General features: G+C 32.4%; 5 protein-coding genes across 8 annotated transcripts; 3 read left to right on the top strand and 2 right to left on the bottom strand.

Moving 5' to 3' along the window:
* Positions 1-16,011: 16,011 nt before the first annotated feature.
* LOC107896763 (protein FAM133) lies at positions 16,012-18,840 on the top strand. The gene is made up of 5 exons (XM_016822030.2): positions 16,012-16,525; positions 17,283-17,384; positions 18,018-18,159; positions 18,256-18,302; positions 18,426-18,840. Exons 1-5 carry the CDS (start codon positions 16,439-16,441, stop codon positions 18,642-18,644), a joined length of 597 nt encoding a protein of 198 aa, XP_016677519.1. The 5' UTR covers positions 16,012-16,438; the 3' UTR covers positions 18,645-18,840.
* Positions 18,841-18,976: 136 nt separating this feature from the next.
* Positions 18,977-22,811, bottom strand: LOC107896762 (mitogen-activated protein kinase homolog MMK1). 3 transcript variants are annotated; one of them, XM_041078892.1, is made up of 7 exons: positions 22,648-22,804; positions 22,300-22,550; positions 22,064-22,193; positions 20,896-21,033; positions 19,951-20,283; positions 19,612-19,792; positions 18,977-19,411 (listed from the first exon to the last, which is right to left on the bottom strand). In XM_041078892.1, the coding sequence occupies exons 2-7, from the start codon at positions 22,536-22,538 to the stop codon at positions 19,236-19,238; spliced, it is 1,197 nt and encodes a 398-aa protein (XP_040934826.1). In that variant the 5' UTR covers positions 22,539-22,550; positions 22,648-22,804; the 3' UTR covers positions 18,977-19,235. The 3 variants fall into 3 exon arrangements, with proteins under 3 accessions (XP_040934826.1, XP_016677518.1, XP_016677517.1); XM_016822029.2 differs by having other exon boundaries at positions 19,969-20,283; positions 22,300-22,811; XM_016822028.2 differs by having other exon boundaries at positions 22,300-22,804.
* Positions 22,812-23,503: 692 nt separating this feature from the next.
* Positions 23,504-29,643, bottom strand: LOC107896764 (uncharacterized). Of its 2 annotated transcripts, none has more exons than XR_005903299.1 (8): positions 29,354-29,628; positions 28,546-28,615; positions 28,246-28,405; positions 27,766-27,847; positions 26,694-26,910; positions 25,479-25,543; positions 24,033-24,917; positions 23,504-23,912 (listed from the first exon to the last, which is right to left on the bottom strand). XR_005903299.1 is itself a non-coding variant. In XM_016822031.2 (8 exons), exons 1-7 carry the CDS (start codon positions 29,444-29,446, stop codon positions 24,663-24,665), a joined length of 942 nt encoding a protein of 313 aa, XP_016677520.1. In that variant the 5' UTR covers positions 29,447-29,643; the 3' UTR covers positions 23,504-23,912; positions 24,651-24,662. The 2 variants fall into 2 exon arrangements, 1 of the variants encoding a protein (XP_016677520.1); XM_016822031.2 differs by having other exon boundaries at positions 24,651-24,917; positions 29,354-29,643.
* A 9,271-nt stretch (positions 29,644-38,914) lies between these two features.
* On the top strand, positions 38,915-44,297 carry LOC107896765 (T-complex protein 1 subunit alpha). Its single transcript, XM_016822032.2, has 17 exons — positions 38,915-39,161; positions 39,268-39,332; positions 39,521-39,610; positions 39,708-39,794; positions 39,915-39,974; positions 40,076-40,126; positions 40,293-40,388; positions 40,720-40,785; positions 40,914-41,131; positions 41,326-41,422; positions 41,512-41,598; positions 42,473-42,607; positions 42,864-42,968; positions 43,277-43,405; positions 43,525-43,628; positions 43,742-43,832; positions 43,925-44,297. The coding sequence occupies exons 1-17, from the start codon at positions 39,089-39,091 to the stop codon at positions 44,006-44,008; spliced, it is 1,638 nt and encodes a 545-aa protein (XP_016677521.1). The 5' UTR covers positions 38,915-39,088; the 3' UTR covers positions 44,009-44,297.
* A 2,470-nt stretch (positions 44,298-46,767) lies between these two features.
* Positions 46,768-49,386, top strand: LOC107895548 (disease resistance protein RGA2). The gene has a single exon (XM_016820811.1). The coding sequence runs from the start codon at positions 46,768-46,770 to the stop codon at positions 49,384-49,386; it is 2,619 nt and encodes an 872-aa protein (XP_016676300.1).
* Positions 49,387-72,089: the final 22,703 nt, after the last annotated feature.

Below are 72,089 nucleotides of genomic sequence, written 5' to 3'. Positions count from 1 at the left end.
CGAGTTATAATGACTAGAGTAACTTGCAGAGCAGCTCCCACTAATCGTTGAAGGACTTATGAAGCACATTCATTTCTTCCCTTCAAGGGCTATCATTTCTATGTTTTTGAGCACTGTCTGAATCAATTTCAGGCATATCGACTTCAATCCTATTCTCACTTCCCGCAGTGCGATCAGTACTATAAACATCGTTCCTAGGATCATTTCTTGATTCACCATACATTTTCACCAATAAAACAAAGACATTAATAATCAGCATCCAAATCTCAACTCAGACTCGACTTCACTTGACTTTGGCATGTTCTTCTAAACTCAATTTCAAGCTTGATTAGCAACACCCCCAACCTATATCCCTGGCCGTAATCGGGTTATGGAGCATTATCGGAGTTTACAGATCAAACAGACAGAAATTTCAAACATTTCATATTGAAAATTTCAATTTTTACACAATATTTGCCTAAATTCCAATTTAGTCCCTAAACCGAGACTAATTTAATTACTTCACAATTAATATTATATTTTCATACAAATTCCACTTTAGACTAAATTTAATCCCTAATTTCACTTAAATCCCTAAATTTAAAATTTTTCACAATTTAGTCCCTATTACTCAAATTTTACAATTTATTCTACAATTCAATCATTTTTCATTCTAACTTGAAAATCTATTAATTTAGTCCCTAATACTAAAATTATTCAACATAAAAAACATTTAAAAACTCAATAAATTCTAAAATTTTGACATAGGTTGGGTAGTATTTAATACTGGGATTTCAAAAATATAAAAATTACAAGAAAAGGGGACTAAATTGACTAATGAATTGAACTTGGAAACTTTAAAACCCTTGGTCGTGGCTTCCTTCTTTCTCCTTTTTCTTTTTCTTTCTATTTTGTTTAACCTTCTCTATTTCTTTCTTTCTTTCCTTTTCTTTTATTTCTTTGTTTTATTATATAATATAATATATATATAATATATATTTACTTAAACATTAAGAATATATATAATAATATATATAATCAACTTACAAATATCTATCTTATGCCGCCTTAATTTTAAGAAAGGGCATAATTAATTTTTTGGTCCCTTTTTCTTTAGTCTATAATTCAACTTTAACCCTATATACAATTTAGTCCTTATACCTAATTACTTTTAATTCAAGCAAATTCACTTAATCGAAACCTAATTAACTACACAACTAGCTTCGTAAATATTTATTAAAAATATTTACGAGTCTGATTTACGAGAACGAAGTCTTGGGTATTCACTTTTTTTAATTTAGTCCTTTTTAATTAATTAACTATCAAAAAGTTAAAATTTCTTAACGAAACTTTAATACCACTTTAATGACACTCCGTAAATATTTTTATTTACGGCTCAGTTTATAAAAACAAGGTCTCGATAACTTATTTTCTAAAACCACTTAAACATAATAAATCACTTATATAACATAAATTATCAAAACAAGAACTTTTTTTTTAAAAATCACATTTGACGCTAAACATTAAATAATAATATTTACAAACTTACTCGTCGAATTTGGTGCCCCCAAAACTACTGTTTCCGACACCACTAAAAAATAGGTTGTTACAACTCTTCCCCCGTACAAAAATTTCGTCCTCAAAATTTCTTCCCTGCTACAAGCTACTAAGTCAACTCTTTCTTCCACCTTTTTAACCAAAGTCCATAAAAATCAATCATAACTCATATCATTTCCAAACTCATATCAGAACTCATTTTAAAACTTGATACTATACCTAAACTTAACTGAGTAGCTCTGATGTTCTCCTATCATCACTTTATCACTAGTAATATAACTACCGAGAAATTCCCAGTAATCGTCTACCGAAATGTAACCGAGAAACTCGGATTATCAAACTCTGACTGATGCTTCTGACAAGGTTGCATTTGTAACTTTCAACTGATATTTGTTCCCCTTTTTCCAGGAAAACATCAAGCAATATCATTTTACACAAGTGCGATAATTTCAACAATCGAGGCGACTTTAACCCATAATAACATTTCTCGATAAGAACTGACCTGATAGATATATTTCTATATCAAGTCTTCTAGAATCTGAATTTCTCATTCTGACTGTCCGTCTACTTACCCATGAATGCACAAAATTTATTCCCGGACCTGAGGATAGACTCAAATGCGTATAACTCAATTAGATTTTCAATGAATAACCCACTTTGATTAAAACAACTGATTCAATTTTATCTATCAGATAATAACATTTCAGAATAATCTCTTCCTGTTGTTGTCAAGACAACCCAAACATACAATCTATCACAATTCTCTCAGAATACTAATCAATGATCCTTAAAAACTACATTAACTTAAACGAAACATAACACCCCGTTTTAACTTGTTGACATTAATCAAGATTAACTGAGGAATGAAAACCAATATATTAATCTTCCACCGTCTACTCTTTTGCCAATGCCAACCCTTTCATGAAAGCAAGAAAGGGATTATATATAATAAAGCTATTTCAATTATAATCATCGAAGCTTTGAACTATACCGAAGCCATAACCATCAGATAGATTAAAAACCATAGTGCTATAATAGGACAGACATTTCAACTGTATAGATAAAACAATACCTCAACATCAATAGTGCATTCCAAAATAAAAGAGGAAAACCAAAAGTAGCCCCAATAACAACCAGTGCAGTAATACAACTTCTATAATCTGAGATACATATCACCGAGCTCCCATGATTGAACCAGGATTTATAATAGTAATAAATATAATTCCCTCAGGCCAATGAATACCTTCTATAAATGAACCATGTTTGATAAATTAAACAATAAGAATGATAAGAAAACCAAGATAATGAAATCCAAGATGTGAAGCTACACTGAATTTTTGAGAATAAAAACCACATTGAATGATAAAGACATCGATGATATCCCAGAGAAAGTCCAGAAGAAGAATATCGCTCATACGCACTAGAAACAGTTGTGATAGAGATAATGTAAATTGCTTATATGTAATTCAGAGCATCAATCAGTAGAAATAAAAAGTAGCATCATATGAGCCTTATCATCAAGTCTTCTAACGAACATAATGGATTAGAAAACCAAAGAAAGATAGACCAATGTCGTTTATGAATCAAACAGACTAATAATAATTTTGTCTAACATTATGATTAGCTAACGTTATTTTACGATAAGAATCTCCTCTGAAGATGAATTATTACATTTACCTCTAAGAATAAACGAACATATAGAATACCCAGAAGAGGTCACTATAAGATACTTGACTATAATAGCTGCATTCAGATATCTTTGCAATTTCAACACTATCCCACTGACTACTACGGTCATCAATGATCCCACATTATCCCAATCACTAAAGAAATCAATTCAAAAGAAATTATGTTTAACCCATCCTCGGCTCTAGCCGTGTTATTATTCATTCAGCTATTGAGCTCTTCAGTTTCACACTTGTAAGCTTAATATGAATATAAATCTTGTAAATTCCATTGTATATGACTGCATAGGTGAGGGGGTGAAAGTCGTAAAGCCTCAAAATTTGACTCTCATATATACACACGTATAACATAACATTTATCATCAATATAATCATTATAATCATTCGACATTTTCAATTATAAAAAATATATATATCAGCATCCAAATTCTGACTTAATTCGACTCAATTATGGCATGCACCTCTAGACTCAATTTCGAGCTTGATTTAGACTGAGAATCGGCTAAACTTGCAAAGCTCTAATACCAATAAATGTAACACCCCCAACCTGTATCCCTCACCGAAACTAGGTTACAGAGCATTACCGGAGTTTACAGATCAAACAGACAGAAATTTCAAACATTTCATGCTGAAAATTTCAATTTTTACTCAATATTTGCCTAAATTCTAATTTAGTCCCCAAATCGAGACTAATTTTATTTCTTCACAATTAATCTTATATTTTCATACAAATTCCACTTTAGACTAAATTTAACTCCCTAATTTCACTTAAATCCTTAAATTTTGAATTTTTCACAATTTAGTCCCTGTTACACAAAATTTACAGTTTATTCTAAATTCAATCCTTTTTCGTTTCTAACTTGAAAGTCTATTAATTTTGTCCCTAATACTAAAATTGTTCAACATAAACAAAATTTAAAAAATCAATAATTTCTAAAATTTTGACATAGGTCAGGTAGTATTTAATACCGAGATTTCAAAAATATAAAAATTACAAGAAATTGGACTAAATTAACTAACCAATTGAACTTGGAAACTATGAAACCATTGGTCGTGGCTTCCTTCTTTCTCCCTTTTCTTTTTCTTTCTATTTCATTTAACCTTCTCTATTTCTTTCTTTCTTTCCTTTTCTTTTATTTCTTTATTTTATTATTATATAATATAATATATATTTACTTAAACATTAAGATTATATATAATAATATATATAATAACCTTATAAATATCCATCTTATGTCGCCTCAATTTTAAGCAATGGCATAATTGCTTCTTTGGTCCCTTTAATTTTTCTTTAATCTATAATTCAACTTTTACCCTATATACAATTTAGTCCTTATACCTAATTACTTTTAATTCAAGCAAATTCACTTAATCGAAACCTAATTAACTACACAGCTAGCTTCATAAATATTTATTAAAAATATTTACGAGTCTGATTTACAAGAACGGAGTCTCAGGAATGCATTTTTTTTAATTTAGTCTTTTTTAATTAATTAACTATTGAAACGTTAAAATTTCTTAACGAAACTTTAATACCGCCTTAATGACACTCCGTAAATATTTATAAAAATCTCAGTTTATAAAAATAAGGTCCCGATACCTTATTTTCAAAACCACTTAAACTTAATAAATCACTTATATAACATAAATTATCAAATTAAAAACCTTTTTAAAAATTACATTTGACTTGTAAATATTAAATAATAATATTTACAAACTTACTCGTCAGATTTGGGGACCCTGAAACTACTATTTCTGACACCACTAAAAAATGGGCTGTTACATTGATTTAGTTCTAGAATCAATTGAACCTATAACTCTAATACTACTAAATGTAACACTCCATTCCCGACCAGATCACCAGGTTTGAGCTATAAGGTGCCACATTCGTTTCCAAAGAAACTATGATCAAAATAATTACAATTCATACCATTAGGCATTCAATTTTTTAGTATTATAAGCAAAGAATATGATAATAATCATTCTTGGGTTTTATACAAGCTTATGAAAGCACCAAAACTAACCCGAGATCGAATCATAACTAACTTGCATAGAATTCAAAGTACAGGATTATCGTCGCAACGTGAAGGAATTCCTTGTCGCGACGTGACATTTTGTTTTAGTCTCGGCGAAATGATGGGATTCATCGTCTTGCCATGGCATTATAGGTCATTTCTTGTTGCAACGTCGTACATTTGATGTCGCAACATTACATATTTTTCTGCAATTCCAACTTGTATATACCTAAAATTTTCAAGCAATTATCACACAAAGTTCACACCTAATGGCCAAATTCACACCTTAACATGCCAACTTCAAAAGATACATGAATTTAAATGCAAAACAAACTTGACTCAACTTAGGTACATAGAAAATAACTAGTGAATAGAAAATAACTAGTGAAAGAACTACAAAAACATCGTTGAGTCTGACATTGCTGACTGGATGTTGAATTCGATGCTCGTTATCTCAAATCAAATCTAACCTGCACAAAAACAAAATCGAACGCTAAGGAAAACATTCAATGGTAAATCTATTATTCAAACAATTATAATAAGTATATGCAAATGCATACAATCAATAGTTAACTTAATCTCAAATCAGTTTGTACCAAATTCTTTCTATATCGTATATTTATGCTTGTACCAATCATAAAAACTACTCATACCATACTACCATTTCTACTTAACATGTTTAAGTTCATTACATGATTAACTCATTACTTACACATCTAGGCATTAACATTTATACTAATAAGGTTACCATTTCTCATTAAACAATATACAAATAATAACATAAAATCAATGTCTATATGTGATCAAATTTATACATGGCTTTTAGCTAATTCTGAGTCTGAGGACTTCCTCGTTCACATTCAGCCCTTTTAGAGCTCGTTTTCAATTCATTTTGCATTTACCATTCATATTGCATATCATTCTTAACATCATCAAAGTAATTCATTGTAACACCCCCTAACCCTTATCCGTCGTCAGAACAGGATTATAGAGCATTACTGGACTTTTTAGATCAAAAATGAACATTTGCATAATCATTTAACATATACATCATAATTTAATCATATTGTCCCTCTTTTAAACCTTCGAGGCCTAAAATATATGTTAGAAACAAATCAAGACCAATTCGGGTACTCTAGAAATTTTTCTTGAAATTTCAAATTTTTTCCTAGGTGCAGGGGTCGCACGTCCGTGTGGCCATTAGACATGCCTGTGCCTCAGGCCATGTCCTACCCCGTGTAACTCCTTGACTTAAGTCACACAGCCAACCACACGCCTGTGTACTAGGCCGTGTGCCTTACACGACTAAGACACACGCCCGTGTCTCTACGCGTGTGAAATTAACTGAGCATTCTGTTTTGAAATTTTTAAGTTGCAGGGGACACATAGCTGAACCACACGCCCATATGATAGCCATGTGTCTCACACAGTCCAGTCACACGCCCATGTGACTGGCCGTGTGGACTCAAAATGAACCTTATACATCAAGTTTACCAACCCTGCAATCTTGAACAACAAGCAATTCAAAAACCAATCGTTCAACCAATCCAAAACATAATTAAATACGTCTAAAACATGTCCAAACAATCAACCTAATGACCTAACCAATATAAATTCATAGATACTTTACATATATTATCAAAACAATTCATTTAACACCATACAAACCAATTCTAAGTTTATACCAATTTTAATTCAAAATAATCTATATTATGATCATTCATTTGCTAACTTAAGCATGCCATAGTTTAGCCTCAAAATAACATACATATTCATTTACATGAGTAACCAATATCATCTTATAATATCATATACATTCACTTTCCAAAATGACAACTTAAGACATCCTAAGTAAATGCCATTACCAAAAAGAAATATACATCACCACATTATGAGATCGGGATTGCTGTGGATGCCGAATCGACGTTCAACTTTAACACCTAACCTGCGCATGAAAAACAAACCGTATGCTAAGTATGAACTCAGTGGTATTTCTATAATCCGGATGCTTTAAGGTAAATATTAAATCATATACATTATAACATACGATATGCATAATCATATAATTAATCATTTCATAGATAAAGCATTTATAACTCATTCAATTCTTTCCAAATTGCTATCCTAGATAGCTTCTCACAATATGAACACAATTCATATGTCTCGATCCATATTTCAATTCATCATTCAAAGTCAATCATAACTTTGTTTTATTCAATTTAGTGCCTAAAACTAGGACTAACATAACTCTCAATTTAAAGCTCCGAATTGAAATTCGATTTCACAATTATCCATTAGGGACCTCTTATTTCTTATTTCTAAATTCAATTTTAAATTTTATTCATTTTAGTTCCTAATGTACAAAACTATCAATTTAGCTTTGCAATTTAGTCTTTTTTCACATCTAAGCTTAAAATCTATCAATAACACTTAAAACTTTAATAAATCAAGAATGGACGCTTCCTAAAACTTTAATAGTTTTATAAATTGGTACATGGGCTAGCTAATTCAAGCTCTCATAACCTCAAAAACATACAACTTTTAATAAAAAGACTTAATTACACTAACCAAATTGTTGTCAAAAGCTTAAAACCCTTAAAAGCTCCCTCATTTTTCTTTTAGTGTTTAAATCGTTGTGGAAGATGAAGATAAAGACCATTCTACTCTTTCCTCTCACTTAAAATCCCTTTTATACTTAATTTAATCTATTAATTAACTTAATTAATCTTATCTTTAACTAAACAAATTTTAATTAATTAAGTTAATTAACATATAATGTCACCGTCCACTATCATGCTTTAAAATCGGTCTATTTACTATTTTAGTCCTTTTGTTAATTGCAATTTAAGTCCTCAAGACATTTTTTAATTAAAAACTATAGGGATTGAACTTTACAATTTAGTCCTTAAACCCTAAATAAACACAATTTCAACTAAATTTATTATCCAAAATTCAATTCACCAATATAATAACTCTGTAAATTTATTAAATATTTACAAGCTCAGTTTACAAAAACGGGTCCCAAAATCGCCTTTTTCAACACCACTGAAATTGGGTTGTTACAATTCTCCCCCTTAAAAAATTTCGTCCTTGAAATTTACCTAGAAAGAGGTGGGGATACTGGGATCTCATTATCTCTTCCGGTTCCCAGGTCATTTCTTCTATGCTGTGACTGAGCCACAAAACTTTCACGAGTGGTACGTGTTTATTCCTTAGCTCTTTTACTTCACGAGCTAAGAGTTCAACCGGTTCTTCTTCATAAGACAAATCAGGCTAAATTTCAATTTCTTTTATTGGAATAACATGAGATGGATCAGAATGATATTGTCTGAGCATGGATACATGGAATATGTCATGAATCTTTTGCAATTCCGACGGTAAGGCTAGGCGATATGCAACAGATTCAACTCTCTCGTTGATTTCATACAATCTGGTATACCTAGGACTCAATTTTCATTTACGAGCAATGCTAGGAACCTTTTTCCACAGAGAAACTTTCAAGAATACTTTATCACCCACTAAATACTTGATATCTCATCATTTCAAATCAGCATACGACTTTTGCCTATCAAACATTGCTTTTAATATATCCCTAATCAACTTCACTACATTTTCAGCTTCCTAAATCAATTCCGGCCCAACGATTCTTCTTTCGTTCAACTTTGACCAATAGATAGGCTTTCTACATCTATGATCATATAAAGCTTTATACGGAGCCATTTGAATGCTCAACTAGAAACTATTATTATACATAAATTTAACTAATGGTAAATAACGTTCCCAGCCAGATTCAAAGTCAATAACACGGGCTTGCAACATATCTTCCAATATCTGAATGACACGTTCTAATCAGCCATCAGACTAAAGATAGAATGTTGTGTTGAAATTTAATCTCACAAATAAATATTTATGCAATTGTTTCCAAAATCTTAAGGTAAAACGAGTATCTCAATTGGAAATAATAGACACAAGTACACCGTGAAATCTAACTATCTCATGAATATAAACTTCAGCTGGCTTTTAAAGTGGTCTATTAGTTCTTACTGCTAGAAAATAAGCAGACTTCGTTAGTCAATCAACTATTACCCAAAAATGAGATTTCTTTTGTTCAGTAAAACCGATAGACCACCACAAACTCCATTGTAATTCATTTGCATTTCCATTCTGGAATAGAAATAGGCTGTAACAACCTAAAAAGAACTTGGTGTTTAACTTTTACCTGATGATAGGTTAGATATTTAGCGACATATTCGAAAATCTACCTTTTCATTCTAAGCCACCAATACGATTCTCGTAAATCACAATGCATTTTTTGCACCATCAGGATGCATAGCAAAAGGATTATCGTGAGCCTCGTCTACAATCACTTCTTTCAATTCAGCAACATTGGGAACACAGATTTGTTTACAAAATCTAAGGAAATCATTTTCATCTACACTGAATTTCAACGATGCCTTACTAAACTAACTCCTTTTTCTCAGACAATTTTGAGTTAATCGAATCGATTTATTCGAGTTATTCGAATTATTCAAGTCAACTCGAATAAGAAATTTTGGATTTTGAGTTCAAGTCGAGTTAAATTTTTCCAATTCGAATAACTCGAATAATTCAAATGACAGATTAGTATAAATAACCTTTTGGTCCCTGTCAATTTTAAAAATGAGCAAATTGGTCTCTCTCTTAACAAAGGCTACAAAATAATCAAAATAATTTTTAAAATTCTAAACATTTATAAAAATTCTAAATTTTGTATTTTTAAAAAAATTATAAAATTTTAAAAAAATCTAAAAAATATATAAAAAAAGTTAAATTTTAAAAATTTTATAAAATAATAATTTTGGAATCTAATAAGTGATTAATGATTCAAGTTTATAATACTAAAATATCTTATTTTTTATTTTTTTGCTTTTAAAAAGTTATCAAATATATATGGTTTTAAATTTATGGACTCTAACATGGAAATAGTTATTTTGTAACAAGATTTTAATTTAACATTATTAATTTTTCTAATTTAACTCGAACAATTTCACTCGATTCGACTGAACAATCACCCTTAATTCGAGTTATCCAAAAATCCAAATAAGAAAAGGCAAAACTACGTCGTTTTGATAAATGTTTACCTTTTCTAAAGTTAAAAGTTAAAATTATTAAGTTAAAAGGTAAAACTATTTTGTTTTGATAAATGTTACCTATTAGTCTTACATTCCTTCCCGAATCTCCCCACTTCCCTTTTTTCTTTACTTAAAATTAATCTAAAAGCTTGTACTACGTTTACTAGTTAAATAATCGGCCTATGTAAATATAACATTGAGTATAAAAAATAAGATTCGTTAACTTGACTCGACTCGATTCAAAAAAAAATCAATTTGAGTTCGGTTGCTAAAATAGGATTTGTCAACTCGACTAACTCGAAATTTTTTTACTCGATTCAACTCGACTCGATTGAATACTCACCCCTAATAGGAGGTATTTAAGACTTTTGTGATCAATATAGATATGACATTTTTCTCTGTACAAGTAGTGTTTCCATATTTTTAAAACAAACACAATAGCAGCCAACTCTAAATAATGCATCAGGTAATTGCATTCATGCGGTTTTACTTGTCGAGACACATACGCAATCACCTTTACCATATTGCATTAACACACAACCCAATTCATTCAACGAAGCATCACTGTACATTATGAATTCTCTCCTCGATTCAGACAAAATCAAGATCATGCCTTTAACGGTAGTATGGCTTCAATTTCTTCTTATTGGTTTGACATCTGCATAAATTGTAGATATAAAGGAACATTGAATTTAAATTACATTATAAGTGGGGATGGCAATTCGAATTGCAGATTCAAATATCCACAGATATTTGATCCATTTTTTGCGGCTTTGGATATTGTAGATTCAGATAATATTCATATTCAGATTTTAAAATTACCATCTACTTTGAATTCAGAGCTACTGCAAATAAATACATCGGATATCCAATAGTTTGCATTGCTTATTCAAACAATGAATAGGTGTAATAGCCTAAATTTTCAGTGGTGTCGGAACAGTGATTCGAGATCACTAAATCCGACAAATGAGTAGAAAATATTAATAATTTAGTGAATATAAGTTAAGTGTGAAGTTAGGAAAATTTTTGAAATAGCGAATAGTGTACTAGAAAAAAAATTCAAAAATTAGAATCGGAAATGAGATATCGAGAGTTTGAAAATTTTAAAACAAGCCATAAATATTTTTATAAATATTTATGGAGTGTTAATAAGTTAGTATTAAAGTTTCGTTAAGAAATTTTAAAGTTTCGATAGTTAATTGAATAAAAAGGATTAAATTGTAACAAATGTAAAATTATGGGAAATGATTAAATAGCTTAAATGATAAAAGAAAGAGGGTTTAAAAGGGAAGGTCTATTTGGGCTGGACGGCAAGAAGCATAAAATCAACAGGAAAATTGATGAATTAAGGGCAAAATTGGAATATTGCGAAATTTACTTAATAAACCTAGGACTAAAGTGGAATTATCTAGATTTCTCATTATTTTTCTGCATTCTCATCAGAAAAAACACCATAGAAGGGTTTTCTTAAGCTGGTTTTTCATATTTTTACTGCAAGTAAGTTCAATTCTTGATTATTTCTTGAAATTTTTGTGTTTTTATGACTTTTAGAACTAGGTCCACTTGTTGTATTCATTAGTTTTTGATTCTATGAAAGAAATTGGAAGTTGCTATGAATATGTGCTGGAACTATATGATGATTTAGCATGGAATTAGAGTTTTAAATTGTTTATATGCTGATTTTATTGAAAGAACTGAATAGAAAGTGAATGTTTGGGACCTAATGGTGAAAGAGTTTGAAGTTAGGGTTGTATGTGAAAATTATGAATTTAAATAATTGTGAAATAACTTATAATGTCTAGGTAAAGCATTAATTAGGAAAAATTAGCTTCATTGAGGGATTAATTGAGCAAGGACTGAATTGTATGAAATGTGAAATTTGGGGCAAAAATCGAAATCAACATTTGCACTAAAACAGTTTTGGACAGCAGCAGTAGTTTAACTTTGAAAAATCACCATAAATTTTATAAATCGAATTAGAAGATGAAAAAAATATGAAATTAAATCTTATTGAGTCTAGTTTCTCATAGAAGAAACGGTGTAAGCAACAGAATTGTAGATCATGAGATATAATAGATTTTGTGAGACAATATCAGAATGATTTCGGGTTCCCCTATTCTGACTTTGGAAAATCATAAAAAATTGGAGAAAAATAATTAGGGGCTTAAATTTATATTTTTAAAATAATTAATGAGTCTATTTTCAAGAGAAACAAACATGGACATCATCTGAATTCTGTACGAAGAGATAATTAATTTTTAGTGAAGAAGGGTCGGAATTGTCAGACAGCAGAACAAGGGTGACTTTAAAGAATAAACTGTACTTATTGGCTGAACTAAAAATTCTAAAAATTTTATGATAAGAAGATATATGATTCTAGTTTCAAGGAAAATTAGCGAATCCTAATTTGGAGTTCTGTAGCTAAAGATAAAAATAATTTAGTGACTATGATACAGATGGACAGCATTGGAATATACATAAGTAAATAATTAAATTATAGATAATATTACTTATAAGCAGGTTGAAGATGAAGTCAATACTGATAAGTGAATAATTTTACAATGATAGATCGAGAACCCGAAGCAAGTCGAGGAAAAGAAAAAGTAGCTAATTAGTCCCTAAACTTTCACAAATTTTGCAAATCAACCCAGGTAAGTTCATATGGTTGAAGTTTAATGATTATATGTTAATTTATGAATTATATAATGTAATATGTATGATGAAATATATTTATTGATAAATAGAGAATAAAATAACAACCCGAAAATCGAATAAATGATTAAATTGAGCGGAATGTCAGATTTGAGTACTTCTGATCAGTGACAAGTGATAAGTGGTAGCCTCAGCTACACTTATCTGATCAGTGATAAGTGACAAGTGGCAAGTGATAAGTGGTAGCTTTAACTACACTTATCTGATCAGTGACAAGTGATAAGTGATAAGTGGTAGATTTAGCTACACTTATCTGATCACTGACAAGTGATAAATGTGATCAGTGTAAGACCGTGGCAGGACTATGACTTCAAAAGGTGATAAGTGATCATACGCAAGACCATAGTTATACTATGACAAAGTGAAAGTGAAGTACTCAATTTTTCGTAACCATTCTCTAATTTGGTTAAAGAATGATATGTGACAAATGGGCCCAAAAGAATTAAAGGAAATGGATAAGTGGTAGTAAGTTTATACAAGGGAACTCACCAATAGCTGTGGTTGACAGGTGAACTTAATAATTGTGTATATTGTATAAGTGTATAAATATTTGGTAAGATTTATGTTTTATGCCTATGAACTTACTAAGCTTCTATAAGCTTATTTGAGTGTAATCAATGTCTCTTGTAGATTGACGTGAAAGTATACGGAGGATCGGATCAACACAGAGGATCACACTATCCAGATTATCTCCGGTAGCTTTTGTAAATTTCTTTTTGATTTATATGGCATGTATAAGGTTTGATGATTATATAAATACTAAGACTTGTTTAATAAATATACATTAAAGTAAAGAATGATGAATATGTTAAATAGTATAATTATAATAGTAGTATAATTTGGTATCAAATTGATTGAAATGAATTGGTTGGTTGGATTGGTCTCGGTTTTAAAATTTGCAGGGAAGGTTAGATATTTATAAAGGGGTTATATTGAGCAAAAAAAAACTTTGGAATTTTGCGAAAAATTTCCTATGGTTTCGATTTAATTCTGGTTTAGTCTCGAAGTATGTTTTGGGCTTTGGAGGCCCATCTAAAGGACGCCATGACATGTTTTAGTAAATGAATAGTATTTAACTCGTATTAATGGAAAATTAATTTGGTAAACTCCTGTAATGCCTCCTACTCTATTTCGGCGACGAATATGGGTAAGGGGTGTTACAATAGGGATTTGGATTCAATATCTGAATCCACTAGTTATAAAATGCTTATAATTTTGATTTTATATATATAAAGAAAAAGAATTTTAGTAGATTTGAATAATCAAAAAATTATTCAAATTTAGATTTTTGCGAATTTGAATGTTCAAAAAATTATTCAAAAGTTTGAAATTAATTTTTTTTTTTAGAATTTAGATAGCTTACAGATGATAGTATTTAACTCGATTTTGATAGTAATACTCAAACAACTTGGATAATAAACAAATTTGGATTTTTAAGCAAATTTGTGGGTTCAAATAATTAAAAAAAATGAAGATATTCGACCCATTGTTATTCCTAGTTATGAGATTATATTAATTAAATTAAACGAAATCAACAACATAGTACATAGTTTATCGAAGTATTCAATTCTCTAACAATTATTCCTCATATCAATACCAAATCACTCTATCATTATGTTGTATGATCACAATGCTCAAGCAAACTAATAAATTACAAAATGTCATAGGTATAAAACATTTAGAAAGTAATAGATTTTATGATTAAGAGTTCTACTTTTATCTTCTAGCAAGAGTGAAAGTGAGAGGTTTAGAGGTTATTACAATGAATGGAAGTAGATACCACCCCTGCAACATTTAAATTACATGGCTACCATTCACTTCCTCATTCCCTAGTCTACACCCATTGCACAATGCTCTATATAAGCAAGCCAAAAGGACAAAATCCCAACTATATGTACTGACCATTTATAAATTTGATAACAATGGGAGATATATTATATGAACTAAGTTGCTAGACTTTTTTGGCATTTGTATCAACACAGCGTCGACCAAGCAAAAAATGTATGCTTAAGCATGACAATCAATATCAATAAAGGTTGGATTCTCTAAGAGCTACTAGAATTACCTTTTCAACCAATCTAACTTCATCAAAAGCCTGTTGAAATAAGATAAAAGGTTGATATCACTATAAAAGCTTCGTAGAGGATATGCCTTGATTTGTGCTCAAAACTTCCCATTACAAGACACTCATCCATTATAAGCCTCGTCAACAATATTACATCTTCTAGTGTTATTGTCGCTTCACCGCATGGGAGATGAAATGTTTGAGTCTTTGGTCTCTATCATTTAATTAGAGCGGATAAGAATAATAAAATGTGAGTAACTCTGACAATTTGACTTATATGGTACAAACTGAAGTTTGTTAATTGAGGAACGATTCTCTCATCATGCAAACTTATATTCATATGACCACGAAGTAGAGCTATAAGAGAATATTCCATTGTCATTGCATTTCAACCAACATCTCCTTTTTTAGGTTTCAATAAGTTGAAAGTCTTTATGGTACGATTGATAGTTGTACTTCGAAGATACTTATGTATGTAAAGTTTAGGATAAAAGGTAGAAGACGATTTATTTTAGTTTAATGTAAAAAGAACTAACTAATTTGATTGTTTATTTATAAACAAGTTTATGCTAAAATTTTTAAGTGAAAGTCGACAAACGCAATGCAAGTGCCAAAACTTCAGTTTTTGTGTCTATTAAGTTTTAATTAGGTTACTTATTTTTTTAATTTTAAACTAAATTAAATTACTGTTATTTTTTAAAATTTTACATTAAATTAAATTATTAAAGGTTTATAGCCCGCTCAACATGTTACATGTTAGGATGTTTTTTTAATTTTAAATTAAATTAAATTATTAGAATTTTATAATTGTCACTTTCAGTGATATCGATTCGAATATTTGAATTTATATTTATCTTTAAGAATACAATGTATAGTACAATTGTAACAAATATTAATAATGAAATATATAACATGAAATAAATAAAAAATCAATTTTCATTTTAGTTTGTATTATTTTATTATAGATTTGTACCAATGGGGGATGAGGTTTTGTAAAGCTCGTCATATGATTATGGTTTTTATTATTTTCTTTCATTTTATTGTGTTATTTTCAGATAAAATACTGAATTTTACCTCATAACTATTTAGCTCCGGAACGAAAAAAAACAAAGAAAGAAAAACTTGAGATTCCTCTCCCTCTTTCACCCAAACCTCTCTCTGCGCTGAATACAATTCCCTATATTCTTTCTTACTTCAATATGGGGTTTTTACCCTTAATATCTTAAATCCAGAAAACAATTTCTCTCTTTCCTTTTTCTTTTTTTTTTTAATTTCGATTTTTCTGGGGATTTTTGAATCTGGGTATTTCTGAAAATGGGGAAAAACCAAGCCTACAAGTCTATGCAAAGAGCCAGGCTTGGCTCTTCCTCTGCTGGCCCTGAAGAGATCGAGGATGGCATGGTTTGTACCCTTCCTTGTTCAAACAATTCTATATATAAATATTCGATTTATGATAGTTACCTGCACTTATTTTTACGTCTGGGTGCTTTTTATTTCTTGATTTATTTCCATTTCATTTATATTGATGGATGTGTTTCTTGGTTGGTGCGTCCAATGTTTGGGAATTTACTTTTGGAGTCTTCTAAAATCTTTTTTGACTTATCTTGTGTCAATTGTTAGGTTAAATCTATGTAGTTTATTCAGTGTTGATAGTTGGAACTTAGAAGTGGTTTAGCGAAGCATTAATATTATACTCTTACTAATTGTTCAAATATCGAGCTCAAATTTGTCGGGCGTGATGGCATAGAGCTTTGCAAATAAGAGTATGTTATTTGTTTTAGTTCAGTGTAATATTGATTTGATGATGAGTCGTTCTATGAGGGAGCTTATGGTTTTGGATTCATCACTGTTTTTTTCCTATTTCCTGCTAATCAATGTGATCAATGTTATGCTTCTTTCAAGTATGCAATCATTCAAATTCTTACAAATTTGTTTTTGGTCTATACCAGTTTAAGTTCTTTTTTTGCTTGATAGCTATTACGTTTGCTAACTTTGAGTAATTGGATGAAGTACTTAAGAACATTCTGCAAATCGATTTTGTTGCTTTCTTTTATTTTATTTTATTTTTTGCACGAGATTGTAGAATTTTATTGGAAACGCTAGTTGTATTCTTAATAATATTCGCTTTCTGGAACATTTCTGATGAGGAGAATCGCAGGTGGATGGTTCTTTTCATTCACCAGAGTGGCATGCTGCTCGTTTGGCCAGTCTTAAAACTTCTCATACAGTTACGTGGGAAGAGTTCAAAAAGAAACAAAAAGTAAGCTACAGAAAAGTTTCCTCCCTTGCTAAAGTAAATGTATTCGATCTTATAATGATTCATACTGATTGAATCCTGTGTTTCTGTTATTAGACATGCTATGCAAATCTATATACAATGGAAAATTTGTTAAGAATCGATTCCATATTTTTTTATAAACTTAAACGACAAAATCTCTCAAAAGTGATCCAAAAAACCTACCTGCTTCCTTCTTAATTTTAGTTGAATGTAATTATGTCATTACAGAAAGGGGGGGAAACTATTTTAGCGGTCTATCAATTTTGTTCTTTTCAATGGATCTTTGTGTTTGAGTTAGTTGCTAAAATATCGTCCAATTAAGCATTATTTGTCAATTACAGCCACGATACTAGTTTCAAACATTAGAGGCTGAGCTTTATGCAACCAAAATTCAACAGCTGGGAGAAATTAAATCAAGAACAAAGATGAGGCACTAAGAAATTGCTGTGTCGAAATTACCTGTTCATTTGCTAAATATTATGGCCATGGAACTATTCTCCGAACTAGTCTGGTTGTTTAATTGTATTGCTAACCCAGCAGTTTTTGGTAATGATACACGACCTGATTCATAAGGTGGGTTTCAACATTGTTTTGTGTATTTTGTTGATATGCTAGGAAGATGCATTGAGAAAAGGGGAATTAGAAGCAGATACGGATCGAATGATGCGAGAGTATAGAGCTCAGCTAGATGCTGAAAGGGCAAGCAAGCTTGCACATGGTAGAAACCACTCCAGTAGTAAATCTAGCCATAAAAAGGGTATGTGTAAAAGGCCTTAAAAAGGCTGGTATTCTCACGCTTGTGATTTAATTACTGTCTTTTTCTTGCTCTCTAAGGGTGTTGAATACATTGCAGATAGAAAAGACAAAGATTCAAAGAAACGCAGCAGCAAAAAAAGAAAGGTTTGAATAGTTTCTAACAACTTTGTAACAGTAATTTTACGTTTTGTGTATCATCCCCTGTTATTGTTATTATTATGAAAATGTGAACTGAAGTGCACTCATTAAACCTTTGATTATATGAAGCGTTCAAGACGGAGGTCTTCTGAGTCAAGCTCCTCGAGTTCATCCTCAGAATCTTCGAGTAGTGATGATGAAGAGAGAGAATCAAGAAGATCCAAGTCCAAGTCTAAAAGAGAGAAGAAAAAGAAGCACAAATCAAGAAATAAGAACTCAAGCACCGAGAATGAAGAAGGTGAAGGTCCAGTCCCACTGTCAAGATTTTTTGGTAGTGTGAAGAGTTAAAATGGTATGTTAGAAGATACTAAATTTGTGTACTTGATACTGAATTCCTGCAGTAGAAAAATGATTTTTCTCCCATATTTTCCGAATGGATTGAAGGCTTGTAATGATGTTTAATTCCCCTTTTTTCCTGCTTCATTTCTACTTTGTAGTCGTCATTGATGGATTGTATTCATGAAAATCTGGTAAATTTCTTCCACCAATCTCTATGCCTGTTAGCATTTAATGGTACTCTCAAGCAATGGAATATTGATAGTTTGTGCCAATGATGTAGCATTTTAATGTTTTGTTCTTTTGATATTAGTTTACACATTGTAAAATCGGAAGTAATGCTATAGAAAGCAAAATCTTCAGCATCTTCCATTTACAAATTAGAACTCATGATACTGAGTGAATGCTACAAAGAAAAACATCAATCCAAGAGATTAAGAGTGAAATCAAAGACAGCCTATACAAACACCAATGCAACGGTAAGTTTTTGTTTCCTATCCTCTTCTGGAAAGAACATGTATGTACAGGAAGAAATCAATCACCAATTTTCACTACGGCCATCAAAGCCACAATTAATAAATGGCATGGCGAGTAAACGACTCATTACTGCAATGAATAGTCTGGGTTGAATGCAAGTGCCTCTTCATATACTAACTCCTTCATCTGCGCCATGGTTAAAGCATGCTGCTCAAAGTCAAAGCTAAAGGGGATCATGCAAACAGGCTCATCGCTTATGTCATGCAGTGCCGTTAGATAGGGGTGAGCAAGGGCCTCCTCAACTGCAATATATAGGAATTACAATCACATGGCTCCCAACTTCCAAGTCAGAATGAAACACATTGCAACAAATCAACTAACCTCATTATGACCATTTTGCATGGATTGGAAAACTTTAGTATAACACATGCTGAATAATACATGATGTGCCGCATAAGAGAGAAAAAGAATGAAAGAGACTATTCTTTTGCAACAAACTCACCAGTAATCCTTTGTTTAGGATCAAATGTTAACATCTTTTGAGCAAGATCAATAGCTAAAGGATGGACATTTGGGAACTTCTCAGAGAAAGATTGTCGGGGATAGTTAGGAAGTTGTTGAATGTATCTCTTAGCATTTTCATTCACGTATTCCATTTCAGCCTCTGATGGAGTGCCAAGTAGCTGCAAGGCAAAGAGTTAAGTGCACACAATGAAATATTAAAAAGCATTTTTTTAGTTCACCATTTCTTTTTCCTAAAATGCTCATTGCACCCTATTTAGCAACTTATTTGTTTTCTTTTTATATAGTTTATATGGGTTGCAGGATAAAAGCAATTTACCTCCAACAGCAATCGCACCTGATGCAAATGATCCCTTCCCGGAAATAATGGCTTCCGAATAAACAGTTCCATAAAAATGCAACCCACTGACCACATATCAATGGCTGCAGAATATTGTGAAGAATATAGCAGCAATTCTGGAGGACGGTACCATCTAGTAATAACATACTCCGTCATAAAATCACTTTCAGTGTTGACACGAGCCAGTCCAAAATCACATATTTTCAAGTCACAGTTTTCATTCACAAGAAGGTTGCTAGGTTTTAAGTCCCTATGTAGAACATTTGCAGAGTGTATATACTTCAGGCCACGTAAGATTTGATAGATGAAATACTGCAAAGCACAAGGAAAGGTGGTTAATTTGATTTCAAGGTACTTCTAGTCGCTGCTTCTATGACAGTATAACTTGGTTTTTCGCTCAGAAAATTTTAAATTAAGAATGTTAAATATAGGATGAAAAAAAAAGAAGGCAAAATTTACTAGTTTATAGAACAGTTATGTCAGAAAAATGGAGTTGCCACATATTCGATGTTTAAACAAACCCCCCTCCCAACCCAAAATAAATAAGCATAGATATTTGCTTTTAAACCTAAAGTGCATGCTGTCTCACATCAAGTATGAACTTTTTGAAAATTAGAGGCTTGAGGCACAAAAATTAGCTCTCTGAAAGCCTAAGAAAGTTCTCTATAGCATATTTGTGTCAAGCACAATAGAAGGGTGATGATTGCTTTATAGCAACTGATATTACCAATTCAATGAAGTAAGGAGATAAAGTGATTAGGAAGAAGAAAAGTTCTGTACTGGCTAAAGGCTTGGATTGGATGGAGCAAAATTAAGGATCTAAATTAGCATGGTCAACTAGAAATAGCTGCACAGTAAAAACTTTAGCTAGTAATTAAAGGAAAATGACTATCATTAAAAGAAACCACGTGTATTTATTCCAACCTGATAATGCTCTTCATTGAACTTTTGATTACAACAGATTAGCTGATGCAGGTCAGTGTCCATCAGCTCATATACAATATAAACATCATTAAAGCATTCCCTCTGAGGAGGTGGAATTACATCCCTGATAGCAACAACCTGCATTAAATACGCGGATGAGACCAACTCACAATGATAACAAAAGATATATCATTCTCTCCCTCCCTCCCTCCCTCCCTCCCTCCCTCCCTCTCTGTATGTATATTTATTTTCATATGCTATAATTAACAATATAAATAACCTATGTTGCCAACAGCACAAGGGAGAAGTGGTGTTAAGGCACCTTGTTGGCACCCCAATGACTAGGGTTCAAACCCTATAGATGTAATCCCCATCCCCCGCAACTTAACTGCGTACAAAAAAAAAAAAAAACCTATATTTGTGTCTATTCACAACTAGAGAAAAGAATTGACACAAAGAAAGAACATGTTATAACTAAATAATGTCAGCTAAGGTTTAGACTTTTAGAAAAAAACATTAGTGGTAGCATTACAGAACACAAATCAAACAATATATTTCATAGATCTTAACAACCAAACAACTGAATTCAGAAAGTACAACCATTGTAAGATGGAATGAAACTGTTTTAAAACTTGAAAGTGCAATTTCAGTTGAGCGCTTTGAGGTTTTTATTAGTAATCCAACATCCCCGTCTAAAATAGTAATAAAATATGCCAGAGTTACATAGAAAAGATCTTACTTTCTGTTCTGCGCTTAAGGGAGGTTCTTAAATGCTGGTCACTACCAATGTAGCATGAGTGGCATGCAGTCTCTTTGGTAATTATAGAAACGTATTAATTATGTCTAGGGAAAGAATTAGAAGCCACTGGCATATGAAATAATAACCAGGCATATATCCTAAGTAAGCATTTGATATGTTATTAATTATGTTGCTTTGACTTTTTTCCTCTATCCCCCCCTTCCCCCCAAAAAAAAAAAATTTACCTCATATTGAACGCTTCAAAGTGTAAAGGAAGTAAGGTTCTGATCCTCCAAATATAGCAAATAGCTTTAAAAGGGATTTGAATACGCCAATAACACAGCCATTGACAACAGAAAAGTAGTAATAACAAATGAATTGAATTAAAAGCCAGTTAAAAGAAACCAAAAAAAGGTTACACTGACTGACGTTCTCATGGGCCATGTAGCGAAGCAGCTTGATCTCACGAAGAGTTCTCTTTGCATCAACCTTGTTACCAAACGCATTCACTATCTTCTTTATTGCCGCGCTTTCATTTGTCTCGGAATTCAACGCAGAACTTAAACCCAAATAATTGAAAAGGATCAACAGGATGACAAATCTTTAACTAACAAAAACCAATCAAATAAGAAAGAAACTAAAAAAGAAAAGAAGAAGAATATTACCAAACGGTGCCGTAGGCATCTTCACCGATGGGCATAATGGGGGGTTTATATTTAGCAGTGACCTCGAAAATGTTGCCGAAAATGTTATACTGAGTAAACCTGCCGCCATAGCTAGGAGTGGCGGGAATTTGCATCCGGGGAAACATTAGAGGAAGTGCATTTTGGTAGACAGGTTGCTGCGGCGGAGCTGCCTCCGCCATCTGAGTGTCGGGCGGCTGAGGTCGCCCTCCCCCTTCCATTCTTTTACTTCGCTGGAAAAAGAGTAAGCAATTGGAGTGGTTGAGTAGACTTCGGAAGGATACTTAGCAGTCAATTGAACTGCTTGTTTGTTTTCTTTTTCTTTCTTACGCTGAAATTTATTTATCGTCCTTAAACAGTAAGACTGGCGCTGGCGTGGCGTGGCGTGGCGTGTAAATTCTTATACGGATCGGTCCGGGTTGAGCCCGAAAACTCGTTTTCGCCGGAGCTTGGGCTGGCCGTGTTCGCTGAATTCCAATATTTATTTTATAATTTAAAATGTTAAAATTGAAATGATTAATAATTCCGGTAGTTTTATAGATCAAAATATCAAAAACTAATATTTTTATTTTTTCAAAAAATTAAATGAGTAATAATTCAAGTCGTTTTAGTTATAAAAAATCTTGCTTAAGTTCTTGATGTTTGATGAATGAATTTTTTTCAGTTTTAATATTTTAAATATATTTGATAATTAAATTTTTTACTTAATATAAAATTTTCAATTTTCAAGATAAAAGTATTAAACAAGTAAATAGATGGTATTTTAATATATATATATTAAAAATAAATTGTTTTAAAAGACTATATAAATTATCATATTTAACTTCATTCCAAATAAATTCAAAGTGTATAAAATATTATATTAATAAAATTAAGAATATAATTTTCAAAAAAACAAGTAGTTTTACCAAATAACATAGTAGTAAACGTTTACCAACTTATCAAATAAATTTTAATATAAAATTCATTACTATAACTTCAACATTTAATTTTCCAATTTATCCAACAACCATTTATTATTTTCATTATTATTTTTGTAGAGAGTTTCTCTATTTTTTATCCTTGGATTAATTTTGATATTTTTATGCAAAAATAATCTTGATGTTCTTTTTAAAAGGATAAATTTAAGTCTGTAGAGATAAAACATAAAAGGACTGTAAATAAAAATAGATTTTAGAGAATTAAATAGGTTTTAAAGCTTTTGAAGAGAATAATTTTAAAAAACTGGTATAGTAACCCAGATACCACCAGATAAGAGCTGTGCCACTTACAAACTTCTTATGGGTTTTAAATGAACAATTTGCCAATGACAAGCATTTAAGAGTGTATGCAACAGAGATAACATCATGATAGCACAATTCTTAATGATACAGTACTCTTACCTGATCTTTAGTAATTGATATAATTATTTTTGTACTTCATATTTTCTGCTTGTGCTGGGTTTAGATGGGGGAACCACCGGTTTACCAACTAAATTTGCATTACTATTACTAGGCAAAAGTCTCAACGCCATTGAGTTTTCCACAGTGTTGCTCTAAGTTCTGCTCTTCCCCCCTCCAATTACCGATTGGGAAAGCAATTCCTTTCTTGAAGATCTGGAAATCAAGCATCTATCACAAATTAGTAACACATGAATGATAACTTGCGTTTTTTTCTCCTATATCAATTTTAAAAATAAATGTCAGAAAAAAGAAAATTGAGGTCGAAATGTTGACCTGATTAATCTTCAAGCACACTATAGGGACATCAATGATCAAACAGCAAGAGAGGGGATTTGTTTCCTCTCTCTTTCCCTTTTAGGAGGGGGGAGGGGTATTCTTCAATTGTTTCAGAAAAAAACATAGATACGACTGCAAGGCAGTACAACCTACCATTTCGTGTCAGTACCACGGCAAGCTTTGTATTTGACCTTAAGGCATTAACATGGTAACAGCTGTGTATAATTTCTGCAGTCTCTTAACATAGAAATAGGACATAAAAGTCGTCTTGATATGAATTTGTTGTCATCTGAAGTTCTTCTAAACATATCTTCAGCTATTTTCTATTTTTTAACATCATTTTATTTTCACAACATGTAGGATCTTTAGTTTATGCATAACTTTATTAGGCAACATTTCTGTCTTATTTATTTGCACAAAGAAGCTTCCTTTGAAACTAATGTCCATACCTTTGCGTTGCAGTTTAAACTTTAAACCATTTAAGAGGTTTCATTTTCTAAATCTTACACCAGAATGAGTTCATAAATGTAAAACCACTTAACATAGGACAGAACATGGGAGAATACATGACAGGAATAAGTTGTAACATGGGACAGAACATGGGAGAATACATACCAGGAATAAGTTCTACCATGCAAATGCTGGAAGGACGTATGTTGGATATGCATCATATTTGGCCGCAAGGGCCTTTACAGAGGATATATCTGCAACTTGTCCAAAACTATCCAATCCAAGTTCAGTTGCATGGATCCCTCCAGTGGTAAATGCTGACTGGATTCCAGCTGCATTTGCACCCTTAATGTCATGATGAAGAGAGTCACCTACAGCAATAGAATCAGAAGCTTCCATACCAACCATGGCCATGGCTGATTCATATATTATCTGAAAAGGAAAAACAGGTGTAAAAAAATGACAGTTCCATAGGGAAAATGTTCGTCGAAATACAAGATGAAAGAAACAGTGATATGAGGAGAAATAGTGGCACACCATCCATTAACATTTGAACATAAAGCACTCATGTTACATGCTTAACGGGTTGCCTTCTGATGCTAAAGTGCAAAATAAGATAACCATCCACTTAATAAAATTAAATAGAATAATCATAGAGAAGATAATTAAGTCAGTTAAAAAACGAAACATTATCTGACAGTATAGATCTATCAACTGCATTTATTTGAACATATAGGCATAGTTGCTTGGATATGATAAGTTTTAAATCCTAAACAAACCCACAAACAATACCAGTTACTGACTCTGCTAAATTTGTTTAACAAGGTGAAAAATTGTGAATTTATATATTAAGATAAAACTAGGAGGACAAAACAACCAGGTAATAAAATCCTATGACAATCACAAAAGAGGTATTATGTCCAAATATTTAAGATTGGTAGAATAAACTTGCATGCCTGTTTATTAGAGCAAAGAACAAAATGGCTATATCACCTTATCTGGTTTCCCCATCCATTTCACTTCACCACCAAGCTTCTCATATTTGGCTGCTAAGGTACCTAACGCATAAACCAAAATGAAATTAAATAACCCCAACCACAAAAATCCAAGGGCATAGAGGGATTGCAGGAGCAGAGAATCCATATAACTGCTGTTTTTTCATTAAAAATTTGAAGATAGAAAAGGTACTTATCATGACTTCAGAGGAAAAAGTATATTATTTTAAAAAAAAAAATTGTACCGTAAGAGCATCAATCATCTAAATAAGTGGCAAGATTCAAAATTTTAACCGACAAGAATCACCATAAATGAAGTTGGTGTAAGGTTTCTTTAAGAATTCAAATCTTACAACTCTTTGGATTTTTTGGCATCCAAGATAAGTTTAACTTCTTTCATGTTCTCCATAGACTGAAGGAATAAGCAAATTGTTGAAAGATCACAGAAAAACCTTTGCCTAGAGGAAACTGCAAAACCTTGACAAAATAGGCCTTAAACAAACCTTAGCACTGCCTTTGAGAGTAAAATAAACGGAGATCTCAACTTAATTATTTCAAGATGATAAATCAAGTAACATTCCTGGAATATAAGAGTATGCAAAAATGCACACCCTCATTGTAAGATGAAGTGCATTGCAAGAAAAATAAAACCATTTTTATGTCTCTTTTAATTATAAAATACATTTTGGTTCAGAAAAACTTCATCAAAACGTGAAAGAGGAAAGCCATTTGCAAGCTCATGGGAATAAATGTCAGAATATTGGTAGGAATCACAAAAAATGAATTCAAGAAACCAACCAAACAGATTTAAAACCATAAATATTCCTAAGTATATGAAATTTAAAAAGAAAAAAGAAACTTAAGTGAAATTAACACGTATAAAATTGGTAAGCATTTAATAGGTGTCAACACTGTGAAGGCAATATAACTGGGGAGATCAGAAGAACAACTGAAATGACATAAACAGAAATAGAATGACCTGCATTGCACAACTAAAAAGGAGGTGGCTTTGAAATGCTAATACAAATAAAATGTATTTAACAGTAGAAGATGATGATGATTGTCTGCTTCTCAGTTATTGATGTTTTGTTTCTGGTTCCCGTAGTGTAAATGTAAATGTGGTTTAAAATTACTGCTATTGTTTTTTGAGTGAAAACTTATTGTTATTGTTATTCAACACATTGTTGCTGTTACGTAAATCTTTACCGCTTACCAGGCATAATACTCAAAGCTCTAGCTTCAACAGTCACAAAGTCCGGATTAGCTACCACCATTGGAATCTTTTTAGTTGCACAATGCTCTAATATTTTCTCAAGACCGTCAAGACTCATAGGACGTACCAAACCTGAAGGAAGCCCCAAGGCTTCGGTGCCATGGGCTAAGATAAAATCAGCTTCTTCAACATTCTCAATAACTTGTAAGCCCAAACCCTACAAGAATAAATTGATATTTTACGGCGTGTTAAATCAATCAAGCTGGCCAGCCATGAAGTCTTAGTACAACTGGTAAAGCAATGGAGAGGATAAAAGTATTTGTAATTGGGACACCAATGCATGGACTAGGTGTTTAAATCCTCCTTGAAAGCCAATGGCTGAAGTTGTAGTTTTTCAACAAAAGTCATTCAGTACATGGGGACTTGTTTTGATAGTAAACAGGCTCTCAGTTAAGGAATTATTTGAGTTTTGGTGCTAATTAATTTATTAGGGCCTTTATGCGGACATCATTTAAATTCTTCAACCATAAATCCTAAACTTTGTAACTGGAATCTTCTCTGACCACAATCCTTAAGCAGGTAAACTTTCTAATCTTCTTAAATGAGTTAGTAGCACAAAAAGCATTCATTTCATTTTAAAGTTGAAATGGTTTACACATCTCGTAAAGTCTCTTTCATATTAAACTGTCCATGGCTATTGTCAAGCAAACACAAAATTATGGCTTGATTATATTAGAAGCTAGTCACAGAAAAAGGTAGCAATAGAACAAATGTGTACTTCTAGTGGACCACAGCAGCTATATTGTATTTGTATTCAATTTGATGATATGCATATGATGATTACAAACTATCCAGAAGTCAGAAGGTAAGACTTTTAGTTTACAAGGCATCTTGGATGTTTATTAGATAGTAATACAGCATAAATTAGGAATATGTGGTTTTAATGCTACAACCTTCAAATGAGAAAGAGGAGAGAGACTACATGAGATTTCTTAAACTGGGGATGCTATTTGTGTAAAGCAATAAATAGGAAGAAAGAATAATTAAGAAACACTCAAAACAGTTTGCATACCTCAAGAGATATAGCACCCCTGTCACTCCAGGTCATATGAATGCAAGACCTTCCAAGAGCAGCAAACCAAGCATTGTCCCTCCTGAATGTGATAAATACTGACAGGTAAACTCTCAAGATGTATGTTACAGGCTTCCAGAATAAGAAGTTAAAAAACAAAGCAGTATATAACACTGCAGCTGCAATTGCATAATATAAGCATAAGAAGGCGCATCTGGAAAATCCATAAGACAAATTATTTTCATTTTAAGGTTAAAAAAGGCTGCATAGTTTCTTTTCTTTTTCTTTTTTAATTGAAATTCTGTAAAACAGGAAATCTTTATTCATATTAGAACATTGCATGGAACTCAACAGGTAGATGAATTTTGCAGTATCACAAATTTGGTCCAACTAATCTAATGCACAATGATTTTTTTTTTAAATGTGTTATAGATGTTGGGGATTTCTCCATACGTAAGAATAAGATAAATAGGGGCAAACCTTTGCAAGTAATGATGTGTTAATTCTCCGCTAGTGATGGCTCCCACAAAGAGAGAAGGATCAAAGCCTAGGTTCTTCAATTTCTCTATTGTTGTTGATGCACGTCTTGAAGAATTACTTATGATCACCATCTTGGCACCAGTTGTTGCCAGCTTTTCCACTGTCAGCCATAAGGATTGTATCTTTTAGGGAAAAAGGATCGATAAAGCACTAACATGCATCTCACCTAACATGTGAAAAATTCAGTATATCAGCAAAGAAAAATCTAACCACAATGGTAAAACTCAAATGAAAACATACATGTTGAAATCACGCCTGGGTAAGGTTGCTTGCCATCATGAAGGACACCAAATTGATCCAAGAACCAAGCCTATGAATGACCACCAAGTTAACCAAAAGCAACGAATATCTTAACAGTATGTATTAGTATGAGCAAATACACTCAAGGTTGGCGTAACTACCTACATTTATGTATTACATAAGTTAATTTTAGAAGCCTGTTGTGTCAACCCAGCTATGTGAAATTTTAGAATCCAATCAGCAGTTCCTGGTCAATAAATCCTATACTATGCGAGCAGCTACTCTCAAGGGAGATTAAGTGGAAGTTATTGATGAATCAAATATTTCTATCTGTGACGCATTTCTATGAAGGTCTACGCGTATTTACAATACTGATCACGTTCCTTAAAATAAATCATCCAAATTAAGTGATTGCTTGACATTCAAACCGGATAGTTACGTTTGGTTCAAAGCAAAGCATAGATTTACAATCGAAGTTTAAACTTTTAACCTTGCAAATTCTTGCAAAATCAATTTTTGATTTCATCTCCAAAGGGATTTTTTTTTGCTTTCCATTTCCAAAAGAAAAGGCAAATAGCATTTGAGTTGCATTGAAATTTGAAAGAAAAGCCTAAAGCAAAATGAGGAATTAAATTGTTCAGAAGTTACTGTCAATGCTAAAAACCTATATGAAAACACTTCAATTGTCCAAAGTATAACTAAAATTAATACTTTGATTAGCTAAACGCGACTTCGATCAACAAGAACTTAAAATACAAATTTGGGAGGGAAAAGAGAAAAACTTGGAAATCAACTACCATTTGAGTACCTTGAAACGACGCGTTTCGGCAAGGTGTTGAAGGCCATTGAAGGTCTGAAACATAGGTTCAACGGAAGGAGCAACAGAGCATTTCGCCATCATCTTCCTCTTGTTTCTTTCTTTTGTTTTCGATTTTTTTTTTTACTCGTTCGCTCTACGACCTGCACTCTGAGGTGAATAAATTTCGATCTTTTATCAATTCTTTTAGAGGCTGATTTTTCCTCTAACTATGAATTTTTTGCATTTTGTTACTTAACCTTTTTCTTTTACTCGTTTTCTCCACTTAACTAATTTTCTTTTCTTTTTTTCATTTGGGTACGTACAAATCCCTTCATTGTAAAATTTTAGGTTAAAATCTGTTTTTAGTCCCTGTACTTAAAAAAGTTTAAAATTAAGTTCTCCAACTATTTTGATATAAAAATCTTAGTCAAATCATTAAAATTGTAAGTAGTTTCCATCAAAACTTGTTAATCTGGCATGTTGATTAAGCTGCCCGCATGTGACATGGAATATGATTGATAAAAGATAAATATGTTAAGTTGATACAAACCACCAATGACAATAATAACTGGATTAGGATTTTTAAATTAAAAAAGTTAACTTTTGAAGTATATGGGCAAAATGTTAATTTCTATAGAAGTACAAAGACTAATAGCCTAAATTTTACTTTGAAAGTTAATCGTGTTAAAAGATATATGGCATATACCCAACTAATAAGAGTGTGCCAATTGTCTGCCTTTTCTATGTCATTGACGATCCGGTTATCAATTGTTGATGAAGTGTTACTATTAACCAATCATTAACCAATGTTAGATCGATTGTTATCAACATTGACTTTTTTATGTCATTGGTGATGTGGCTGTTAATTGTCGATGAAGTATTACTATTAATTGATCGTTAACCGGTGTTGATTAGTTGTTGATCAACATTAACTGATTGTTGATCGGTCAACTTTTAATTTGGTGTTTTTTTAAACAAATTTAGTTTCTAAATCAACATAAATTAGTTTGAGTTTTTTGAAGAATATATAATTTTCATATAATCACATGTGTTCTCATTTGTTTTATAATTTGAGGTTGATCTTGTTTGGGCTAGGGTGGTATTCAGGTAAAATTATTTCAATAATAATGATTAAAGTCCCCTTTGGATGCAAACTCGAATGTGTGCCACGACTTTTTATCTAAATTTTTATTCAAATAGTATTTAATGTGTTGTTTGGATCTAACCAATGAGATAAGATTGATCGAACACACTAATATTTTTTTACTAGAGATGAAGGATTCCTTGGATGACCGTTAGCTCCATTTGTATTTAAACCATTTTTTGAGTTTAATCTCATTGATGAGGTGTTTGGATAATACCTTTAGTTGCCCAATGGATTGATTCTCACTATGCTACACATCCACTGAAGGTCTTTGTTTCAGTACACTCAACGCAACCCTTTCTATTTTTTTAACCTTTCCTTTCTAGTTTTTTAAGGTTTCCTTTCTATTTTAATGTTTAAAGTTGAAAAGCCCAAGCAATCCATCTTTAGATTAGGTTGGATAAATACTTATATTATATAATAAATTAATAATTATTATAATTTATAGGATAATAAGTAAATAACAATTGAGGTGTTTTAATATTATAACTATCAGTTAAATAAGTATAAATATTATAATTGATAGATAATAAATAAAATATCAAAAGATACATTTTAATATTTTATTAAATGAATTTATAAATTTTCATATTTTAATAATTTTATTAAAGTAAAATAATTCAAAAAACTTCTATTATATATCATTTCTAATCTAATGTCTTTAAAAGTCATTTTCTTTTCTCACATTATCGCTACAGTTGCGTTTAAATCCAAACATATATCCCACCATTGCTTCTAATCTCACCAGAGGTAAACACACCATCTATCTAAACTAAGCAGAAACCTCCAATGGGTGGTTAATGAGTATTTTTTTTATAGAAAAAATTTTCTAGGAATTGAATATTTTATTTAGATATTTTTCATTTTAGTTTTGTTATTTGAAATTAATTTAATAGATGGTGAAGATAATAAATTATGTGGAGGGAGATAGTGTTTTAGCATTGAAAGCTACTTTGAATAGCGAGCTCACTTTGACATTTTATGAACATTGTGTAAAAGATTTTAATGTCGGCCAACAATTTATCTAAACTCAAAAAGATGGAAAAATGCTATTGTTGTTTTTTTTAAACTAAGAACACAAAAAAATTATAAAAAACCACAATTGAAAAATAAGTGATATACATTAAAAAGAGAATGGAGATCATGGAATGAGTTGCTTCAGTAGTTTACTCGTCTAGGATAGTGTCCATTTAAGAAGACTATTAATGCTACCAAAAAATGGAGGGCAAAAAAAAAATGCAAGTTAGTATTACCTATATTAAAACTTAATGTATTGGATTCATTGAAATAAATAAGTTACACGGTAGAAAATGTCTGGTGACCTATTATGTATGAAACCTTCTATTCGAATGGATTTAAAAAGAAAGGAATTAAATCAAGATAAATGTGTTAATATGGTAAATATTAATTAAATCATGATCAAATGAGTTAATATGGCAAATGTTTGGTAACATAGTGGCTATTGGAGAATATGCATGAACACCTTTGTATTGGTAGATGCTACACCCATCGAGGGATCTAATGATTCAAATAAACATGATATCAAAAATGAGGATATTCATAATCTTGAGGTAGCTATAAACCCTTTTCCTGAAACTTCTACTTGACGCAAACGAGTGCTCGGGATTTGTACAAGATAAAGATAAAAAAAATCAAAATTCAATTAGAAGATCAATAGAAAAGATATTAACTACTCAAATTGAAAAGTTATGTGAGAGTATGACTACACAAAAGAAGTTTGTGAATGAAACTGTTTTTATTCATTCTCAATACACTGTTTTAAATTTTAAATGAAATAGATGCATTACATACTTCGGAAGATGAAATTTCAAAAAAGACAATATTTTTTTTTGTCACCAAAATATTTCAAGTCCTGGTAAAACGAGAGATGTTTCTAAATTTAGATCCAAATATTAGGACTTGGTGGCTTCAATGTGAGTATGAAGAACAAATTGGTAATGCACATTTTTTATCATTGCTAGCAACATCTTCATATGATTTTTAACATTTTCAAACACCACCTTCATCACAAGATCTTTAAGGTTATTAGTGTGATATAGTTATGCTCATTATGTCTTTGAAAAGCTTGTTACGGTATTTTGATTTTTTATTTACTAAATTACTGTATGATACTTAATGTGTTTTTATATTCTTATTTTAAACTTAATGCGTAATTCTATCGTATAATAATTCTTATGCATGATGATATAATATAATGTTGTGTATGTTGAAGTATTTTTATTAAAGTTTTTTTTTTCTGTTGGTATGAAATGCCATAAAATACTCTTTTTATTATTTGTTTACTTTTAAAAGTTATGGATGATTTAACAATATGTACAAGTGTTTTATATTGATTATGATAATATAGAACTAAACTAAGAAGATTAACAAAGAATAGCCACAATTATTACACAAGCCAAGCAAAATATTTATCATGAATTGGAAAAGAATGAAGTGACTAGTTTATTGGTACATCATGAAACTTGTTTCACAACAACCTTGTATAGATTCAAATTATACAAGTAAAAAATGGGTGGATGAAGTATTAAATAGGCATGATAGTTGTTGCATGAATAGTTTTAAGATGCTAAAACATACATTTTACTGCATATTACATTACTTACAAATAAATTATGGCTTAAAGCATGGGAAGATATCTACAATGGAGAAGTTAGCAATAACCTTATATATTATTGGAAATAGAGAGTCAAATTGGAATGCAAGAACGCAATTTCAACGGTCTGGCAAAATTTTTAGTTAGATTTTTACTGATATTTTGCATATATTTTCTCAAACGGGAATAGACATGATCAAACTTACTAAAGGTCAATATGAGGAAGTACCAAATCATATTCGACATGATACAAAATATTAGCCTCACTTTAAGGTAATTTTTACATAATTTATATATAATTTTTTATAAATTTATTATTGATTTTAATCATATTATTTATATTTTTATAAGATTTTATTGGGGTTGTAAATGAAATACATATAAAAGCATGTATTTCACCTTCTCAACAAATACCTTATATTGGAAGAAAGGTGAATCAATACAAAATATTATGGTAGTTTATGGCTTTAACATGTGTTTATTTTCTGGTTGAGAAAGAACAACGCGTTATAGTATTTTTTTCCAAGCACTTAAAGGTAGTACTTGAATTTTCCACACTCCCAACTAGGTTAATTTTTTTTTTCATTAAGAATAATTAAAACAAATTTAAATTTTTATAATTTTATACTTTTTTATTTTGTAGAAAAAGATTGTTTTATGGATTTAAGATATCCACATCTGACTTGTTTTCTAGGGCCATATATGTAATACCCTCTACCCGTATTCATTGCCGGAATAGGGTACGAGGTATTACCGGAGTTTACGATTTTTTTTATATGCAATATAGCCCCTTTATAAATATTTAACCTTCCCTGCAATATTAAATCGAGACCAATCCACATCAACCAAACCAATTCAACATATTTTCAAGATAAATTCATGCATATTTATATGATAACGTCATCACATACCCAAAACCAGGTTTGTTAACCATACTAATGGCTAACTTTACATCATTTCATGTTAACATTTACTTTATTAGCTTATATATGCCATTGATTTTCAAAATAAAGTTTCTTTATATACCGAAATCCTGAGGTTGATAGTGTAATGTGTCTCCGACCAAATTCGACTTCCGAGCTCTTAACACTACAAAACAGGGGAAAATGAAACAGGGTAAGCACTTTGTGCTTAGTAAGCCTATGTAACAAGAATTATACTTACCTAATATTTTCAATACAATACAATAAACATTCATATATCCATTCAATGCATTATTACCCTAACATGCAGAAACTCAACATTCAAGTTAGTACAATAATTTCCATGTACCAATAATATATACTAAGATTGATGAGCTCATTAATACCATGATTTCCATTTCCTTATATTTTTTTTCATATTTATCCCATTGAATTTCTTGGAATTTTCGATGGATTTTCAGAGGTACACTTTTAGTGTACATTTCCGGGTCCGTCAATTCATATTCATGTGCGCACATTTCCATTTCAGAGAGCACACTCTTGAAAACCTCATCCTTATAGCGGGATTACCAGTCCAGGCTAAATCCCCTGTAATATAAACTCATAGAGTATTTTCGGGATTACCAGTCCAGGCTAAATCCCCTATAACGACAATTACTCTAATGAGCTTGGATCTAAATTACCAGTCCAGGCTAAATTCAGACCCTGATTTGGATTACCCGTCCGGGCTAAATCCATTTTACACATATTCTTCGGGAGGGCTATATCAGGATAGGATCACCCGTCCGAGCTAGATCCTTTTTACCGTCAATTCCTTTTCAGAGATTCATCGAAATTTCCTTTCATTCAACCGGGATTTCTTCATCTTTTATCAAATATATCAATGTTTCATAAATTTTCATAAAATGAACTTTCAAATCATATTCACATCAATAACATACATTTCAAGCGTTTAAGAATATAATTCAAGTTACATGAACTTACTTTGATACTTGTTCGTGTACAGAAATCTACTAATCCTGAACTTTTTCCTTTCCTCGATCTAGCTTCGTATTTGAATCTTCTGGATTTTGAGCAAAAATTATGGAATACCAGCTTAGAGAACCCTCCTATGGCGTTTTTAGCTGCTGGAATTGAAGAGAAATGAAGAGAAATTTTCCTATTTAGTCCTAGTTTTATTTAGTTAATTTTGCAATATTCCAATTTTGCCCTTAATTTATCAATTTTCCTGCTGATTTCATGCCCTTGTCGTCCAGCCCAAATAAATTTTGGGTCTAATTGCCTTTTAAATCCTCTCTCATTGGACACTTAAGTTATTTAATCATCCCATCCACTTTTACACCTTTTACAATTTAGTCCTTTTCATTTAATTAACTATCCAAACATTAAAATTTCCTAACGAAATTTTAATACCACATTACTAACATTTCATAAATATTTATAAAATTATTTTCGACTCGGTTTTACGAGATAGAGGTCCCGATACCTTATTTTACCCAATTTCTTCAATAATTTCTTTTTCTAACTAACCACTAAACCGGTAAAATTTTGCTATCAATATTTTCATACGATTTTCCTATCATATCAATTTTCATGCAAAAATATTAAAATAAATTTCTCCTTAAATCAGATTTGTGATTATGAAACCACTATTCCGATAACCTTGAATTTAAGCTATTACAATATAAGGGAGTATGATATCATTTACTTAATTTTCGTCGAGATATAAAAAAATAAAATTTTAATCTTGCACATTTATTATTGCGCTTTATGATTAAATAAACATTTGAAGTGTGGACAAAAAAATGACCGATATTATAAATTATTCAATTGAAAAGTAAGTTTAAATTGTTAATGTAACAATAGTTTTGCATAACTACATGTGGAAGCATGCGGAATCAAGTGATAAATATTTAGAAGAATTTGAAAATTATGCTTGACATGTCAACTTCTAAAAATTATTTTGATCAAGGTGAACCGAAATTTTCTAATAATGAAGGTGACATTAACATTACAATGTTAAGAGAAATCATTGTTACTAGACTAATAAATTCGCCTTTTTAAAAAACCTTTGTATCTTATCTAATTCTCAATATTAATGAAACTTTATATATTTTATAAACATAGAGGAAAAATATAGTTGGCTAATAAATGCGGCATAAAAATTATTTTCAGGTTAAAATTGAATTTTTTATATTTTTTCATTTAGTAAAAATAATATAAAAATTAAATTAATTTTTTAAAATATTTATATAAACATATAAATTATAATATTAAAATTTTATATGGTAAATATCATTGATAAATATAAGATAATGATCAATAGATTTGCATTAATGTAAATATTAATTTAAATAAAAAAATAGTTATATGAATAATAAAAAAAATATTTTATACACTTTTTAATAAAAATTTATGATAATAATTTTATTTTAAAGCTTTTAATATCATTATTTTTAATTTCATCGCCCATTCAAAAGAGTCTTAAAAAATTCGAATTTATTCCAAACGCCCGAGATGAAGTCCACCTCCACTTATTCCATTTAGTTATTGGTTGAAAAATATATATTTTTATTATAACCCATACATTGTTACACATACTTGTTAATCAATTCACAAAGAAGTAACGCAAATGAATTTATCTCAAAGGTTTTTTTTCATGCAGTTGTGACTCCATTTATTTTGTATAACTTGCTGCAAGGTGAAATTTTTTTCTTAAGGCAGCACCCCAAAATTTCAAAGATGTTACAAATACACTTGCATGGAAGAAATAAATGATATGAAGGCCTAAAATTAGAATAACTGAATTGTTCCATATCGACTATCGAGTAAAAGTTTTGCATAATCTGGCAAATCTTTGACCGTAAACCTTCCTCAAAAACAAATATATAAATCTTAGTTTGCATAATTCTAAATGGATACATGATCTACATCATCTTTAATACCATCTAATTCGAGTGGACATCAGCTCTAATTAAACGGTATTATGTTCAATGTTTAAGGTAACTTTGATGATTTAGTTGATGACTGAAGATCAATTACAAGTTCAAATATTCTAACATTATGATACAAACAATATAACGCAAAATCATTGACTTCAAAACCTATTAGATATAACTTTTAAGAGTGTATATTTTTATATCGACACCAATTAAAAAAAATCCTAGATATAACTTTATCCGTCTTAATACTTATTTATCAGAGATTGTTACACCAAAATAATACTTATTTAAAAAAATAACTTTACCCTGATATTATAATACACAGAAAAATACTTATTTATCAGGAATTGTTACATCATCATCAACAAATCATGATCTCCAAACTATTGATATACTTTTTATATTTAAAAATCAGAATTTACGGTATTTCTTTTTTTAATTTTATTACTTTAAATAAAATAATTATGCAAAATAATCGGTGCGTTAAAAAATTTGTTTTTTTTTTCTAATGGATTGCATAGTCAACAATCCACGTAATGAGTTTACCATGTTGACGAAAGTGAATCTTCATTTGTCAGAAACCTTGGTCTTTGTATAGCTCCACTATCGCCATGGAACCCATTTTCCCCTTCTCCAGTGTCATCTCTGTCTGACCCCATTCCACCTACAACTTCCGATAGAAAGTCTAGGAAGGTTTTCACAGGCGCCATTATTGGCATTTACCAAGCTTTCATCATTCTCCTTAAGAAAATACTCTATTGCAGAATTAGCTTACCTTCCATATCGCATCAAGTTCTTTTGTTTTCTTCCGGAACCAATATAAGAATTCCAATTATATATCATCCATGTTTTCACCATGGGAAGAAATATGAGCACTGCACTATTCCCGTGTGGGTTTGGGGCGGCAATATAGTGTATTTAATTTACTTTTTGTCTCACGCTACAATATTGCTATAATATCTAATTTCACCGTTATCGCTGTTTTTACACTAATCACATATAAACCCACCACCTATTCAAACTCACCCTTAGCTTCTCCTTTACTTGCTCTATTACGTTGAACCTCTGTTTTGCTAGTGCTTTTGATACTGTTTTTAGGTTTTAGAAATGTCCCAAATCTCCTAGAAATTTGTTGTTAAAAGTTGCTTTTTTATTAATAGGTATTTTTCTACAGTTATATTATTATTATTATCAGACAACACTTTCCTAATCCTAACTTAAGCCATAGGGCATAGACAATTCATTCAAAGTATATGTCCTTTTTCATTCAGAGACTTGTTTGAATGATGCTTTTAGATTGTTTTCTTAACGAAAATGATGGAAGTTTAAAAATTATAATGTGAATGTGAACATCAATATTTATTATTAGTATTAAATTTTTTTTGGCAACCTGTATTACTGTAGTGTATATATATGATTTGATAATTTACTATTTTGAAAAAAAAAACATATTTTAGCAATTTAAAAATTTTCAGAATATTATTATTATTATTATTATTTGTTATAAAATTTAAATTTTTAATATATTTTTTGATTTCTATAAACTATTTTAAATTTTGATAATTTTTCCGAGAATAATTAATTTACTCATTTTGATATTTACACTAATTTACTTTTAAGATTATTCAATTTTTCGAGTTTAAAATATTTACTCAAATTAATTAAAAAAATATTACTTATTTTAATTAATTAAAAAAATCAAATAAATTAAATAACTTCATTCTATTATCTCAAAAATTAAAAAAAATTAAGTTGTTCCTGCAAGAAAGTAAAATTTGAACTTAGAAGGGGGCTTTAGGTAAGGAAAAGAATTTCGAGCTACGGGCTTTCTCTAAGGCTAATTCTTTGGAGATTGGGCCTTGAAAAATGAGAGCTTAGGTAATTATATTGGGTCGTTAACACACGACGCCGTTTAACAACATTTAACAATATCAAAACATTGTAGTAGAAAGTGTAGAACCCTAACGATTTGAACATTCTCGACTCACTCTTCCCACTTCTTTGAAGTCTTTCTGCAAATCCCTTTCTTCCCCTACTTCACCTTCTCCCCTCAGATCCCGATCTAGGGTTTCGCCGCCAATTCTTTTTTCGCATTTCGATCGCTCTTTTTTCTTACCTTAAATGGCGATTGCAGCACAAGCTCCAGATATTCTCGGCGAGCGTCAATCTGGTCAGGATGTTCGCACTCAAAACGGTACCTTCTCTCACTCACTCACTCCCGTATATTTCCTCTTTCGTGCGTCATTTATTTACAAATGTTTATTTTCTTTTCGTTTTTCATTTGGGGGGCTTTTCGACAGTGATGGCGTGTCAAGCAGTTGCCAACATTGTTAAATCCTCACTCGGCCCGGTTGGACTCGACAAGGTATCTCCGCTAGTTTCTATTTAAATGCCGAATGAAATCGCGCTTGCTTTCGCTTTAGTTTTGTATTCGTTTGCTGTTTTTAGAACAATTATTGTTAGAAATGAAGTAGTTATAGTTTTAATTTTAGTTGCGAGGTCGTGCTAGTGATGTTGCATTTGCTTTAATGTTTTATTGTTTGATTATTTCAGATGCTTGTTGATGACATTGGTGATGTAACGATTACTAATGATGGTGCTACGATCCTGAAGATGTTGGAAGTAGAGCATCCAGCTGCCAAGGTCGACAAATAGCTGCATTTTGCATGTTACTGATAAGACTTTTACTGTTGGCAAGTGACATCACCTGCTGTAATATATTTGAAATCTCCTTTGGCAGGTACTTGTAGAGTTGGCTGAGCTTCAAGATCGGGAAGTTGGTGATGGAACAACCTCTGTTGTTATTGTGGCGGCAGAATTTCTCAAGGTAATTGCATCTGTTCCTCTACAGGATTTGATCCATGCATAGAACATTCATTTTAGACTGAGTTTTCTTTTTAAGAATCTTACTTATTTGGTGATATGTGATTTTCTTGCAATTTTACAGAGAGCAAACGATCTGGTTAGGAATAAAATTCACCCAACATCTATAATTAGCGGCTTCAGAGTGAGTAACTTTATCTGTCTAGCAGAGTCACGTTTTTTTGGTTTAGAATATATCCATGTGGTAGAATCTGAACATGTTTTTGGATTCTTTTGTTTGTGCAGCTAGCAATGAGGGAAGCATGCAAATATGTAGAAGAAAAGTTGGCCGTGAAAGTAAGCATCTTATTGAGCACCGTTTGAAAAGTGATTGAATATGACCTTATATATTGTAAAGTATGAAGTTTTTAAAAATTGATTGAATTTTATTCAGTAGATATTTATTATTGCAATGTTATATAGCTTTGGTTCCTTTTATTCATCCTATGTTTTTCTTTACTAGGTTGAGAAGCTTGGGAAAGATTCTCTAGTAAACTGTGCCAAGACGAGTATGTCCTCAAAGCTCATAGCTGGTGACAGTGACTTCTTCGCTAATTTGGTATGATTATTGCCTCAGTTAAGTAATTAGATTTTTCAACTCTCCGCAATCTGGCAACTGGTTTAATCAATATATTTACCCTTTCTTTTTCCTGACCTACTTAATTCTTTTTCATAAACATTTCAAACATATATCTGTAACTTTCATTCCCCTTCCCACAGCAAGGTTTTCTGGTTTCAGCAGTAATGATTCTATATTTTCAATTTTTACTATATCTTATTTCCTTGTTGTAGTCATCAAATGTTTTCGTTCCTATCTTTTATGAGATGCAAGGGATCAAACCTGGGTAAGGTTGTCTGTTTAGCTCGTATATTGATTTTGTTATATACAGGTTGTAGAAGCAGTTTTGGCAGTAAAGATGACCAATGCACGAGGAGAAGTCAGATACCCAATCAAGGTAGGTATTTTAAAATATTTCATATTAAAGGTCCTTGTTTGAGCTCATGCTGTGAGAGATTGTACATTGTCTTTAATTGGACCTTCATTTAGTTGTTTTATGTCATTAATTCCTTTTTCTTATTTCAGGGAATTAATGTTTTAAAAGCACATGGAAAAAGTGCCAGAGATAGCTACCTGCTGAATGGGTATGCGTTGAACACTGGCCGTGCTGCACAAGGAATGCCCTTAAGAGTTTCCCCTGCCAAGATTGCTTGTCTTGATTTTAATCTGCAGAAGACAAAAATGCAGTTAGGAGTCCAAGTCTTGGTCACCGATCCTAGGGAGCTGGAGAAAATTCGTCAAAGGTGATAAGTCGTAAAGCTGTTAACTTGTTTGCAGAGTCATGTTTGCAGCTTCCCTTGGTGTTTTATTATTTTTATTTTTCTGGTCTGAAATATGTAGAAGTTCATCAGATTATCTAGAACATGCCTATGGTAAATATTAAAGCAGACATTCATATACATTAAATGTGGCACTGACGACATCTATATCTCAACAGAGAAGCTGATATGACAAAAGAACGTATTGAGAAACTTCTGAAAGCTGGAGCAAATGTTGTTCTGACTACAAAAGGGATAGATGACATGGCACTCAAGGCAAGTTTCCTTTGTATTTGTTTTTCTCCAACTGCTTACTTTCTATTTTTTCTTTCATTTTCTTCCTAAAATCTTTATTGCTTCATCAGTATTTTGTGGAGGCAGGAGCTATTGCTGTGAGACGTGTCCGAAAAGAGGATATGCGCCATGTTGCTAAGGCAACTGGTGCAACCATGGTACATTCCTACTCAGCTTAGAAATGATAATTATGTCATAACCATATAAGTTTTGCATGCTTTGTGCTACGGTATAACTCATATTCATGTTCTTTCCAGTGCCGAATTGATTGATGGTTATGATTAATAATCAATCCCTTTTCTATGAAGCACCACTGTTATTAGGGCACGAGGCACGCTCTATGTGCTACCTTTAGGTGCTAAGCACAAAAAAAGAAGCTAGCTGAGTGAAGTGCAATATGTATATGTGCGCTTTTCTATGTTTTTATATGTATGGCATAAGATATATTATAAACTCTAAAGTCTGATCTATATCTACAAAACATGCAAATTTTTTATAGGTCAATATGCATGATTTTCTTGTGGTCTCTGTCTGCTGTTGAATGCTCAAATATTGAGAAGTACAAAGTTTAATTCTATCCCTTTCTTGTTAGTAAAGGAGAAATAATGAAAAAGTCAAAAATAAAATTAAGTAAAGAGAACATCAATTAGGTGGGCCGTTTCATGCCTATTGCCTTACAAAGACATGGCTAGGCACACCAGTGATGCGCCTGATAAATGGGCCTTGACCGAACAGGTCTGAGTTGCTTTTGTTGTCTGGTGCTAAGGCGCTAGGTGGAGGTGTGCCTAGGTGCACTCCCTGACAATGCTGTGAAGGACTGTATTCTTCCAAAACTTAGTTGTGTTAATTTGATCTAATTGGAAATTACTTTTCTCAGGGCTGCATCACTTGTAACTTGACTTAGTTCTTTATCTTTTTCAAATTTATTGAGAAAATAACTTTTTGATTATATTTCTCTTAACTCATAATAGTTGAAATAGTCTACTAAGAGCTTTTCTTTTTTAATGTTCTTCCTCATTGATGGATATGTAGGTTTCGACATTTGCTGATATGGAGGGTGAAGAAACTTTTGATTCATCACTTCTTGGATTTGCTGATGAAGTTGTAGAGGAACGCATTGCTGATGATGATGTGGTTATGATTAAAGGGACCAAGAGCACAAGTGCGGTATGTTATTAGCAATCAAACTTAGGAATCTAATTCCTTTTATTCTTGCTGCAGTTCAATATCATTCTGATATCTATGTCTTTTCTCCTTTTGTACTTTTTGTTATGTTACTGGTATTGTTGCAACCATGTTAAGCGAACATATAAGTTTTGAAGTAATGTGCGAGTTTAGTTTATTCATAGTCTCATGTTGTCTATATGCCTTTTGATTTCCAATAACTGCATGACTTGACACTTCTCTTTTCATCTTTTCCAAGGTTTCCATGATCCTCAGGGGAGCAAATGACTATATGCTTGATGAAATGGAAAGAGCTCTACATGATGCTTTATCTATTGTGAAAAGGACTCTTGAATCCAACACGGTAAACTTATTCCCACTAACAAATGATTATTTATTAGTTGCAAGATCCAACATTTACATTACTGAGAGAATTGTTCAGTTCAGCTTAGCCTGTTGTATTTTCAATTGTTAAAATCTGGACATTCCAGCGATAACATCTTTTACTGCAATGTGGGTATTTTTCACTTGCTTTGAATTCTTAGTTAAAAGAGTCTAGTGGTGTCTGTTTTTTCATTTCAGTATTCCTCTAAGTTCAAATCAATAGGCATAACGTAGTAGGTGACTATTTATGCTTCCTGCTAAGCTCCTTTTTGGTGTTTGCAATATTAGGTAGTAGCAGGTGGAGGTGCAGTTGAAGCTGCTTTATCAGTGTATTTGGAGTATCTTGCCACGACTTTAGGATCACGTGAGCAGTTGGCAATTGCAGAGTTTGCAGAAGCTCTTTTAATTATACCGAAGGTAAATTTAGTATTGGCTAGGTTGCAAGTTATGCGAATTGATATCCTTTTATTGGCTCATCTCACTTCGTGCTTTATATGAGAAGTAAATAGTTACGCAATAAAATTGATCATGCACAGGTGCTTGCAGTCAATGCTGCCAAGGATGCCACTGAATTAGTTGCGAAACTTCGGGCTTACCACCACACTGCTCAAACCAAGGCTGATAAAAAACATTTTTCAAAGTAAAACGTAGACAATATTATGATAAAAAAATTTTATTTCGATAAAAGAAAGTACTATAGATAATTGAGAGTTGTGGCACTGAATTGTGATGTTCAATCTTGTCAAATTGCAGCATGGGTTTGGACCTTTTGAATGGAACCGTTCGTAACAACTTAGAAGCTGGAGTCATTGAGCCTGCAATGAGCAAAGTGAAGATTATTCAGGTAATTGGAGTAATCAGGCTGTTTTTATTTTTGGTTTACATTGTCCAACAGCGAGTTGCTAATATGGTTCCTAAAACGCTCTGTTTTACCAGTTTGCAACTGAAGCAGCCATAACGATTCTTCGAATTGATGATATGATCAAGCTTATGAAAGATGAAAGTCAGAACGAAGAGTAGGGGAGATGGGACTTCCGTTGATAAGGATATGATGGTTGTAGGTTAATACAAAGGAAGGATTGGGATGCGGTTTTAAGAAAATTGAAGCAGGTTTTCATGTTTTTTTTTTGTTGTTATATATCGTTTTATTGGGTTTAAAACGAATATAATGTTTGTTTTCAGCGATTAATAGACCAGCGTTCCGTTTTTTGTTGTATGCTTGTGGCACTGCATTGCGTAGTGTTTTTTTTTGGCGAAGGGGATTCAAGTATTTTCCTATCAAGTTTCAATACAGAGGAACCTTACATTATTAATAGTATGATAGAGATATATGATGAATTCATATTTAAATTTTATGAGCACAAAAGTTTCAATAAAAGTTTATTGTTAAATTTAATAATCATGTAAATGAAACGTATACTTGGGTTTTTAATCAAGCTTTATCATTTTAAGGCTTTGTTTGGAAGGGAGATTGACTGCGGTGTGGTGCGTTTAACTTACTTTTTGTCTCACGTTACAGTATCGCTACAGTATCTAATCTCACCGCCACCGCTGTTTTTACACTAACCGCAGCTAAACGTACCGCCCATCCAAACTCACCCTAAGGAAACAAAAAAAAACACAGTAGAAAATTCGATTTGTTTGGCTCACCAAGAATTGATTTGGGTTTTAGGCAAATCATTTTCTTATCTGGTTTAAATTAATTTTTATTAATTGTTTAAATTTAATGATTTAAGGGTCAAAATTAAATTTGCAAATTAAGTCTTTTAAGAAAGAAAGTTCATTCTATTCAGTTTTTAGTGATTCTAAAAATATCAATCAGGTCATTTTGTCATCGTTAGTTATCGACTTGGCATCGTTAGTTGATCAACTTTATAATAATGATGTGGTATGTCATTTAAGATATTGACGTGGTATGTCATTTCAGTAAAAAATATACATACATTTAAGATGAGTATAAAATTATAAAAACTTTTAATTTTCTTTTAAAATTATTAAAAATTACAAAAGAAAAAAAGTACCATGAAAGAATTCAAAATTACAAAAGCTTGTAAAAAGTCAAACAAAAGTCATTATAGAATTCAAAATGAATAGAGTGCCATGCAGTCTTCTTAGTAGAGAGAGTTGAGAGAAAGATAAAAAGAAAGAAAAAGGAAAGTGAAAATATAAAGTATATATATAAGGAATATAATTCTTAATATTTTTATAAATTATAACTTTTACTAATTTTTAATAATTTTTATAAAAAAGAGTATAGTATTGTATTTGATTTAGACAAATAATTGTTCAAATTTATTTTAGATGTATATATTTATTTTATTAATTTTAAAATATTTTTTATAAATTTTTATTTTTTGTTAATGTGGCATGCTAGTTAACATGCATAATTTTTAGTTTTTTTTGCAAATGTAATATATCATGTCAACATTATTGACATGTTCCATGCCATATCAAAGTCACTAAAATTAATAATTAAATTGGTGAATTGACGATTTCCTAAGAGTCTAAATATTATCAAATAAATAATAGATTCTAATTTTTAAATAGGATAGTTCTAAAGTCAACTAGAATCCATGATCCATGGCCATAGCACTAGTCTTTATCCCCGTTAAAATATCACAAAAACTTAGGTAAAAATGTGAAATGGTAGAAGCACTAACAAAATAAAATAAAATGGAAGCAGGTAGGCCATAGTCTGATTGACATTATACATGACCTGACCTCAGCCGTATCTGTATTCGTTCAGCTGATCTCCAAGCTTTTTCTCCCGTTCTTGATTGCCGATTCACAGATGGCGGAAGCTGTCATCACTGCAGCCGTAGAAGTGGCTCTATCAAAGGCCATCTCCCTCCTTGAAGACCAAGTCAACCTTGCATGGGATTTCAAGGACAAGCTGAACAAGCTTCGTTCCTTACTAGTTCTCACTCGAGCTCTCTTGCAAGATGCAGAGAGGAGGCAAGTTGATGAGGCTGTCAAAGTCTGGTTGGAGCAGCTTAGGGACATCGCTTATGAGGCGGATGATGTATTGGATGAGCTTGCTTACGAACATGTCCGCCGGAAGGTGGACAACCAAATGAGTAAAAAGGTTAGGGATTTCCTTTCCCCCTCCAAAAATCACCTGGCATTTTCTCTAAAGATGGCTAAAAAGGTTGAGAATATTAGCCTTTCACTGGATGAGATTACTGATCGGGCCTCCAAATTTGGGCTCCAACAAAGACTTCAAAATACGACGGCTCCAGTATTTAGTGGAGTAGGAGGAGGCACCAACTCCTTCCTTGACTCATCACGAGTTGTTGGAAGGGAAGCTGATGTCTTAAAAGTAGTTGATCTCTTGATTAGCTCAGCCACTCACCAAAGTTTGTCAACAGTATCCATTGTAGGCATGGCAGGCTTGGGTAAAACTACTTTAGCAAAGTCAGTGTGCAATAATGGGACAATAAAGAAACATTTTAAGACAATAATGTGGGTTTGTGTAGCAGAGAACTTTGATGTCCGGAGGATTTTGTTGGAGATGTTAGAATCTCTAACTAGAAAACCCTGTGAGATCAAGAACGAGGATGTTGTACTTCGAGAAATTCAGAAGGAGTTGAAAGAAAAGACCTTCCTTCTTGTCCTCGATGATGTGTGGGATGAGGATATTAAAAACTGGTTGGACTTAAAAGGGCAGTTTGCTGGGCATGAATGGAAGTAAACAAAGTTGCATTCTGGTCACAAGTCGTAGTGAAAATGTTGCATTAGTAAGGGAATCACCTCCTTATCATCGGCATCATCTTAAGATGATGATAGATGAAGAGTGCTGGTCCATTATCAGAGAAAGAGCATTCGGAAACTCTTCAATATCTCTAGAATTGGAAGTTATTGGAAGGGATATTGCTTGTAAATGTGGAGGTGTGCCACTGGTGGCAACTGTTATAGGAGGGACGATGTGCAACACATGGGATAAAGATGAGTGGGTCTCGCTCAGGGATAGTTCTATTTGGGGTTCTTTGGAAAAGAATGAAGGTATTGTTCGTGTTCTGAAATTAAGTTTTGATCGCTTGCCTTCCTTGTATTTAAAGCAATGTTTTGCCTATTGTTCCATTTTTCCTAAAGATTTTAGGATACAAAGGGAGGAACTGATTCAGCTTTGGATGGCTGAAGGCTTTCTTCAACGATCCAAAGGAAGTTCACAACTGGCCTTTGAGGATATTGGTAATGAGTACTTCAATGACCTGTTATCAAATTCCTTATTGCAAGATGTGGAGAAGGATCTGTACGGACGTATCATAAGTTGTAAGATGCATGATTTAGTTCATGATCTTGCCCAGTCCATTTCTGATATCAAACAACAAAATGTGTTTGATGATGTGAAATTGTGGCACTCTTTGTTCTTGAATTCTAGCTTCACCTTCATTGGAAAAGACTTCAAAGGATTGGTGGTTCTTAAATTTGGCGGTGCTGATATTGTATCATTGCCAGATTCAATTGGCAAGCTAAGGCATTTGAGATACTTTGATATCTCAAGAACTCGCATACCTAGACTACCCAAGTCCTTTACTCAGCTCTACCTTCTGGAGACGTTAAGATTATTGAGCTGCGAAATGCTCAAAAAACTTCCTGAAGGAATGAAAAATTTAGTTAACTTGAGGCATTTATATATCAGTCATGGACGTCATGTTCCTATTGGGATAGGATGTCTAATTAGTCTTCAGACTTTGCCAGTATTTCATGTGGGTACAGAAAGGGGAACTGGAATTGGAGAATTGGGTTTTTTAGTTGAATTAGGAGGAGAATTGGTGATAGAGGGTCTTGAGAATGTTATAGACAAAGAAGAAGCTAGGGGAGCTAAAATGTGGGAGAAGAAGAAATTACACAAGTTGCGGTACCGGTACCGATGGGACAACCGGAAGGAAGGGTACTGTAATCATGATGAGGAAGTATTGGAAGGGTTGGAACCTCACTCAAACTTGGAAAGCTTAAGTATTGAGAGTTATAAGGGGGAGTACTATCCATCATGGCTGTTAGGGAACTTTTGTGGTGAGCCAAATACTTGTTTTCAACTCATGAATATGGTTGAGTTGAGACTATTAGATTGTAAGAATGTGAATGATCTTCCAAGTCTTGGGCAATATCCCAGTCTTAAATTTCTTGAAATAGGAGGTTTATACCGTGTGAGGTGTGTAGGAAATGAATTTTATGTGAATGTTTGTGATAAGAATAAGCCAATCATCTTATTTCCAGCATTGCAAAATTTCATCCTAAGGAATATGCCTGAAGTAGAAGAATGGTTAGAAGTGGAGCCAACGATTCCTGTGTTTCCTTCACTACTAGTGTTGGAAATTGTAGGTTGTGACCATCTGAACAGTATTCCAAGAATGAGTAGATTTTCTTCTCTTGAGACCATCATTATTCAAAACTGCGAGAAGTTAAGTTGGAGAGACAATGAACTGTTTCCCTCTAGGCTTAAAGAACTAAGAATAACAGACCGTTGGAACTTAAGGTTCATTCCAAGTGTAGAGGGTGGTATCTCTTTTCTTCAACAACTTCATGTGATGTGGTGTAAAAAATTATGTAAAATAGGAGAGGGACTGCTCACCTCCACATGTCTAACAGATGTGGACATAAGTGAATGTCCTAATTTGAGGTCTGCTCCTTTCAATGGCCAATCTCAATCTCTTTTGAGTCTTCGATTACGCAACTGTGAAGAATTACTGGAGATAGAGGGCGGATTATCTGCAAGCACAAGATTGGAAACGTTAGAGATTGCAAATTGTCCTATTATGATTTCAATTTCCAGCTTATATGGTTTCTCTTCTCTTTTAGAATTAGAGCTGAATAAATGTGAAGCATTAACAAGTCTACCATCTGGATTGTCAACTTGTACTTCTCTTTGGCGTTTGTTCATCTACAACTGCAATAATCTGGAGTCAATTCCAGAGGATGTAGGACAATTGCGTTGTTTGGAGGAATTGCGTATTTGTGATTGCCAAAGCATGAAAAGGCTCCCAGAAGAAAGCCTTGGGTGCCTCACAAGTTTGAAGAGATTAGAATTGGGTCCCTTCTCAGAAGAGCTAGAGGAATTCCCAGGTCTGGGTTCCATCCACCACCTCCACTCTTCCCTTAAAGAATTGACATTGTGGGGATGGGATAAACCATGCGCTTTGCCAAATCAACTTCAACATCTCACGGCACTTGAGCGATTATTGATTAATGACTTCAATGGACTGAAAGTTTTGCCGGAGTGGTTGGGAAATCTCTCCTCCCTTCGAGAGTTAAGTTTTGACCGTTGTAACAATTTGGAGCATGGGCCATCCAAGGAAGCCTTGCAACGCCTCTCCAATTTGCAATTGTTTCGTATACCCGATTTCCCAAGCAATTTAGGGGTGCTGACCGATTTTGCGGTTTCAGGGAAAAGGTAAAATTGTAATATAATTAGTTGATAAGAAAACACTTGCACGTTTGGTTCGCTGTAATGGATTAGAGTTATAATGGAATAAAGTTATAATCAGTAATTCAATTGTTTGGTTGAATGGAATGGAATAGAATTGTAATGATATTCTTATGTTTGGTTGCACGTTTGGTTCGCTGTAATGGAATAGAGTTGTAATAGAATAAAGCTGTAATCAATAATTCAATTATTTGGTTGGATGAAATCGAATAGAACTGTAATGATATTCTTATGTTTGGTTGCACGTTTGGTTCGCTGTAATGGAATAGAGCTGTAATAGAATAAAGCTTTAATTAGTAATTCAATTGTTTAGTTGAATGGAATGGAATAGAATTGTAATGATATTCTTATGTTTGGTTGAATGAAATGATTTTATAATAGTATAACAGAAAAAGCTAAAATGATCAGAGTACCATTAACAGATTTTCTTTAAGTACATAATTATTATTATTAAATTTTACTAAAATTATTATTAAAATGATAAATAATTTAATCATGTTTTAATATAATTATTACTAAATATAATTAAATAAAAATAAAAATAAATAATTTAATTACATTTTTAATATAATTTTTATTAATATATGAATTAATAAAAATCATAACATAATCTTATGACCAAAATTACAAATATTGATCCAAAAAGTAATAATTATTTTCATTTTTATATATATATGAAAAATATCAAACATTTATACACTAAACAAATCCATGTTTTAACATAATTTAAAATTTAATAACATACTTAATATAATTATTTTGTATTAAATTATATTAAAATATTTCATTTACTCCCTTTTAAAATAATATACTATTATTATTATTTGAATCCATTGCTTCTCAAGTTATGGTCATTATAGTTGACACACAACAAATATATTTTGAAAGAAATAGTACATAGAAGGAAACCTATCCTTTAGGCTCCAATTTATAGTTAACTAAGTTTAGGAATTGACTAAGAAAAATACAGGATATATAGATAAAAATATCAGTTAAAATTCATACACTAGAGTCAATTCTAGGATTAATTATGTCCCAAAGTAACTTCATTATTGATTCAGTCTCATCCGAGTTGCTTGCATCGAAAAATGTAATAACAGCCAAGCAACCAAGAATCTGCGCAAGACAAGAAATTTATAACAAAAGCCCATGAAGCATAATCATGAAAGAGCTATCTAAAAAATCAAATTGCGATTAATTATCTTATCACTAGTGTTACTTCCAAGGTCTTAGATTTTAGTCCTCCCTGGGAAAGTGTAGTCAACACATCTTCATATGCTTCGTGCCCCTTCTCAACAAAAGTAGTAATCATTGACAACAATCCTACAAGAAGAATATGTACCAAAACCGTAAGCTAAAATTTAAAGTTGAACAAATAACATCTAATAAAATTTGCACTTCATGAAGGATGAACCTACCATTAATATGTGCTGCTTGCTTCATCTCTGTAGGCGAACCCTTTTTAATGAAATGCAAACATTGATACACTAGTGTTACAAAGTTGCAACAAGACGATTATAATTGTGAGTATTACCTGGTTAAAATGTATTATCAGAAAAGAAGATCGAATTTGCAAGTTTTAGAGACAATGGTTAGGTACATCTTAAGAATGAAATTCTGACTACTAAATTCTTTAATGTGAAGTTATTTATCATTTACACATTATATAAAAACCCTGAAAAGGAAGTAATGCCTACTTCAGCTCTACAAATTTTTGCTCTATGTTGAAAGTTAAAGCCTTGAGAATTGTTGAAAGTGCTTCCTCTCTTACCGATGCCCTGCGTTTTAGAAATAAACCAAAAATAGTTTTAAATCGAGTTGTGATGCAATGTTAGTATCATGTTGAAACCACTTAAACAATTTAAATCTAATGAGTTACTAAAAGTAATTCCGAAACACCAATTTCAGACAAGAGAAGTATGATATACCTTTTTCCTGACAAATCTATGAAGTAATCAAGAAGAGTCTTGCGTGGACCCTGGAAATTGTGCAAATCACCTCTAGCATCACCATCATCATCAAGTAGAATACCTCTTCTTGATCGTTGCCCGCCTTCACCTACAATTAATGATATCAATAATATAAAATTGACTAAGATCAATTAAAAAAATTATAAAACTAAACCATATATCCAATGCATATGAATAACTCTGCTATATGCATATATATATTCAATGCATAATTGTTGGACTTCATTCATTCAAACAACTAGTATTAATTTTCAACATATTTTCACAAAATTTCCTTCTTACCACCTTACCATATAATTTCATGGCAAACGTTAACAAATCTCTCTCTAGATATATATATATATATAATAAAGCATAGTTATCACTTATCACTTTAATGAAAAACAAAGGGATGTTAGGATGCTAGCTAGCCACTGTATAGAAGCAATATTTGAAAACGAAATTTCACTATTTTTCCTACTAAAAACATGAAACAGCATCAAGATACATCTAAAAACACAAATTATAATTGCAGGTTCATATTGCTTACAAGCTTCTGATTTGATGTATTCAGGAAAAAAGCAAAGATAGCAACGACAGCTTTATGATATTGGAAATCTATGTCGAGAAAGGATAATGAAACTTACTATTTCTCCTCTTGTCCGTTATCTTCTTTAACTGAAAGAGATCAAGTAAAACCCCAAACTTTTATAATTGCTACAAAGTTAACGTTAACTACTGCATATATAAACATAATGTACTTTAATAGAACAAACGATTTTAAAAAAGGCTTACAAAAGATGGTAGACATATATATCAACAACAAAGGAATATAAAAAGGTAAAAAAAGAGAACTACGAACTCAACCAAAAAGATCCTTCAATTGAAAAGCACTTTTGCCAAATAGGTCAGGTCTCGAGCAGTATGATGTTCTAAACAATGTTATCAAACAGATATTCTCCTAGTTAAAGCTCAGGTTTCAAACATAGAGGGGACAAGACATGATTACTAATTTTATTATAATAGAAGTCAGATGAAGGTCGAAGAATATATAATAGAGGAAAGAGCATTGTATCTAACTTGCAAAAGAGAAATTTCGACCAAGAATTCAAACTTATACATAAAACTAGAAACCAACAGAAGGAGCAGATGAAGTACTTACATTGGAGCTGATGTCTACTTTGATAACTTTGATATCAGTTATAACATTCTTAGACTTCAGTTGGCTATTAACATCAGCCAAGAAAAGATCACCTTTCTTTGTTCCGGCGGAGGTAATTGCCTGAAAATAAAGGGAAAAACAACAAAACAAGGCCAAATTAATTCAAGTTCTCATAGCAGATAGAGAAATCAAACATCTTCCATGATACATTGTATCTAAAATATTGAGATAACCATGGTAAAATTAACTTGGAATTTAATTGTATTACCTTAAAGTCTTGGGCAATTTCACGAACGAGCCTTTGGAAAGGCAGTTTCCTGATAAGGAGTTCAGTACTTTTCTGGTACTTCGGATTTCACTGCATCCAATGGAAAAATCATAAGTTCAATTCGTGTAAACAAGAATAAAAAAACGTGATTTGATGACTAACCGCAGAGCTACAGTTTCAGGGCGATATCGGTGAGGCTTCTTCACACCTCATGTTGTCGGTGCTGACTTGCGAGCAGCCTGAGAAACATATAATAGAAAAAAAGAAATTAAAGAAGATTGAGCAGAAAAAGTCTCAATCGAACTTAGGATTGAAAAGGGAAAAGAAAAGTTGAAAGAGGTGAAAGAACTTTAACTAAAAGGAATCAGGAAAAAGAGGAAAAAGAAAAAGTACCCTTTACAATATTTGGGGAGATGAAGATGAAGGGCGAATGGATGCTTGATTTGGGGAGGAAGAAATCTGAAGAGAATTTTGGGAAGAAGAGAGGCAGGCTATTCTGGTCCAAAAACCTATGGTGTGGTGTTGAATAGGTATTCAGACCCCTAAACCCTAAATACCTAAACGGTGAGCTAAGGGAATGAGATGTAATAGTAATTCCGTGGAATCACTTAAATGGTGAATCAAACGATTGCTGTACTGTAGCGCGCGAAATTAGGGCAAATGGAATAACAATTCCATCCAACCCATCCAACCAAACGTAGCGTTATAAGATATTCCGAGCATCGAGATTGCTAATTGTAATATAATTAGTTTATAACGACTGTTAATTAGGTATACTATTTTGATCTTATATTTTTTAGACATATAAATAAAAGAATAAGGAAGAAAAAGCTTATTGGTGAATCAATTTAATAGTACGAATCTGGAACATTCGACTCAACTTTAGAATAGATATCTTTTTACTAAGAAAAAACATAACCCCTAACTTAAGCTCAAGTTTGTTCTCCTAACATACTGTTTTGAGCTGATATATATAGTAGTTGTGTAGTATGATCTATTTAAGTCAATTACAGGTTGATTAACAAGTTAAATATAATTGTACGGACAAGAACACCATTGCATTATTTTGGGTCGTGTTGAACTGGTGTTGTGACACCTTATAGCTTGTGTCACGACATTGAACACCAAATGCTCCCCCTCTCGGTTCAAAATTGGGTGTTGCAACATTGGTGGCTATATGTTCCCCTCTTGGTTTGAAGTTTATTATTGCGATATTTTTGCTGAATGTTGTGACATCTGAGGCAATTCACTAACTTATCGACTAAGAATATTGTCTTGCACACTTAATCAACATTAAAAACTCAATTTATTTAATTTAAGTTTAAAATTAAATAATCTAGAAATAAACATAAAAAACCTAAAATTACTTAAATCTACCCTAACCTTAAGGAAAAGAGCTTAATTTGTCACATAAAATAAAGTCTAGAGTAACAGTATTGCGTTTTCAATAGCAAAATGTATGGTGGTATAAAATTCCTAAAACTTTTTAAATAGCAACCAGTTTTATTCTTTTATATTTCAAAATATTCTTTTAGCTGAAGCTATATTTTCTATAACGTTTTCAAAAAGCAGCAATCAATGTAGACTTATCTCTAGGATAGCGGATTTGGGTTTAAGAGGATTTAGTCATAAGCAATTAACTACTTTTTCTTTATCACAAATACAGTAATTATACGTTCCTTTGTTTATTCATTGTTGCATGATATAGTGGGAAGGAACTGAGATGCATCATTGCCTATGATTTGGCAATTGGAATCTTACCTACATATTGGTAAAAGATTCAGAAGCTAATCTCTTTTATACCTTAGAGATAATGAAATGAGTAGGATACTAAGCACAAGTGTCCCAAGTTGACTGAAAATATACCTTAAAAAAATCTAGTTCATTCACTTAGATATCTATTTTCTTCCATAGACAAAAATGTTTTGCAATCTTTTAAGCACCTGCAGGGATTAAAACCATTCAAAGTGTAGGCACTATTTTTTACCAGGAAATGCTGCAGAGTGAAGTAGCCAAACTAGGCAGGCTCGTTCTTGACATTTGTGAAAATAAAATAAAATAAAATAAAATAAAAAATAAAAAATAAAGAACACACAGATTTTTACTTGGAAACCCTTTCGGGAAAAAACCACGGGTAAAGGAGAGGAAAATTCATTATGTCGAATTCGAATAATTACAAGAGGAATAGACTATATCTATTTATAAGCTTGTAAAGCCATATTTTAGTAAGACTGAACACCTTATTCTAATCAATATCAAATAGATGGAATTTAATAAGGTTTAAAAAACCTTATTCTAAAATAAAATAAAAGAAGTGTAATTCTATATGGATTCTCCTTTTATTTTATTTTACCACTGTATTTTATTTAAATAAGGATTCGGGTCACTTAATTCTAACAATCTCCACCTTGACACGAATTCTCAATGAAAAAGTTCTTCATCGCGAACTCTCAACGAACAAGTTCTCCACCTCTTCCATAAAACCCCTTAAGGGTTTAACTTCAACAATGAACACCAACCAAGTTTTAGCAATGCTCAAACTTGGTTATAGGAAGTGACTTAGTCATCATATTTGCAGGATTTTCATGAGTACTAATTTTGCTCACAACAATATCACCACGAGCAATAATATCACGAACAAAATGATACCAAACATCAATGTGTTTTGTTCTCTCATGAAACATTTGATTTTTTGTAAGAAAGATGACACTCTGACTGTCACAAAATACTGTCCTGATTTGAAGGTCTTCATTGAGTTCACTAAAAAGTCCCTTCAACCAAATAGCTTTTTTACAAGCCTCAGTAATTGCTATGTACTTAGCTTCAGTGGTAGACAAAGCGACTATAGTTTGCAAAGTGGCTTTCGAACTGATTGCACAATCTCTGATTGTAAAGACATAACCTGTGAGAGATCTTCTTCTATCAAGGTCTCCAGCAAAATCAGCATCAACATACCCAATGACTCTATCTTTAGTTCTTCCAAACTGTAAGCAAACATCAATAGTACCTCATAAGTATCTTAAAATCCACTGAACTGCTTTCTAGTGTTCTTTACCGGGATTCGCCATATATCTGCTAACTGCACTGACTGCATATGATAAATCTGGACGTGAACAAACCATAGCATACATAGGAGATCCCACTACACTAGAGTATGAAACATGTGACATGTACTCAATCTCATCATCTGATTGTGGAGACAAAGCCGATGAAAGTCTGAAATGGACTGCTAAAGGAGTATTAACAGGCTTAGCACTCTGCATATTGAACTTGCAAAGAACTTTCTCAATGTACCCCTTTAACTTAGGTACAATTTACTTGTTTTTCTATCTCTGAGAATCTCCATACCAAGTATCTTCTTTGTTGGTCCTAAATTTTTCATCTCAAATTCTTTACTTAGTTGGGCTTTGACCTTTCTTATCACTCATTTATCTTTTACTGCTATCAACATGTCATCAACATAAAGAAGTAGATACACAAAAGAACCATCACTGTTTTTCTTAAAGTAAACACAACTGTCAAAACTGCTTCTTTTGAAATCATGAAAAGTCATAAAGGAATCAAACCTTTTGTACCACTGTCTTGGTGACTGTTTCAAACCGTAAAGGGACTTTTTCAGCAAGCAAACATAGTCCTCTTTTTCTAAGACTGTAAAACCCTCTGGTTGTTGCATGTAAATGTCCTTCTCAAGTTCTTCATGTAAAAATACAGTTTTTACATCTAACTACTCAAGCTCCAAATCATTCATGACCACAATACCAAGCAAAGCTCAAATCGAACTATGCTTCACAACTGGGGAGAACACATCTGTGAAGTCTACTCTTGGAATTTAACTGTAACCCTTTGCAACAAGCCTTGCTTTATATCTGGGTTCTTCAACTCTTGGAGTCCATTCTTTCTTTTTAAATACCCATTTACAATGAACAACCTTTTTACCTTTAGGAAGTTTCACAAGATCCCATGTTCTGTTTTTGTGAAGTGATTCCATCTCCTCTTCCATAGCAAACATCCACTTTTCTGAGTCTTCACAGCTAATTACCTCAGAATAATTAGATGGCTCTCAGTTTGCATCTATATCTTCAGCCACATTTAAAGCATAAGTAACTAGATCAGCCTTGGCATACTTCTTTGGAGGTTTAATTTCTCTTCTAGTTCTGTTTTTGGCGATAAAGTATTGCGGTGAAGAAGCAACCCTATTCTCAATTTTTGTACTGGCTTAAAAAGTTGACTCTGTATTAATCTGATGCTCCACCTGCTTTTGATTTTCTTTATTGGAAGAGTCTTTAAGAGATAAGTTAGGTAGCATAGCAGTTTCATCAAAAACAACATCTCTACTAATCACAACTTTTCTATTTTCAGGACATCATAACTTATACCCATTTACACCATCTTTATAACTAAGAAAAACACATTTAATGGATCTCAGTTCTAATTTTCCATTATCAACATAAGCATACGCAGGACACCCAAAAATCTTTAAATCAAAATAATTAGCAGGATTACCAGACCATACCTATTGTGGACTTTTTTTCTCAATGGCAACGGATGGGGATCGGTTGATCAAAAAACATGTAGTAGAGGCTGCTTTGGCCCAAAATGACTTTGGTAAGTTGGCATTTGACAACATACATCGAACCTTCTCCATGATCATTCTGTTCATTCGTTTTGTAACGCCATTTTGCTATGGAGTATGGCGAACTGTCAAGTGTCTCACGATTTCTTCTAACTTGCACAATCTATTAAACTCATCAGAATAGAACTCTAAGCCATTGTCTGTACGGAGGTATTTTATTTATTTTCTCGTTTGTTTTTCAATCATAATTTTCCAAGACTTAAATGCAAAAAACACATCACTTTTCTGCTTCAAGAAGAACACCCAAACTTTTCTAGAAAAATCATCAATAAAGGTTAGCATATAATTATCTCCACATCTCGAAGGCACTCTGGATGGCCCCCACAGATTAGAATGAATATACTCCAACGTTCCCTTCTTCTTATGGATTCCTTTGGTGAATCAAACTCTCTTTTGCTTCCCAAAAACACATGCTCACAGAAATTCAGTTTACAAATTCTTTACCCATCAAGAAATCCTCTTTTCCTCAATCCTGCCATGCCATTCTCACTCATATGCCCTAGGCGCATATGCCAAAGTTTAGTAATATCATCATCTGACAAGGAAGAGGAAGCGACAGTTGCATCACCAGTAATAGTAGAACCCTACAAAATATATAACTTGGCAGTCTTTCTTTGCCCTTTCATCATAACAAGAGAACCTTTGGAAATCTTTAAAACCCCACTTTCAGCTGTGTATCTGTACCCTTTTGAATCAAGAGTACTCAATGAAATTAAATTTCTTTTCAATTCTGAAGTATGTCCTACGTCACTGAGTGTTCTGACAACTCCATCAAGCATCTTAACTTTAATTGTTCCAACACCTGTGATTTTACACGAAGCATTATTTCCTATCAAAACAACACCTTCAGACACTGTTTCGTAAGTTGTAAATCAATTCCTTTTGGGACTCATGTGAAAGGTACAGCCTGAATCAAGTATCCACTCCTCGCTCACTTTAGAATTGTTGACTGAAGCGACTAGAAGTTCACCATCGTTGTAGTCTTCTACAACATCAGCTTCATCGAAATTTTCTGGTTGTTTTCTCTTTTGATTCGTAGCCTCCCTTTTAATCTTGTTCTGTAGCTTATAACACTCAGATTTAATGTGTCCTTTCTTCTTGCAGAAGTTACAAGTTTTACCTCTGTTTGAAGACTTTGATCTACCTTTAGATTTGCCACGAGAATTTTGTTCCTGTGTCCTTCCACGATAATCATCAGCATTCTGATCTTGTCTCCCATGAACAATGAGACCTTCTCCTTGAGAGTCAAGTTTAACCACAAGATGTTTTATCTTATCATACGAGGTCATAGAATCATAAACCTCATCAACTGTGAGAGACTCATGGCTATATAAAATTGTGTCTCTAAAGGTTGAATAAGACGGAGGCAACGAACAAAGTAGAATTAACCCTAGATCTTCCTTATCATACTGAACCTCCATGGCCTCCAAGTTTGAGAGAATTTCTTTAAACACTGTTAAGTGTTCGTTTACAGGCACACCTTCCTCCAAACGATGAGTATAAAGACACTGATTCATATGCAACTTGATTGTTAGAGTTTTTGACATACATATTTGTTCTAGCCTTTTCCATAATGCAGCGGTGGTCTTCTCTTTCATCACATCCTGCAAAATTTCATTGGACAAATGCAGATGTAATTGTGTTAACGCCTTTCGGTCCTTACGCTTATTATCTTCATCTGTTAATATCGAAGGCATCTTATTTATCCCTAGCAGGGCATCCACCAGATCCATTTGCGCAAGAACTGCTTGTATCTTAATCTGCCACAATGCAAATCTGGTGTTGCGATCCAACAGCGAAATTTCATATTTCAAAGATGCCATTACCATGATCGAGATGAACAACCCGGAAGCTCTGATACCAATTTATGAAAATAAAATAAAATAAAAATAAAGAACAAACAGATTTTTACGTGGAAACTCTTTCGGGAAAAAACCACGGGCAGAGGAGAAGAAAATTCACTATGTTGAATTCAAATAATTACAAGAGAAATAGACTATGTCTATTTATAGGCTTGTAAAGCCATATTCTAGTAAGACTGAAACACCTTATTCTAATCAATATCAAATAGATGGAATTTAATAAGGTGTAAAAAACCTTATTCTAAAGTAAAATAAAAGAAGTGTAATTCTATATGGATTCTTCTTTTATTTTATTTTACCACTGTATTTTATTTAAATAAGGATTCGGGTCACTTAATTCTAGCAACATTTTTAGGCCCTAAGCGAAATAATAAACTTTTGACCCCTTTCAGCCTTGGGCTTTGGATGGCCACACTTCTAGACGACCTCCAAGGTTGCAAGTAGGTGATATCACATTGCTCATACGCCATAGGTCGTCTAAATTGAATCAGTAACATATGTTATAAAGTGAGTTCTTATGAATCTTTTATACATGTGGAACTTCTCATAAATTTTGATTATAGATAATTTTCTCCGAGTTTCGAAACCGCCTTTTCCGGTAACACTAAAAATCGAATTGTTACATTTAGTTTTAATGTAAATGACAATCACTAAATTTATTAAATGGAATTTTTACGAGTAATATGTGGAGATGACAAGCTAACATGATATCACATATGCAATAATATATTTGATACATCCAAATTTGAAAATAACATAACTTAACTTGTGAATTTAATAGTTTTCATTTAATTTGGATTAAAAATTTGAAATTCTAAAAGTATATGGATTGAAAATGACTAAATTAAATTATAGGTACTAAATCCACAACTTATTCAAAGTATAGGATCTAATAGCATAATTTGACTAAAATAAAAGCAAAAAAGGGTTTTCAAGGAATTTTATAATTCCCAAACTTTGAATAAATAACTTACACCTCGTATTAAGGGGCTGTTGCCAAAATGGATATTAACCATATGCCACTGGGATCGGACTCCAACAAGAAGTCAGAATCTAGTGAAATAAGGGACACCCATTGCTTTGTTGGAAGGGAAGCTGATGTCTTTAGAAGTATTTCATCTTTTTTGGGTGAATTAAATTAATTTAGAGATGAATTAAAAATATTAAATTTTTTTAGAACTCCTTTATTTATAAATGATTATCTTACCTATAATAAAAATTAATTTAATTAATAAATAAAACATATAAATCATTGTTATGGATTCTACAATTAGCATTATAAAAGTGATAAACTCCAATCCATACAAAATAAGTTCAAAATGGGTTGTCTAAATAGAATGTTTTTAATATTCAAGCCTTCTATAAAATCTTAGAGATTGTATTCTACAATTAACATTTAAATTTTAAACCAAACTTTCAAAAAACAATGAGAAACTAGCCCTAAGTCCACTTGATGATGGCAATGGTAGTAGTGATAGTGCTAGTGTTGGTTTTAGTGGTGATAAGATGAAATTAGGTCTATTAGTGTATATGGAAGAAATTTTGAGCTTGGTACTACTACTAGGCATTTCTGTAATAAGTAAGAATTTAAAGGAAATGTGTTTGTTGAACCTAAAAGAGATAGAAGTGAACATAGAGATCCAGCCAAAAGAAAATGCAAGAAGAATACTTTTAAAGCCTCTTTGTCTTGTAGGAGATTGAATTCTAATAACCTTGGGTATAGTGATTCATATATTAATACTTAAGGTTATATCCATTTGATCGACCTCCATTTCTCTAACCTCCTCATGGTTATGTACAACAAATGCACTGTAACAAAATAGGCTTACCGCGACAATTTTTTTTTATCTAGGATGATACAAAAAAGGGAAGTGTAAGGCCCAATTTTGGCCCGGGGCCCAAACCAAAAACGAAACCAAATAATAATAAACCAAAAAAATAAATAATTAAGTCCAAAATACAAACAAATTACAAACCCATTTCACAACCAATTAAAACCCAATTACATGCCAAATTTTACAGTTACAACAAATCTAAAAGTACAAAGCCCAATAGGCCTAAGGCATTTGGAATTTTTGGAAGAACCTTAGGGTTCCCATTGCGCCACTCCTACAGCCCCCTCACCCTTGCCTTCGTATGCGCCAGATGCCCTACCACGTCGCCTTTTTACCTGCAGAAAAGACAGCAACAACAACAACAAACGCAGCAGAAGAACAAAACAAAAACAAAAATATTGTAATCATTTGGCTATAAAGCCAGAAACATTTTCATTGTATTTTTTTACAGGAAATCAACACACAACAAAAATACATTTCAAAGGTGGTCCATTTATTCATCGCCGCTTTTATTATTCTGTTTTTATTTTCTTTTTCTTTCTTATTTTCATTCGAATCTACCACACAAATACGTAAAAAAGGGAGATTTTTACCCATTGTTCGGTCTTGGTGTCATTGGCGTTTGCTTCTTTGGTCTGAAGGCTGTCGGATCCCTAGGGATTCGGTTGAAGCCACGGTGGAGAAGGCCAAGAGTCGAAAGTTTTTTTTTTGTTTTAAGAGTTTTGAGGGGTTTGGTTTTGAAATTTTTGGGTCCTAAATCTATTTCTACATGAAAAAAGCCTAGATTAAGCATCGAGTGTCTCTCCGACCACTACCGACGGTGGAGCCACGGTGGAGGGATGACGGTCCCCTATGACCGGAGTAAAAAACCCTGCAAAGAAAACAAGAAGCTTTTTGAGTTTTTTAAAAACTTTCGGCTAAATTGAGTTTTTTTTAAATTTTTTTCTGTTTATGTAGCAAGAAGAAACGATGCCGTTTTGAAGATTAATTTCAAAGGCCAAAACAACATCGTTTTGGCCTATGGCCTGAAATCCAACCCGCCCATTAATAAGATCTGTGTTTTTTTTAAAATGGTCTATTTGCCTTATAGGTCCTTCCACTTTTACAATTACTTTAATTAGATCCCTTTGGTCTTTTTTTTAATTTGGCCCGATAAGTTCGATGTTGTTTCATTTTAGTCCATACTGAAACTTGTGAGTTTTGAGGGCTTGGGATATTTTCCCAGTTAGTCCTTCTCTTTTTCGCGCGCATTTATTTGGATCCTTTTTGTGTTTCATCATTTTTTTTTATTTTATGATTTGTATCCCATATTTGTTTTTGACTGCAAATTAATCCTTAACTTTCTATAACTCCAATTTCTTTTATTTTTTATGTTAAAAAACTGTTTATCTAATATTTCATTTAATACTTTATTTATTTGTTTATTTATTTCTTCAAGCGCTTTTTCTTATGATTAAAATTCATTTATTATTTTGTTTTTTATATTATTTATATTAAGCTGTTATGTATTCTTATATATGTATTATTTATTCCAAATTACTTTTTATGTAATATTTATTCTAAATTCTCTTTATGACATTTTAAAATGTTTTATTTATTTTAAGTTCCTTTATATGTATTATCTTATTTTAGAATGTGGTATATTAATCATCATAAGCTGCCCTGCATTATGTATTTCAAATTACATTTTATAGTGTCTATTTTTAAACCTTTTATTTATTTATTTAAGATTGTTTTATTATTTATTTCAAATTTTTATCATTTAGATAATTTTCTTTGATCATTAATATTGGCATTTAAATGATGTATACTACGTGATTATTGCTATCATATACTATGAATCGTTTATTAGTACACTCATACTGTTGTAATTCGTTAGCATAATACTTTATTCGCATACCATTTTTAGATATTATATCAATTTTCACCCTAAATTCATAAAAAAGAGGATTCTTTAATAAAGACAATATTCTGTGTTTGGAAATTCGAGAGATCGTGCCCTAACGTATTGGGTTTCAATTTTTCTCTTTTGACCCAAATGTCCGAATATCCTTTTAAAATTAAAATGCATGAGTTTTGAAAATCAAAAGACAAGCTTATTCTCGAGGGTTTAAAATGTCGTGTCCTAACGTACTAGATATGACATTTTATTACTTCGGGACAAGAAGGTTTTTAGCATCCGCTTCAGTTTATCCAAATATTTTTTTTGTAAAATTAACGTTAATAAAAAAGAGAGGATCGTATTTTAAATTCTTTTCGAGTTTTTAACTTTCGACTTTTAGATATTAATTAATCAATTAGGTACCAATTCTGGGTGTTACGAGGGTGCTAATCCTTCCTCGTACGAAGCCTACTCTTGAACCTATTTTCTCGAATTTCGTAGACCAAAATTGTTGTTTTAGTAAATCAAAACGTTTTATTAAAACGATCGATCATGAGGTGACCCGATCACACATCATCAAAAAGGATTGGTGGCGACTCTCATTTTTCGTTCTCTTTTTAAATAAAAGTCGATAGTTTTCAAAAAAAAGGGTTTCGATAGTTGGCATAGGTCATCCCAATGATTTCCCCAACGCTTCTGAAAATGTCATTAGCATCATTGACATAGTTTGCACCTCAAATGTATCACTCGCATGCACCTCATATATATATATCCTCAACCTCAAGTATATTATCCACCTCAGTTGAATCAATATTAAGGTAGGAGTAAGAAAAACTCAATTCGATTTGAAAAAAATTTGAATTTCAAGTTAATTGAATCAAGTAGCTCGAATAATTCAAATAACTGATTGGTGTAAATACTCTTTTGGTCCCTATCAATTTTGAAAATAAGCAAATTGGTCTCTCTCAACAAAAATTACAAAAAAAGAATTCAAAATATTTATAAAAATTTCAAAATTCGTATTTTTAAGAAAAATTATAAAATTTTAAAAAAATTCTAAAAAATATATAAAAAAGTTATAATTTTAAAAAATTTCTAAAATAATAATTTGGGGACCTAATTAATAATTCAAATTTATCATACTCAAGTCTATTTTTATTTATTAGTTTGCTTTGAAAAAATTATCAAATTTATGTGCTCTAATATGAAATTAATTATACTATAATAATATTTTTATTTGACGTGTTTAATTTATTAAAATTTAACTCGAACAATTTCATTAGATTCGACTCGACTCGACTCAATTCGAAAAATTTTCAAATTGAGTTAGGATGATAAAATGGGACTTGTGAACTTGATTAACTCGAATTCTTTTCACTCGATTCAATCAAATGTTCATCCTTAGATTAATGAGAAAATGTTAGGTTCTGGTCATTTTCTTGAAAATATTTTCTATTTTCATTATAGAAACAACTTTTATTTTCTATTTTTAAAATATTTAAAAAAACATGTGTAATAAATATAAATGAAATTTTATTTTCAATAATGAAAACATGTTTAGTAACTCTCTTTCTATAATAAAAACATGAGAAATAAAATAAAAATATTTATATGGATTCGAGGTAGAGTACCAGATTTAATATTTGAAATATTGTTAAAAAAAGAATATTTATGCGTTTATATAGTTTTCAGCCATGATCAAATTCATTTAAAGTTAAAACTCTTCTTTTCGATCATTTTCACTTTTACAAAACATTTTTAGTGAAAACAATGAAAACAACTTTTTATTATTTCTAATTTTCACATAGTTTCATTTTCATCTTTCAAAAATTATTTTTAAAATTTTTAAACTTCAATGTTTTCCATTTTTCAAGAAAACAAAAACAAAAAAAAATGACTATTTCCTAAAACCAATCAGAGTTTTTTTTTTATGATATGTTTTTGGACAAAAAATATGAAAATCGAGTCAATGTAGCTCTCAAAGCGAGGGTGAAAGATTTGATCACGCTCGTTATTTCATTATGTGGTGAAATTGAATTGTACCATTATTTGCAATGTATGATTTTTTATATTTATGGTATTTAAATTTTTTTCAAAATTATTACATATGATGAATGCTTCATATTTAATATAAATTTATTCTTAAAAACTCAAAAATAAGGGCAATTTACTAAAAAAAGCCCTTTTATCTCGTTATTTACCGAAATGGCCGGACTTTTTGATTATTTACCGGAAATGACCATTTTTCCCAAAAGCGCGTCCACGTCAGCGCGAAGTCAGGGGACGTGTCAGCAAAACGCTTCTCTAGGGGAGCGTTTTGCCCCTTTTTTTAGGGTTATGGTTTTTTATTGTTTTAAGGTTAAGGTTTAGTGGTCTATGGATTTTTGGGTTTAGAGTTTGAGTATTTTTTAAGAGAAAAATTAATTTAATTAGAGTTGAGGGTTAATTAATTAAATTAACTATGAAATTAAAAAATCAATTAAATTAGGGTTTAGGGTTAATCTTTTGCTATAGTAGTATCTGAAAAAATAATTTTGAGAAAACGGTTCTGAACAAATAGTGTCAAAAACACTTCAAGAAAGATGCACTGTCAGCAAAATTACGGAAAAAAGCTCCCACGTGGACGCTCTTTTGCTATAGTAGTATCTGAAAAAATAATTTTGAGAAGATGTTTCTGAGCTAATAGTGTCAAAAACGCTTCAAGAAGGATACACTGTCAGCAAAATTATGGAAAAAAGCTCCCATATGGACACTCTTTTCTACAGTAGTATCTAAAATGGGCTTAGACTATAAATAAGTCAAATTTCATTCTCAAGTTGCATAAGTTATAGTAAGAGAAATTGAGGCTAAAGTAAAATAGAAACTGAAGATGAGCGAACGTATTAGTGCTGTTATTTACTATGATGGCGAGGTCCGTGACACCGAAAACGGCGTTGTTTTTTTATCGGAGAGCACAACGCGACTGGTTTTTAACCAGAACATAGATTTGATAGAACTTCATAAAAGAATTAGGCATAAAATCTTTGGAACGACGCCAATGAAAGTTTTGTCTATTAAGTATCGATTTTGTACTTCGATTAATCTCGTGAGATATGACTCATTCGACATCAAAGGTCCTCGTAGCTTGGAGGCAATGGTACAGACTTATCTTGCTAGAGGATCACCCTATCTTGAGTTATATGTACAATTTTCATCGCCAAATGATGCATTTGCGACTTCAACATCTAATGCTGATCGAGAGGAATACACGACCCCTTCCCGACACTTCATTAGTGGGTGGCAAAACACGAAAGCGCCCGTTTTTGGTAGCAGTATGAAATACACAACCCCTGCACGACACTCTGTTGGTGGATGGGACATGCACCTCGGTAGGTCGAAGTTTGATACTGGAAATATATATTGGGGAATGACATCAACTTCTAGTGGTTGGCAATCCACATCGGATTGGGGACATTATGAAACATCCAGAAGAAGGGATGATGTACTCCCTATGACATCCACCAGCGGGGGGACTTCGTTCGTTGCAGATGATGGTGGGTCGAATGATGAGTCCGATGTGGATTCACCTCGAGAGCCCGGCCCCGATGGTACAAAAGTTGGATTATTATCTGAACCGGAGCCTGTTCCAACCATACCTGAAGATGTTGAAGGGGGTTTAGATGAAGAAGAAAAAGATCTGCGATTCAGGGTGTATTCACCTTCAGCCCACATACATAATGTCGATCTATCTCAAAATGATGCGTTGGACTTTCTAAATCTACCACACAGAAGGCGTGACCATACAAGTTCGTCATTGGATTCGGGTGAAATTGAAGTTGGTAGGGAGTTTTCCAATAAGGATAGTTTTCTTGCTACATTGAAACAACATAGCATCATGAACGGGGTTAACTACAACGTGGTTAAATCCAAATCCGATAAGTTTGAGGCCAAGTGTGCAGTGGAAGACGGTACATGTTCATGGAAAATCATGGCCTCATTGAGGAAATGGACAAGCTTGTGGGAGATAAAAAAGTACAGAGGTCCACATACATGTGTTGGCGATAAAGTATCACTAGATGTTTAGGGTTTTTGAATAAAACTGTTATCACGTAATGTTGCATTATTTAACATACTTCGTTTGATAGGTGTTTTACAAGATCATCCCAAGATGGATTCAGTTATGTTAGCTAGCTTAATACTAGCGACACTGAAGGTGGATCCGAAGACTTTAGTGCTGGTCTTAATTGCCAATATTCGTAGCCAATTGAAGTACACGCCCTCTTACTGTAAGGTTTGGATAGTTAAGCAGAAGGCGTTGGAAAATATGCATGGTAGGTGGGACGCTTCATATAATGAAGTGTGGCAGTGATGTCAAGTGATGGAGAGATATGTCTCAGGTTGTATAACAGACCTTGAAACGGCACCTGCGTATTACAACGACCTATTTCTCCGTGGATGCCAAGTGTTCAAGCGTCTGTTCTGGAGCTTTAAGCAATGTCGGGACACATTTATATACTGTAAGTCATTGGTACAAATTGACGGTACCTTTATGTATGGTAGATATACCCATGGCTATTGCTAGCTGTGGCACAGGATGGCAGTGGGAGAATCATTCCAATTGCGTTTGCAATAACACTGGGGGGGTCAAGTGATAACTAAGATTTCTTTCTTTCTAGGTTAAGGAGGCATGTCTGCCCCAAACCTGATATATGCGTTATATCGAAGTCACAATTGAGCGACAAGGAAGCCAATGGCATCGCACACACCATCGGTATTACCTAAGGCACGTTGCGTCCAACTGTTACGGGCAATATCGATCTACAACTGAATGACAACAAGTGACGAACATGGGTTTTTAATCTCTATTAATACAATTTCGTTTGTAATATTCAATTTATTCTGAATGGAAGAGTGGTATGTAATTTTCGTTATCAACTTATATTAGTAGGGTATGAGATAAGTAATGACCGTTTTCATGAGATGTTAGCAGTTTTGCGTTCAGTTAACGAAGAAGGCGCAGACTATCTTTGTAACATACCTTTCGAATAGTGGACACAAGCATACGACGGCAGCCTACGATATGGTCATATGACTTCAAACCTGACTGAATGCATAAATTCTATTCTAAAAGGAACAAGTCATTTGCCGATAACAGCCATTGTGCGAGAGACATATTTTCATTTAGTGACACTATTTCCAAAGCGAGCAGCGAGTTTTAAAGGCCAAATGCAGGGAGGCCATGTATGGTGCACGAAGGTATTGCGATAGATTAACAAGGCGAAGGCACGAGCCAACATCATGCACATAGTGTGTCAAGATCGCGACAACCTATGATTTCGTGTGACAGTTTGACAGACCGAACCAAGGTATTATTGTCGGGCAATATTGTGTACACTTGAGAAATAGGACATGCGACTGTGGGGTGTTTGACGCACTACGTTATCCATACGCTCATGTAATTGCAGCTTGTCAACATCTCCGTTTGGATCCCATTACGTATGTCGACCAAGTGTACAAAATAGAATACATGTACAACGTGTGGAGACACGTATTCCCATCGATCCCAGATGAACGTAAGTGGCTGTCTGTATCGCTTGCTCCGTTTAAGCTGTTACCGGATAGAGAATTGCGTTGCAAACCAAAGGGTCGACCTTACTCGACTAGAATATGTAACAATATTGATATCCGAGAAGTAACAACCAAAAGAGGTTGTGCGGATGGTGTAGGAACCCAGGCCATATAACTCGATCATGTCCAAATCGGAATAGCTTATAGTTGTTGTAATAAAATTATGTTGCATTATTTATATTTTATTAAAAATATTAAAAAATATTAAAAATATTACCGTATTCAAAATAACATTTATTTTAATAAAAATTATTGGCTAACTTAAAAGAACATTTATTGTTTTAAAATTAAAAAAAAGTAAAGTTCAATTAAAATATTAAAAACAACTTTTATTTTATTAATTAAAACTATATAAAAAATAAATATAAAAATAATAAAAATATTGGATAATTTCAAAGAACATTTATTTTAATAAAATTAAAAAAAGTAAAGTACAATTAAAATATTAAAAATAACTTTTATTTTGTTAATTAAAACTATATAAAAAATAAATATAAAATACTAAAAATATTGGCTAATTTAAAAGAATATTTATTTTAATAAAATTAAAAAAAGTAAAGTACAATTAAAATATTAAAAACGACTTTTATTTTATTATATGAAACTATATAAAAAAAGTTTCTACAAATATATTAAAAAAATCAATGTTGGTGCCGGTCAAAATCAGTGCCACATGGGGGTCGTCAACGGTTACGCACTGGATTCCTCCTTGGTTCAGCTTCCGGCGAGGGTTGTAGTTGGGGATTGTGGTTCCTCCTGCAGGGGAGCTGGTTGTGGGTGTTGGGAGGATGACCCACCTTGATAGAATAATGAATGCGGAGCTGTTTGCATCACCCATGGTGAAGGTGTTTGAATCCCATAAGGCGATGAGAAATGGTAAAAAGAAGAGCTCTCCGACGCGCCTCGTGCGATCCCTCATGCGACGGTGGCATATTGATCGGTGGTTGACTCAGAGTAATTGAGAACGGATATGAACCGGGTCATGCATTTCAACCTGCCATAGGACTGGGAAAAGAAAACATAAAGGGGTTAGGATACATATAAGGGCTAGGATACGTACCTGGCATAATCTGAAAAGGCTATGATATGGGTGTCGTCGGTTGAAGTGTTGGGCCAGGTGGCTGTGTGGGCGCTGCTGATAGGCCCGCGTCGTCATCTCTTCTTCTTGGATTTAAAGGGCCCGTCGTTTCCTTTGCACACGAATTTGCCGTCGCCTCTCTTCTTCCAACTGTAAATATGGCTTACCATGGATCCTAAACCATGGCATGTATTCCGACACGTATGCTAACCCAGGAACGATGATCGGTTCCCGAGTAGGTATATAGTCATACCGATTTTCCCACATTTCGATATATTCTGACCAATGTCTCGGCCAATCCGTATTTAATAGCCGTAAGTCGACTTTGTGCTCATCATTGAGCACCTCAGGTTCCACGGGAATCAGTTGTCGGAATCTAAATTGCCATAATACCCAATTTGACTAGTACATCTCCACAATAGCATAGTTGACCAATGGGACCTTCACATGCCAAATGTTCGGATTTTGAAAAAATTCATCCGAAATTACTGCCTGAATTGTCGGATCCTCGTATGGTATCCATTGAAACTATATGAACATGATAAAAATATTAGTTATATAGGTAATACTAAATACTAAATACAAAATGACTATTTTATTATGTATATATATATTTTATTTTAATACTTACTTATGTTTCCGACCGTTGGTCTAATAGAACCCGTATATCTTCAAGAGATGTGGGTATTCCAATATAACTCGCCGAATGGTTCCACTTAATTAAATAATTTTTTAGTATACAATTATATTTTAAATCTATATAATAATTGTAAAATCTAATATAAAATTTACCTCGTTATTAGTGGGAATGTATATGGGTGGTTCACTCGAGGATGTAAAAATGGAAAGCGAAACCGTGCCTATGATTGCAGTAGTGATAGGCATCCTCCAATTTTGGATTTCTTCGGTCGCGTCGCCCCGTACATCTCTCGGTACAATGTTGCTAACACGATAGACCCCCAACTTAATTCACCAGCTGCTCTAAAATCAACGAGTTTCAGCAGCCATCTCAGATGTAGGCGGTTTTGTGACAAGTCCGACATCAGATAACCTCCAATCATCTCAAGAATGTATGCCCAAGCATATCGTATTCTTTCTAATTCAGTCGAATCATTATCCGGCTCTAGAAATGTGTCTCGTAACCAACCCATCTCGATCTGACCTCTGTTAATATTATATGAAATAGCACCCAAAAGCTCGTAGCATACGGCCCCCCAATCAGCAAATTGAACGGACCCGGTGACTGCATACCCATCGACCGGCAATCCCAATTGCAATTGCACGTCTTCCAGAGTGATAGTACACTCTCTGCATGGAAGACAAAAATTATGTGTCTCGAGTCTCCACCTCTCTATCAATTAGAGGTATGCATGGGCCAGGTCGGGCCGGGCCCAACTAAAAATTTAGGCCCGTTTACTAGGCCGAGCAGGAAAATGGGGCTAAAATTTTTCCCAAGCCCAGCACGAATAAAAATGTTAAAACCCAGGCCCGACTCGGCCCGCTCATATTAATTTTTATTTTATTTTTATATAATTTTAAAATATATATAAACCATCAAAAATACTAAAAACATCAAATAAATATTTCTTAACAAATTGAAAATAAATTTTAAAAAATATGTATACTTAAATAATACTAAAATAGATACAACTTAACAAGCAAATGTTTCTAAAATAATGAAAAAATTAACAATAAAATTAGTTTTATACAATATCCAAACAATAACAACAAAATAGTAGCAACATAATAGTAAAATAGTAGCAAAATAGGGAGAAAACAATAAGAAAATAATATTAAAAAAATTTGTCATATAGTGAATTCGGGTTGGGCCCAGGCCAAAAATGCCTTACCAGAAGCCCGGCCCGTTTTTTAAACGGGCCTTATTTTTTTGCCCAAGCCCATTTTTCGGGCTTATATTTTTGTCCAAACCCTCTCACATTTTGGGCAGGCCTTCGGGCCAATGCACTGATTAGTTTCGGGTCCAACTTGCACCCCAGCCTATCGTGGCCATGTGCCAAAAACCCACTTCTCGCAGGTAATTCTCTATCAACGGCGATGGAGGACCAAACATATTACGGATATAGCATTGCAACATCCGATCTACAGACTGTTATAAAAAATTATAAAATAAATATTAATTAAAATTACATAAATGAAAAAAATTAAATACTATTCAAAAATTAATTAAACCTATCACTTACCATTGTCATTTGATCGACAGAGATGTATTTCGTATCAAGACAAATTAATTCTCCAGCCATTGCTAACACGATCGAATATATTTGCAATTTAAAAAATAAAACTAATTCAAAAAAATTTTAACAGAGCTTTTTTTGCAAAAATTAGAGATAGCTTTGACAAAAATTGAAAGAAATTTGAAAGAATTTAGAAAGAATTT

This window comes from Gossypium hirsutum, chromosome A10 (assembly GCF_007990345.1).
Source record: "Gossypium hirsutum isolate 1008001.06 chromosome A10, Gossypium_hirsutum_v2.1, whole genome shotgun sequence".
Classification (NCBI taxonomy): domain Eukaryota; kingdom Viridiplantae; phylum Streptophyta; class Magnoliopsida; order Malvales; family Malvaceae; genus Gossypium; species Gossypium hirsutum.
Note: the sequence above shows the minus strand (reverse complement) of the source record. Positions and strands in the feature narration are given on the sequence as shown.

Bases quoted from the DNA above. Each gene is read 5' to 3' on its own strand.
- LOC107896763 (XM_016822030.2), top strand. From the start codon at position 16,439: ATGGGGAAAAACCAAGCCTACAAGTCTATGCAAAGAGCCAGGCTTGGC. The intron at 17,385-18,017 runs GTAAGCTACAGA...TTGATATGCTAG, and splicing joins AGTTCAAAAAGAAACAAAAA to GAAGATGCATTGAGAAAAGG. The intron at 18,160-18,255 runs GTATGTGTAAAA...AATACATTGCAG, and splicing joins TAAATCTAGCCATAAAAAGG to ATAGAAAAGACAAAGATTCA.
- LOC107896762 (XM_016822028.2), bottom strand. From the start codon at position 22,538: ATGGAAGGGGGAGGGCGACCTCAGCCGCCCGACACTCAGATGGCGGAG. The intron at 22,194-22,299 runs GTAATATTCTTC...TTTGGGTTTAAG, and splicing joins GATGCCTACGGCACCGTTTG to TTCTGCGTTGAATTCCGAGA. The intron at 20,284-20,895 runs GTTGGAATAAAT...TGTGCTTTGCAG, and splicing joins TCAATGAAGAGCATTATCAG to TATTTCATCTATCAAATCTT.
- LOC107896764 (XM_016822031.2), bottom strand. From the start codon at position 29,446: ATGATGGCGAAATGCTCTGTTGCTCCTTCCGTTGAACCTATGTTTCAG. The intron at 28,616-29,353 runs GTACTCAAATGG...GGTCATTCATAG, and splicing joins CCGAAACGCGTCGTTTCAAG to GCTTGGTTCTTGGATCAATT. The intron at 27,848-28,245 runs GTTTGCCCCTAT...TATCACATTCAG, and splicing joins ACACATCATTACTTGCAAAG to GAGGGACAATGCTTGGTTTG.
- LOC107896765 (XM_016822032.2), top strand. From the start codon at position 39,089: ATGGCGATTGCAGCACAAGCTCCAGATATTCTCGGCGAGCGTCAATCT. The intron at 40,389-40,719 runs GTATGATTATTG...TGTTATATACAG, and splicing joins GTGACTTCTTCGCTAATTTG to GTTGTAGAAGCAGTTTTGGC. The intron at 43,406-43,524 runs GTAAATTTAGTA...GATCATGCACAG, and splicing joins CTCTTTTAATTATACCGAAG to GTGCTTGCAGTCAATGCTGC.
- LOC107895548 (XM_016820811.1), top strand. From the start codon at position 46,768: ATGATAGATGAAGAGTGCTGGTCCATTATCAGAGAAAGAGCATTCGGA.